We start from the raw sequence: 72,089 nt of genomic DNA on the forward strand, positions 1-72,089 counted from the left end.
CAGCTAATTGGATGACAAACTACGCAGAGAGTTTGAGTTTAGGTCTTCACGAGTGTGATGCACCTCTTGCAGGCATCCAAGACATTCTTTTTTCTTATTTTTGTGGGTTTGGGCTTCACAGAATGACCCGTCTTTAAGGGTCGGTCTGTTTTTGGTGTTTTCTCGGGGTTAGCCCATCCATTGTAACAAAAAAAAGCCTCCAAAACTCTTCAACTTAATTTCTCTTTATGTTAATTGTTACAATGAAACATTAAATGTACTATAAAAATTTCAGTTATATTGGTTTTAATGTTATTTATTAAAGTTAAATGAATGGAATTTGAATGGATCCTTACATATTGTTTGTCGTTATATCATTTTTTTTGTTGGGATATTTTGTAAGTTATTTTATTATATATATTAAATATAAATTAGATTAGACATAATATTTTCAATTTTTCCTTACATTAATTTCAGTGGTCGAGCTTATTGGTGCTAGAACTAAATGGTTTTGACATTTATCAATAAGCGTGTTACAAACTCAAACTTTTGTAGAGTAATCAATCTCATCAATTTGAATTACTTTAGTTGTTAGAAGGAAGACAATCTTATTCTCATTAGGAATAAGCATGTAGCTTTGTAAAGCTGGCATAATTTTGAAGTTCTCAATAATTTGAATTTTGCCTTCATGTAATTTACTTCGAAATTTATCAATTTGGGCTTTACTGACACTTCCATGAATGGTGCTACCCTGTATTGCAATAAAAATTATATCAATATATTTTCATTTTTAATGAATATAAAAAAATGTGAAATAAATACATCTTCATCTAGTAATATCATATCAAAAATCATTATAGAATTGTTCTCTTTTGTGTAAGTGCTTCCCATAACCTAATTACCCTGACTCTTATTTTGCACGTGTCTTTTTTGGGAGATAGGTAATTAATTTGGTTAAAGCAAGACTTCATTTGCAATATTGTCATACTGCATGAAAACAAATTAATTAAAAAACATACAAAAATACAACAAATAAAGTTAATTTCTACATTATTTAAGAGTTGAATTTTGTAAGAAATGTATAACAATATGTTGGCGATATATTCGGAATATCCCAATTTTCAACCTTGATGCGCATTTGCGGGGATTAAAAATGGTAAAAATAATGCGGGCGTACCAGAGAAGCTATTTCTCGAAGGATAAAATGGTAATTGAATACAGTAAATAAATGAAATGCGCCTAAATTACTTGAATTCTAAACGAAAAACGATTGACGACCGTTACAAGGACTGAAAATAAAAACAACGTTCTTGGGCCCCGACGTTACTTGATAGGTCGGTCGGAAAAATAATTTTTATATATAAGTACAAAAAATAAAGTAATAAAACGATACAAAAATATAACTTTTTTAACTTTCTTTTATATTTTTATTGATTTTGTAAATATTTTTCAATGTTTTTTGTGTTATAAATAATAATAAAGCATGAAAATTACAACTTAAAAAGAAATAATAACTTTAAAGCTAGAAATGTAAATAATTCATAAAAACAAATATGTACGGGATGAAATAAAATTAAACCGATTTCTTTGATGTCATTGGGATGCGCGAAATTAAGGACTGGAACTCCGAAAAATCGACTCGGGGACTGTTGCGTTGTCCGGGTAATTCTGGGTGAATTCGGAGCAGTTTTGGGGAGTTCAGGGGCTTAGACAGAAATTTACCACCAAGTTAATAAATCAGCAACACTTTGTGGAACAAAAACAGTGATTTCTTGGAACTTTCTGGTTCAATTTCGGGAGCTGTAGAGGTCGGATTATAGCGAAACGAAGGCTAGTATTTAAAGTTAGTGTGCGAATGAAGTGTTTAGAACTAGAATTTCAAAAAAAGGTCGAGTAAATGAGTCGGAATAAATTATTGCAAATAGGGTGACATAATAATTGTTTGATGGTTGAAAAACCAAAAGCTTGATTCTGTTTCGTGGAGGGTACTTCAGGGGCGATTAAGAAGGCTATAGGGTGTCGTTTTTTACCAAATAAAAATTGAGAATTGAAGAATTGATGTCAATAAAGAGATTAAAATTAATTTGGGCTAAAATGATCAGCTAACGAACTCTGAATAAAATTTGGAAAACGGCTCACCAGAAAAGTTGTTTGATGAGGGTTTCGGTGATCTTGGTTTCACGGAAAATGCTTGACAATGGTGAAATTTGATTTAGACTAAGAAAGCTTGAAACGAGGATTGGGTGATGATTTTACTGACTTAACTAAGAGATTGCAAGAAACGATTTGAAAAGTGGTTGATTAAACTAAGAGAATTTCGGATTTGAAGTTTCTGAAAATTGGAAGCTTTTCTGAGGAACGGAAGATTAAAGAACTAATTCTGGGAATTGAGACATTGTTTAGACTAATTAGATGCTAAAGAACGATTTCTACGAATCTAAAGATTGATAAAAGGCAGAGAATTTGAGAGAAAAGTTGTCTGTGTTTGATTGATTTTGAGTGGGGATTGGAATGAAAGAGTTGAGCTCTATTTATAGGATTTTGAGAAACAAATCTCATGTTAGTGGCCCTTAAATTTCTCACCCATGATCTCATTACCTTCCCATAAGTTGAAGAAAGAAAATGGATGAGTTGGGAGTTGGAAAAATGGAGATAATGCCGTGAAATATGTTCCTCAAATAGGTAGACAATTTCAAACCCGTTTTTCAGCACTGCTTCTCCTTGAAAAATTCTACCGGCTTCGTTTTAGCTCCGTTTTGCTCCATTTTTGACACTCCGAAAAGCTAACATCCTGAACTTTCGGAAAATAATAATAACTGTCCGATATCTTACATGCAAATTTGCCCCTGATTTTTATTATTTCTTTTCTTTTCTTTTTATTTCTGTTTTCTTTTTTTATAATAATCTTTTGATATTATTTTTTATTTTTTATTACATTTTTATTTTGTTGCAAAAAGAATTTAATTAAAATAAAATAACTATAGAGTAAAAATTATAACCTATGCTAAAACACAAAAAATTAAATTAGCCCCCAGCAATTGCCCCCCTATTTTATGTGTAAAAGATTTGAAAATGAATTTTGCACATAAAATAAGTCGTTTATTTTTTTTTTTTACCCGTCAGTACTGATTTTGTTGAAGTTGAAATTGTGTTCTTTGCAGCTTCCTTGTCATTTTCAGACATGATTTCTGCTGGTTGATGACTAAGAAAGAAAATAAAGATCACCGAGGTAAATTTGTATGAAAATTGACGGTGTATGATGGAATTGCTGGATGACTTGTTGAATTTTTCTTTGAATTACAAGACATGTCCATCTGCTGCTGCATTTTTGAATCTCGATTTTTTGCTTGCTTCGGCTTTGACTGATATGCTTCACTGCTGCTGAAATTTTCATCAATCACGCCATGTTTGTTGATGCTGAATAAGCTCATGTCTGCCTCTATTTTCCTTCGTAACTAGGCTCAATTTGCAATCAGTTTTTCCTGCTCATTTAAACAAAATAGCTATTGCCATTTTATTTAAATTGTATAAAAATTGATCTTGAGTTGAGCTTATTCCTGAAAAATGTTAAAGTTGAATCCGATTTATATCCATATAGATCTGTTGCTTGCTGAAATTGCTTTAACTCCGTCTATGAATTCACGACTTCACTTCCGTTGTTAATAAACTTCTTTGAGCTACGGATTGGCGGAAATAAATTGAATTGTCACTTCTTTTTCTCAAGAATCATGATTGGCTAATATCCGTCTTGAACCACTTGAGCTTGGAGTTGAAAATCCATTTGATGATATGGATATATCGTACACAGGGCCGGTCCTCACAATTCATGGGCCCTAGGCAAATTAAGGAATAAAGGCCCTTATAAAAAAAAGTGTACATAACAAAAAATTTCAAAAATCGTTTTTCAAATAAACTTTTTTGTTTTCCATTCGAATCACTATTCTACTATTGCTATCATCGTCAATAAAAATATCTTCTGAAAATCGCCTTTTATGAGTTCCCTTACGAGTTCACTTTCAATACATGATAAATAGAAAAGTATTTTATTAGTAATTATACGATATGTTTTATTACGTTCACTAAATACAATTGTTTATCCAAAATAAAAAAAAAATGTTTCACAGTTTCTTTAAATTATGGATTAAACTCCTATTTGACCCATGTAGTATCCAAAATTTTACCGTTTGGCTAATAAGGTATTATTTGATAACATTTACCCATTGGAGTATTTTCATAAGGAACATTTAACTCATTTTGGATAAAAAAAACTAACCTATTTGTTAAATTTTTTGTCAATAATTTTTATTACATTTTTCTATATAGACTTAATAGGTGGATAAATAAGAAAAAAGTAATTGTTTATTTATCTACATATTAAATCTATATGGTAAAAACTTAAATCAGTTGTCGCGTGTATATACTGCATGTCAAAAATTGTGTCATGTGGCAAATTTTTTTTAACAAATCGATTAATTTTTCATACAAAATGGGTTAAATGTCACTTATAAAGTACTTCAACGGCACAAAGACTAAATATGAGTGTAATTCTTAAATTAACCTTTAATCTATATTAAAAAAAATCAATTGGACCTCCTTTGTGTTTTAAATATTAATTATTTAGACATTTTAAAACCTAAATATATTTGATATAATTGTAAATGAGTTTTTTTTAAATATATTAAAATTAATGATTTTATTTGAGTTTTTAAAAATAAATTCGTATAATTTTTGTTTTTAGAAGGAAAATTGCTTTTCCAGCTTGTGGGGGATAATTAAAAAAAATCGCAACACTGAAACTTTAAGAAGGAGATTGTAAGTCTTACCACTAAGACACTCATGCAAATTGCTATAAACTATTGTTTTACTAAATATATACATTACCTAGACTAATAAATTTTTTGGGCCCCCTTACAGCCTTGGGCCCTAGGCCACGACACTCCTGGCCTAGGCCCAGGGCCGGCCCTGATCGTACATGACGGAACCTGCCTCCCGACGTCTTCAAGCTTGGATGCCATCAGTGCTGCACATGTTGTTGTCTCGTATTTGATGGGGACAAAACTGAGCGAGTGTACGACAGATCGGGTGGAAAAGGCTACACTGAGCTTGTTTGTCTCGATTGATTTATATATACATATATATATATATATATATATCTCGCAGCTCTTTTATTCTTTTTTAATTTTTTGGGACATGTAGACGAACTTTTATTGTTTTTCTTCATTTTTATTTTTCTTTTCATTTATGTCATTTATCATTTCGTTTTTTACACTTTTTTTTAAATTGATGATTTATTACCTCTAAGCGCGCTAAAAATATCAATGATGCTAATTAACAACTTAAAAGAAAAACTAAAATGTAAAATGATGCAAAAACGGAACAAAGCAAAAAATAAAAGGCACCTCGTACCTTATCGCATCTTTATTTTTCTATAGCGGCTGATGCTACCGCTTTGTCACTCGGCTGTGACAAAATCATTAAACCTCTTCGATGAGATGTTCATTGCTAATTGGCCTATGGTAAGACATAATGGTGCTCGTCTTGAAGATACTGTTCACTTGATTGGCGCATGACTTGCTTTTTCCTTTAGCCTTGATCTTGACTGTACCAATATTATCTTCGTATAATCGAGACTCCACCATATCCGAATGTGTCTCAATAGGTTTTTCATTTGCCCGAATCACCTCAACGTCATCCCCTTTCCAAAGTAGTAAAAGTTGGTGCAAAGATGACGGAATGCATGAGTTAGAGTGAATCCAATCTCGACTGAGCAAAGCTTGATAACTTGCTATAGAGCTCACCAAAAAAAATGCCGCCGTAGTGGTTTGGTTACCGATGGTAAGTTTCATAGGTAAAACCCCATAGGTTTTAACAATTTCGCTGGTAAAAGCTGAGACAGAAATTTCTGACGTCATTATGTCGCATACGGATTTTCCGAGAGCTAGTGCCATCTTTAATGGCATAATGTTAACGGCTGAACCATTATCAACTAGAACTCTCGATAAGGGCTTGCCATCAACGTGTGCTTTGACATAGAATGGCTTAATATGGTGTGTCATCTGCGGAGTGTGTTTGTCAAAATAAACCCGCTTCATCCGATCTTCCAACGAAGATTTTATTGTAACACCACCTCGTCGTTCTTCTTGGACTTTGTTTCTTTCCTCCTTTGTATCTTCACTTCTGAAATTTATTGCTAAAATTAGAGAAGTAGCAGTACATCCAACTTGGATCAAAAGGTCTCTCACACAAATTTCCACTTTTTTCTTTTCTTTTATTTTTTCTTTCGAAACGTTGCTAGAATCGACACTAGACAACTCCATTTCATTTTTCCTTCTTTTTTCTGCCTCTCTCTTTCTTATTCTTCTTTTTGCATTTTTTGAGAGAGGTTGTGAAATTTTTATGTTAGTTGATGAACCATTTTTCAAGGGGAACTTGCACCGGTGGAGTAACGAAGCGTGATCAGCCTTGGTTTGCGCCACTTTTATTTTTATTTATTGGCTTTCGTTTTCTCCGTGGCTTTTCTTTCTCCTTGACGGTTGGCAAAGTGCCCCTTGGTACCCAAATTTGTTTTGTCTTTGGATGGTCGAGGCGCCCTTTTCTCTGACTCGAGTTGTTGCTATGGAAATTATGCTTAAGAGGTGGCATCTCGATGGAAGGTGCATTTATCATTGTAGCGGCTGGAAATGGATCATCAACAATCAACATGCTCTCTTTCTTTTCAGGAAATTTAAGCACGCCTTTGTTTATTCTATCCTGCACTGCATTCTTAAAAACAAAGCAAGATTGTATGTCGTGGCTCCAACTATCATGATATTTACAATAAGTTTTTCCACTTGTGTCATCTCTCGATGGAATAATGTGTCCATGTGGTAAGGTGATAAAACCCTCTTTTAGCAAATAATCAAACAATTCTCCAGTTTTAGAAACATCAAATGTGCATTGCACATTTGTATTCCGCTTAACCACTTCAGGGGTTTTTGGACTTTTTGCTAACATTGGACAAACGCGGGATCCTGTTCTAGTAAGTTCGGCTATAGCTACCTCATGTGCCTCATTGGTTTCTATATCCTGATGGTAACTACCTACAGAGTTTTTCTTCCTACGATTATCCTCGCGCATTAATTCTTCATATTCTGACACTTTAGCAACAAGTTCATAATAATCACAAAAATCAATGCCCTAGAATTTCTTCCTATTTTCAATTTCTAAGCCACGTTGAGCAATTTTAACAAACTCTATTTCAGGAATATTAACTCGACATCTATGTCTCATTTTCTTGAAACGATTAATAAAACTTTCAACGAACTCACCTCAGCGTTGAACCATACGAGATAGTTCGGCGACACATACCTTCGGCTCAGTTCGATAGAACTGAGCATGAAATAACTGTTCCATGCGACCCCAACTTCTGATAGATTCAGGTTGTAATGTCGTATACCATGTGAAAGCCGATTGAGTTAGTGATCTAGGGAATAAATGCAAAGAAAGCATATCGAAGTCTTGCTCCGCACTAATCCCGCTGCATTAGAATGAAAATCGAGCAACGTGCTCGATGGTAGATTGTCCACTTTCACCTGAAAATAAAGAAAAATCCGGAATTCTAAAATTGTGAGGAAATGGGTATCGCTGGTCGTATTCCCTAGGGTAAGCTTTTTAAAACTCCGGACGGTATACTTCATGTACCGTAGGTCCATAAATTTCTTGCATGATGTTCCGAATACGTTGCCTATCCTCCGCTTCATTACACATTTCGCTCCTCACACCTGAAACACGAGATACGTTGTTATTATCACGAGAATTCTCACGAATATTTTCACGAGTATATTCGCGGGTATGATCATAGTCTTGGTTTCTCCACGTGCCTCCCGAACCACGGGCGTTGATGTCACCATAGTGCTCCGAGTGGGTATTAGGTCCGGTATTTGACCTGAAATGAGGCGCATTTGGGGGTATTGAAAATTGTTCCGAGGTTCTTCGATCTCCTCACTCATTGAATCTCATGTTTTCCTCCCGACTAGACAGTGGCCTATATCGGTCGCCTTGGGGAGTGCCTTCCATTGTGTTATCTAAAACATTGTGAGAATTCAAAGTTTTAGCATAAATTTTAGCACACCTATCTGGGATTCTATTCATCTCATCGGTGAGATTATTAATCCTGTTTTCCAAATTGGGTTGTCTTTAAGCTTGCATCATCTGAGTTTGAGCTTTACCATTTTGCGACATCTCGGCTACAAGCCTTTCCATGTTGCGCATCTGGGCCTCTTGTCTCGCAAAAAATGCGTTAAAGTCCGGTTGTGGCATTGACGTCCGACGAACGTCTTCCAAGTGGCTCACGGTCTCGGCAACATAACCCTCGGGTGCATTTGCATCAACGTTTTCATCTTGACCCCTATTCTGATTTTCATCAAACTCCGGAATGGGTAGTTCTCGACCTGTATTTTTCCTTGGTGGCATCTTAAACAACAAATGATATTAGAAAAGTTTGGAAATAAATTGCCAAAACAGAATATCAAAGCAAAAATACCACACAAAAAACAAAAAAACACTTAGTAAATAAAATCGGTAGTCACAAAAAGTTATTAAAATTTTGGTAAAACTTAAGAAACCGTAGTTTTGGTACTAATAATAAAAAAACGTTTTTAGGTCCCACTGGGCGTGCCAAAAATTATTGGCGATATTTTCGGAATATCCCAATTTTCAACCTTGATACGCGTTTGCGGGGATTAAAAATGGTAAAAATAATACGGGCGTGCCAGAGAAGCTATTTCTCGAAGGATAAAATGGTAATTGAATACATTAAATAAATGAAATGCACCTAAATTACTTGAATTCTAAACGAAAAACGATTGACGACCGTTATAAGGACTGAAAATAAAAACAACGGTCTTGGGCCCCGACGTTACTTGACAGGTCGGTCGGAAAAACAATTTTTAAATATAAGTACAAAAAATAAAGTAATAAAACGACACAAAAATATAACTTTTTTAACTTTCTTTTATATTTTTATTGATTTTGTAAATATTTTTCAATGTTTGTTGTGTTACAAATAATAATAAAGTATGAAAATTACAACTTAAAAAGAAATAATAACTTTAAAGCTAGAAATGTAAATAAGTCATAAAAACAAATATGCATGGGATGAAATAAAATTAAACCGATTTCTTTGATGTCATTGGAATGCGCGAAATTAAGGACTAGTACTCCAGAAAATCGGCTTAGGGGCTGTTGCGTTGTCCGGGTAATTCTGGGTGAATTCGGAGCAGTTCGGAGAGTTCAAGGGCTTAGACAGAAATTTACCACCAAGCTAATAAATCAGCAACACTTTGTGGAACAAAAACAATGATTTCTTGGAACTTTCTGGTTCAATTTCAGGAGCTGTAGAGGTCGGATTATAGCGAAACGAAGGCTAGTATTTAAAGTTAGTGTGCGAATGAAGGGTTTAGAACTAGAATTTCAGAAAAAGGTCGAGTAAATGAGTCGGAATAAATTATTGAAAATGGGGTGACAGAATAATTGTTTGATGGTTGAAAAACCAAAAGCTTGATTCTGTTTCGTGGAGGGTACTTCAGGGGCGATTAAGAAGGCTATAGGGTGTCGTTTTTTACGAAATAAAAATTGAGAATTGAAGAATTGATGTCAATAAAGAGATTAAAATTAATTTGGGCTAAAATGATTAGCTAACGAACTCTGAATAAAATTTGGAAAACGGCTCACCAGAAAAGTTGTTTGATGAGGGTTTCGGTGATCTTGGTTTCACGGAAAATACTTGAAGCTTTGAAGAATATAACAATGGTGAAATTTGATTTAGACTAAGAAAGCTTGAAACGAGGATTGGGTGATGATTTTACTGACTTAACTAAGAGATTGCAAGAAACGATTTGAAAATTGGTTGATTAAACTTAGAGAATTTCGGATTTGAAGTTTTTGAAAATTGGAAGCTTTTCTGAGGAACGGAAGATTAAAGAACTAATTCTGGGAATTGAGACCTTGTTTAGACTAATTAGATGCTAAAGAACGATTTCTACGAATCTAAAGATTGATAAAAAGGCCGATTTTGGCAGAGAATTTGAGAGAAAAGTTGTCTGTGTTTGATTGATTTTGAGTGGGGATTGGAATGAAAGAGTTGAGCTCTATTTATAGTATTTTGAGAAACAAATCTCATGTTAGTTGCCCTTAAATTTCTCACCCATGATCCCATTACCTTCCCATAAGTTGAAGAAAGAAAATGGATGAGTTGGGAGTTGGAAAAATGGAGATAATGCCGTGAAATACGTTCCTCAAATAGGTAGATATGTTCAAACCTGTTTTTCAGCACTGATTCTCTTTGAAAAATTCTACCGGCTTCGTTTTAGCTCCGTTTTGCTCCATTTTTGACATTCTGAAAAGCTAACATCCCGAACTTTCTGAAAAAATAATAACTGTCTGATATCTTGCTGTTTGGGGATCCATTTTCATTGTCAAAGTTGCTAGACGGGTTACTGAAAAATGGTGCAAATTTGCCCCTTATTTTTATTAATTCTTTTTCTTTTCTTTTTATTTATGTTTTCTTTTTTTTATAATAATCTTTTGATTTCCAGGATATCAAGTTGTTACTAACAAAGACACAATACCCTGTCTCACTGACTTCCTTGTTATCTTACATCTGCCCCAATCTGAATCACAGGAAGCCTCCATTTGAGTTAAGTTTCCATTACAAATATATAGTATAAACCAGTATGCACTGATTCCTTCAAGTACATGACCACATACGTTGCTGCCTCCATCTGTACAATAGTAGGACTATTCATGTATTGTGATAGCTGCTGGGTTGCATATGCAATATCAGGCCTGGTGAAGCCTAAATAAAGCAACCTGCCAACCATTCTTCTAAACCTCTCACGTTCTGAACATAATGGAGACTCATCCTCAAGCTCGATTCCACTCTGAAAAGGGCTAGTGACGCTGTGTGCTTCATTCAAACCAGCATCATTAATAAGATCTTTGATATACTTGGATTGTGAAATCATCAAACCCTGATCTGATCTAGCAAGCTCAATACCCAAAAAGTATTTAGCCTCTCCCATGTCTTTTATGGTAAATGAATCATCTAATGCTTTCTTAGTTTCCATGATTAGTTTCATAGATGTGCCAGTAATGAGAACATCATCTACATAAACTATCAAGGCTAAGAATTGACCTGCAGTTTTCTTAGTGAAAAGATAGTAATCATGAATAGATTTCACATACCCCAATTGAATAAGCTTTTAAGTGAGAGCCTTATTCCATTGTCTTCCTGCCTGCTTCAATCCATACAAAGATTTTTCCAGTTTGCAGACCATTCCTTTACTATCATATCCCTCAGGAGCTTCCATATACAATTCTTCTTCAATGTTGCCATGTAAATAGGCATTATTGATATCTATCTGTTGAATAGGCCAGTTATTTATTGTTGCTACAGCCAAAAACATTCTCACAGTAGTTACTTTTGTGACTGGTGAGTAACTATCATGATAGTCAATCCCATATCTCTGGTTGTACCCTCTGGCTATAAGTTTGGCCTTATGTCTTGATACAGTTCCATCAGCAGCATATTTCACTTTGAATATCCATCTAGATGTGATTGTTGCCTTCCCCTCTGGTAATGTGACCAATTTTTAGGTATGATTCTTTTCCAATGCTGCTATTTCTTCTGCCATGGCCTTCTCCCATTTGGGATTGCCCTTTGCCTCTTTATAAGTTTTAGGTTCCTGTTCCTTTTGTATTTCAGCTAGATAAGCTGAATGGTTATTACTCAACAATAAGGAACTACCTCTTTCATGAAACACACTATTGACCACAAAGTCTCTCATCCATGTAGGTTGTGTACGTTGTCTAGTGGATCTCCTTCCTTCAATCTCCATGTGTTGATGTTGTTGTGTCTCATGCACAACTGCTTCAGGTTCAACAATGTGTCTATTATGCATAATTGGGGTTGGTGACTGCTGCTGCTGACTAGAATCAGATTCATCCTCAGTAACAGCATCTGATGTGGTAGGAGCCTCAGGAGCTTCATTTATGATATCATCAGTTGCATCTATAAGTATGTGATTGCTAGGCGTTGTCTGCAAAATAGGAACATTATTAATTGCATAAGGGAAACAAGTTTCATCAAACTTGACATCCCTGGATGTGCAAAATTTGTGTGTGACCATATTATACATCTTCCACCCTTTTTGGCCTGCTGAATTCCCCATATAAATACAAGGAGTGGATCTGTCATCAAATTTTCCTCTGTCAGGATGCACATTTAACACACAGCCTTTGCAACCAAATACTTTGATATCTGCATAATTTGGCTTTACGCTATACAAAACCTCAAAAGGTGTTTTCCACTGCAAGACCTTAGTTGGTGATATTTTCAGTATAGTTGTGGCATGCAGTAATGCCTCTCCCCAAAACTTGACTCGTACTGACCCTTCCTTCAATAAAGCCTTGCCACAGTTGTTAAACTCCTATGCCTCCTTTCAACTGTCCCATTTTGCTGTGGTGTGTATACACAAGATTTTTGGTGTAAAATACCATATTTCTGCAGTACTGATTGTGTTGACTTGCCAATAAACTCAGTTCCATTATCTATTCTAATGCACTTCACACATTGTTGAAATTGTGTCTTGATTAAACATAAAAAACCCTCCAATAACACACTCACCTGGTCTTTATGTTTAAACAAAATTGTCTATATAACTCTGCTATAATCATCCACAATGGTTAACATGTACATATCACCAGTAGAAATTTGTTTATAGGGTCCCCAACAATCAATATGTAAAAGATCAAAAACTTTTATTGATTGAGTTGTACTACTACAAAAAGGCCTTCCGGTCTGTTTAGATCTGATGCAAACATCACAAGTACTAAAACACTGAGAATCTACAAACTGAAATACATGAGACAATTTCTCTGCTGAGATATGTCCTAATCTTCTATGCCATAAATGTGTATCAGTGGTATTTTCTTTCACAGAAAGAGCTATGCCATCTTTATTCATACTACTACATTCTAAATGCATTAGCTTGCAGAACTCATTTATTAGATTTGCACTAAAAGAGTCTTCATCCAAGAAGTACAATCCTCCCTTCATTATGCCCAATGCAATGATAGTTTTACATGGCTGGTCCTGCACAACACAATGCTTAGCCCAGAACAGCACAGTGATTGCATTATCTGTCAATAATCTGCCTACTGATAACAAATTCTGCTTGAAAGTAGGCACATACAACACATTTTGTAAAATGCATCCCTGTGGTAAAATAACTTCTCCTTTATAACTCACTGAATACATATCACCAGTTGGCAAAAAAACTCTTCTATAATGTTGTAGCTTAACAATGTTACTCATAATTGAACAAGTAGAGGTCATATGAGTAGTGGCCCCTGAATCTACTATCTATACTACTTGCTTTATATTTTTAGTAAAAGAATTACCTAAACAAGCACCTGCAAAACCAGCAAATGCAGAAAATTCTGTTTGCTCAGTTTGTTTGCCTTGCAGTGCCCTTTGTACCTCTCTCTGCATCATTTCCAGTTTCTGCAACATTTCTTGCATTGTATCAACATTATGTTTATCACATGTTTCACCAAAATCATTGTTATATAATGGATTATCAAGATCTTCTTGAGTCAAGTTGGCCTGGTGTTTGGATGAACCAGTGGATGGACCAGTAATCCTTTTCCCTTTGAACCACTCCGGGTATCCCTTCAATCTGAAACAGTCATTCTTCTCATGACCTTCCTTCCGACAATAAGTACAGAATTTATCTGACTTGTTTTTGGCATTGTATCTTGTTTTACCACCAGTGTTAGTGTTGTTGTAAGATTGCTTTCTTCCAGCAGACATGTAAGCAAAATCCACAACACTGTTTGTACTACCACTCCTTTGCCTTTCAACTCTAGAGAGCATAGAGAATGCCTTGTTAACAGAAGGCAAAGGCTCAGTAATCAAAATTTGATCCCTCACATGATCAAACTCAGAATTCAATCCTGATAGAAATTGCATAAGCTGCTCACCATCAATTTGAGTTTGAGCTATCTTTCTAGATCCTCCACAGGTACAGTTATCAAATGGTTTAAGAATTGCATACTCATCCCACAACATCTTCATCTTATTGAAAAAATCAACTAAGATCATACCTTCTTGATTGAGACTGCAAATTTCCTTGCGAAGCTGGAAAATCAAAGAACCATTGCTCTCTCCATACCTCTCTGCATTTTCCTTTCACAATCTTCGAGCTGTTTTGGCATTAATGAACACCGGTGCAAGTTCCTTGGTTACTGAGTTTATGATCCATGAGAATACAAGATCATCATTCTCTCTCCACTTCAGATGTGCATCTGAATCTGGATCTGTTGGTTCTTCATCAGTTGTGATCACACTAGTCTTTCTCTTTGCACTTATGGCTAATATCATCGCTCGCTTCCACAAATTATAGTTTGTGCAATCAAATATGATATGTGCAATCAACAAATTAGGGCTTTCTGTACCTTGCACTACTACATCATTTTGAGTGATACCTGGAGTAGTCATTGGAGATTGTTGTTGAATTTGCTCTGGTTGTTGAACTTCTTCACGATCTGGATCTGAAGAATTTTCTGATTCGCTTGATTCTTCTTCTCGCTCCTCGCGACTAGAATTCACCACTTCACAATACGATCTGTATTGTTCCTTCTTCCTTCGCATTCTTCGGTGATCTCTGGCGACTGTGATTATCAATTTCTGAGCTCCAATCTAACCTTGTTATGATACCATAATGGACAAGCAAAGAAATTGAGAGAAGAATCTTGTTTTATTGATTTAATGAATTAGTTAAAATATACAGGTGTGCTAATGGTGATTATATATGAAACAGAATTTAGCTTGCTAAAATACCCCATCAACAGTTACTAAAATACCCTCACTGATTATTAGCTAAATACAAGAATGTCCATTCTCCTTATTATCCTAATATTCCAATAAAATATGAAATAAATACATCTTAATCTAGCAATATCATATCAAAAATCATTATAGAATTGTTCTCTTTTGTGTTAAGTGCTTCCCATAACCTAATTACCTTGACTCTTATTTTGCACGTGTCTTTTTCGGGAGAGAGGTAATTAATTTGGTTAAAGCAAGGCTTCATTTGCAATATTGTCATACTGCATGAAAACAACTTAATTAAAAAACATACAAAAATACAACAAATAAAGTTAATTTCTACATTATTTAAGAGTTGAATTTTGTAAGAAATGTATAACAATCTAATTATAACTTAAACCAATAAAACGATTTTTTCAAATATACAACCGGGAGAAATAGTGCTTACATTACACAGTTTTTAAAAGTTTTACGATCTGAATAATAACATGAAAAATTTATCATATAATACATGATGTCCTCTTTATTGTTGCCTTCTTTCAAGTAACGCCAAAATGACAATGTACAACATAAAACCCACAACAATTAAAAAAAAAAAATTTACATAACTCTAAGAAAATCCAACATAGCCATACCTCAAGTTTTTAGTTAGCGGGGATGTAAATTTATGGAAAAAATCACAAACTCCTTACATTATATAATACAATTAATAAATTGTAACAAATGTTGTAAATAATAATGGCTAAAAAAGGGCGGCCCGGTGAACTATGCATCCTCGCTGAGCGAGGGTCCGGAGAGGGGTCCCACCACAAGTGTGTACTAAGGGCAAGCATTCCCTTGCCAATTTATTTGGCAAGAGGCCGCTCCTAAAACTCAAACCCGTGACCTCTTGGTCACACGACAACAACGTTTACCGTTGCGCCAAGGTTCGCTCCTAATGCCTATTAAATATAAATTATTAATCTATTATTATATTTAATTAATACAATATACCTCTTCACCTATTTTTTTTATCTATATACCGATTGTATTGTATTATTATAAATTTTGACGGAATGGGGAATCGAACCTCAAAACTGACAAGCAAAGATTCAACTCCTTACCATTCGGATAACCCTCATTTGCTAAATCTGCTATTATTAAATTATTAAATTAATACAATTTTTTTATTGTGTTATTTTAAATTCTCTAAATCTGAGTTATTATATCATTAATAATTAATTAATATATCCACTCGATTTTTTTAGTTCTATTATTTTATAAAATATAAATTTCTTATTAATAATTAATTAAATATTTTTAACTTTTATTATTTATTATCAATTAATAGTCCATCAATTAAAGTAATAAAATAAAGTAAGAATTACAGGAAGATGAAAAAATACAAAGCGAAAGAAATCTAAAAGTCACAAAAAAACCTATATATAAAGCATTATAGATAGTATTCCATCATTATATTCATTGGTCACCGAAAATCAAAGTCCTCATCGACCTTTAATTTTGATTATGTATTAGTTTTGTTCTCAATATTATAATTTTGTCCTTACTTCAAATAATATAGTCTTATAATTTTGTTCTTACTTCATTAAAAGATTCAGGTTTGTTTAGGAGCAATTTCCATTGATAAGCTGTATTAATAGCATTTTCTTCAAAAATTGTCAGAATTTAGACTTTGATATCTCCAATTGAAGAAATATGATGGAAATAGAAGAGACATGGACAACTGAAATCGGAAAAAGCAAAGGTGTAAAAAGTTACAGGAAATCGTTATGTTTCCCAAGGTAATTATTCAATTTTTTTTTCATATGTAGTAGTTATTTTGTTCTCAATTGTGTTGTTCCACATATTGATAAACTTTATTAATTGCATTTTTCAAGAATTGAGAGAATTTAGACTTTGATATCTCTAATCGAAGAAATCCAATGCAAATAGAAGAGGCATAGACAACTAAAATCGGGAAAAACAAATGTGTCAAAAATTACAAGAAATTGTTATTTTTCTGAAGGTAATTATTCGATTTTTTTTCTTATGTATTAGTTATTTTATTTTCAATTGTATTGTTTCACACCTCTCACTGTCTTATGTATATTTTATATTTTATTTGTCTTTTTTTCTTTCCAAAATGATTAAATAAAGATTTTTTTTATATATTTTCATTCTTTTTAGTATAAGTTAAGATGTAATCGTTTCGATTGTTAACTCTAACTAAAATTTGGATTTTCAGCTTATATAAACTAAAGGGAAAATTACATAGAAATTCATATTTTAAAAACTATTTACAATTATGAAAATCGCTTTTATGTATTTTACCATTATATGATTTTAAATTTTAAAATATCAAAATATCATAATTTTATTTTTATTTTTGTCAAATTTCCAGTTATTCAGTTGCAGGAAATAAAAACAGTTTTAAAAAAACCACCAAATATGACATTTAAATAAATTTGTTTAAGGGTCTGACACAGTTATAAATAATTTGTTAATTATGATCATTGTGTAATTTATCCTAAACTAAATTGTTAGGTTTAATTAGAATTAAACTAATCTTCCAAATTCAGAACATGGGCCTCTGAGGTCGTTTTGGGCCTCAAAACGGCAGTTTTGTGTTTTTGTCGCACTTTCAATTATTTCCGTGTTTTTGTTACTTTTCCTTTTAGGTTTTGAATTAGGTTTTATTTGTCAGCCTATATAAAGGCTCGACGCTCCCCTTATGTAAGTAGTTTTCGATGAATAAAATTTTAGAGTTTATTCTCTTTTCCAATTTTCGTTAGTCGTGCGCGATTCAACGATCGTTGACGGTTTTAAGCATTGTTCGTGCGCGAACAGTCGTTTAGAACGAAAGTCTGTTTATTCCGCTGCCTCAGTAACAAAAAAAAATATTATATCTAATCTAATTTATATTTAATAGATATAATAACATAACTTACCAAATATCCCAACGAAAAAAATTATATAACGACAAAAAATATGTAAGGATCCATTCAAATTACATTCATTTAACTTTAATAAATAACATTAAAATCAATATTACTGTTTTTTTATATTTATATTTAATAGATATAATAAAATAACTTACAAATTATCCGAACAAAAAAAATTATATAACGACAAAAAAATATGTAAGGATCCATTCAAATTTCCTTTATTTAACTTTAATAAATAACATTAAAACAAATATAACTGAAAAAAAATTATATTTACATTTAATAGATATATTAAAATAACTTACAAAATATCCCAACGAAAACAAATTATATAATGATAAAAAAATATGTAAGGATCTATTCAAATTCCATTCAATTTTTTTTTGGTAATAAGAGGAGGGTTAAGAACCCGGCAACACAATGCCTTGAAATTCTATTACTAACTGTTTCTAACATTCTATTGTTTCTTTTGTTTTCTTTCTTCCTTGCAATTACCAAATAAGTTTTACATGTGTATTTACATACTCAAGTTACTTAAGAGAATAATATGAAAGTTGTAATAACCTTAATTTTGGTCAATCTATAAGTAAATAGATATAGTTATTGATTAGTTTAGGGTGTTGTTAAACATACACTATACCATTTTCCCTTTCACATGACACAAGATACATGACAGACATTTATTTTTGTGTCGTTTGTGTCACGTCCGTGTTCAAAAATTCAATTCAAAATATTTAATTTGATATTTTTAGGTGTAAATAAAAAATTTGGGTAATTTTTATAAACAATTATAAACTAAAAGGACCAAAATCATTATTCATTCAATTTAGAAATCATATGTCTACTTTATATGTATAGTTGTATTTTTAACTTTTAATTTCATGTGATGTCAAATTAAAAAAAAATAAAAAAAATAAACAAATAAATGAATAGAAAAAAACGTGGCATCAACTTGATGTATATTAAAGCCACTTGTCAATTTATGTACATATGTCAATATACTTTAATAGGTGGCACTCATTTAAATTTTTGAAAACATTGTATCAGTTGAATTTCTCAAAAATGTATATAAAAAAAAACATCCAATAAAGATGGTTTAAATTAGGAAGGAAGATGGTTATCAGAGGATAAAAGAAAAGGGAAAAAGAAAAAGAATGCCTTTTGGTATATATGAAATTTTGGGTTAAGAAGGTTTTCGGGAAAAATATTTTTGGCTGACAACCGATTATATCGGTGATCGAGACAACGTTTTGGATCAGTTATTAACGGATTACACCGATTAATTTCGGTGATCAATGACGACATTTCGGTAACTATATTTTTAATCTAAATATTACTTTTAAAATATTCTAAGTATGATTTTGAGTAATTCTGATTTTAGTACTCTTCAAATTTTAACAGGTTTATACCTATGATTTATCAAGTCTATAGGTTATTAATAAAAATATAAAATTTAGACAATTATCTATTAAAATAGATGATCAATTAGAGGTTTAGCTCACGGTTACGAAACGAATTTACGGAAAGAATTTAATCGACGCTCAATTAAAGGTTTCGGTCATGGAAAATATATGACACTAGTTAATTATTAATTTGTCAGTCTGAAATTCTATATATTGAATAATAATAATATAAAGAAACTGATAATAAAAATTGGTACGGATAGATTTCTAGTAGTGTCGCGAATCTAACTGAACCTTCTGTCAGAATTAAGGATACCAGTTTAGTGTTACAGTTTACAATTTCAGCGACAAACATAAATAGTTTAATAAAAATGTTGGTTTAAAATTCAATTTATATAATAATTAAGTGACGTTAAATTATCGAATTAAAATAAGTTATAAATTAGAAGGACTAATACCGATATTTGCGCATTAGAGTCGGTGTAAAGTTGAATATCAAATTACTACAAATAGACTTGTGACAATATAACGAGCCTAATGGTATATTTGGTCTAAATTAACTATACCGGTTTAGTGTTATCCATAACTATTCCGGTGACAGATAAAAATAAGTTGCATAAAAGTATGTGGTTTAATATTTAGTTTAAAAATATTTATATAATATTTAAATGGTTTTGAATACGTTAGATTAAATGGTCTAAAACATATTATTTAAATTTTTATATATTTTTGATTTTGGTTATTTGAAGAATAATTATTTATTACCGTGGTATTTTGAAAATTGGTGTCAAACCCGATCCAAAATAGAATCGGATATGACAGTGAGACATTACCACAGACGTGAACGAGTCGGAAGTAACATCTCACAATCAAATGTTAAGAAATACAAATTTTATTTGAACTTAAAAACATTTTCATAACATACTTTTACATTCGTAATAGGTCGAAAATCACTAATAATATCCAATTACGAATCCTTCTCTCTTAGCTTTTTACCAAAACGAGTTTGAAACATAGAAAATGACTCCAATTCTAATATGTTAACTTTTAAATTGCCTAACCACACAAATTAACATCATAATTGGACATTCAAACCAAAATAGTGCATAACACAACTTCTTTATCGTTTCAAAATTGGCAACTCGGGTGCCTAAACATTCATAAGTACAAAACAAACCTATATTTACATGTACAAAATGGTATGCAATACCCTAGAAGACGACTTGGACAATCGTGACCGTATCCAATCCTCGCCCTAGTGTCGAACACTTCTCTCAGTACCTCGTACTTCTTCGCATAAAAACATTAAAACATTTGAAAATATGAGACAAAAATCTCAGTAAGCAACTATCAACTATAGAAACTAGTTTTTACGTAAAATAGCTATATGTATACATTTGTGAAAACATTTAACCAAACCAAACCTTAAATTTATTAACTTGTAAACAACATCCAATTAAAACAAAATTTTAATCAATAATCTCAAATCAAACTTAATCAAAATGTAATGATTCTAATATAAACATTTACTAAAAATCAAAGTTCGAATCAAATTCAACATCGTATATCCATCACCGAGTATCCCCTCGTAAATCAATCCACAACGCGCAAACATAATCGAGACGTCTCTTTAACCATGCCTAATTCCATATTGGTCTTACCCAACACTTCGATGTCAATACCCGACTAGGTCTTTAGACTGTGTACGCATGCCATATTTCTCACTGAACATGGTCTTCAAATATCAAACCACCCGTCCGGACTACTCCTGATGGATACAAACTTTACCCAAACTCCAACCAAACTTCAATTGTATACATTTTCTCATCAAATATATCAAACTTTATTACAATCATCAATAAATCGAAATCCAACATTTACTGAACCAAAATAGCAATTGTACCCCCTGAAGAAATCCAATTTAACACCAATTGAGCCAAATATCATTAAAACCCTTAGAGAAATCCAATTGAACACTAATTGAGCCAAAATAACATTAAAACCCTTAAGGAAATCCAATTGAACACTAATTGACCCAAAATAACATTAAAACCCTTAAAGAAATTCAAATCAACATCAATTGAACCCAAATAGCACTTAAACCCTTAAGAAAACTAATTCAACATCAATTGAACTAAATATCCCTTAAGAAAACTAATTCACATCAATTGAACTATATAATAATCAAAATCTTAAGAAAATCAATTCAACATCAAGATATGAATTAAAATAGTCCAAAATTACCATTGTGAACTCATTTCCTTCAAACTTGAACACAAACTCAAATCAACAACCAATACTCAAATCATTTCTAAGAAAACCCTTAGGAGATAAATTCATGAAAATTTATAGCTCAATATACATATATTTATACATGCAAACCAAAAACTAGTTGATAGTTACTTACCTTAGCCTAAATTTGAGAACAACACCACCAAAACCCTAAATCTATCCCAAATCTGCCTAGCCCATATTCTTAGTATACTGCTCCAAATCAAAATCCCTCTAGTCAGAAGTTGCTTCTATGTGTCTAGAGTCTCCAGTTAATATTTGAGGTGATTTGGACGGTTAGATCTCCGGTAACATGCAAAACGGTGGAGCTGCCCTGTTTTGGTGGCTGGTGGAAGGTGGAGGAGAAAAGAGAGAGAATGGAGGAGGAAGAACAATGTAGAAGGATGAGTTTGATCAAAATGATTTCCTAATTGTGAAATAATGCTATTAATAGGTCTTGAAGTAAGTGGATAATCATTCACTTTGGTCCTCCAAAAATCTAGTTTCTTTAAAACTTACCCTAAACTTATAATTGTTATAAAAATGTGCAATTACCCTCAAAACTATACCCGTACCACTCAACTAATCGACCAATCCTAAAATGAATATAATATAACTTAGGGTTCAGGGTATAATAAATAAAAAATTAAGGACACAGACGTGACAATTCTCCCCACCTTAGAGAATTTTGTCCTTGAAAGTTTACTTACCCGAAGAAGTGAACAAATGAGGGTATTGGTGTTTCATATCCGATTCTCTTTCCCAGGTTGCTTCCTCCCGAGAATGTCTATGCCACAATACTTTCACCAGTGGTACTGTTTTATTCCGTAACATTTTTTCCTCTCTAGCCAAGATTGATATTGGTTCTTCTTTATAAGGCAAATCCTCTGAAAGTTCGATTGGTTGCTCCTGGATAATGTGATTTGGATCACTTCTATACCTCCGCAACATTGACACGTGAAAAACATCATGAATGTTTGAAAGATTTTGAGGAAACTTCAAACGATATGCAACAGGTCCAATTCTTTCAACAATTTCATACGGACCAATGAATCTAGGGCTCAACTTTCCTTTCTTGCCAAATCGGAGTAAACCTTTCCACGACGATACTTTCAGAAATACTTTATCTCCCACAACATACTCAATCGGTCTATGTTTCAAATCTGCATAACTCTTTTGTCTGTTTTGAGCTTCTTTCAGTTTTTGCTGGATAATTTGTACCTTTTCAGTCGTCAATTGCACTATCTCAGGCCCCAATAACTGTCTTTCACCCACTTCGGACCAACATAACGGAGTCCTACACTTTCTTCCATAGAATACCTCATAAGGTGCCATATCAATGCTAGACTGATAACTTTTATTATATGCAAACTCCATTAAAGGCAAATGCACATCCCAACTACTTTGGAGATTCAGAATACTAGCTCTTAATATATCCTCCAAATTTTGAATTGTACGTTCACTTTGACCATCTGACTGTGGATGGAAGGCAGTACTGAAGTTCAATTTAGTTCCCAATGCATCTTGGAAACTAGGCCAAAATCTTGATGTAAAACGAGGGTCCCTGTCAGACACAATAGAAACTGGCATACCATGAAGTCTCACAATTTCTTTGACATACATTTGTGCCAACTTTTCTAAAGAGAAAGTTACCTTCACTGGCAGAAAATGGGCTGATTTCGTCAATCTATCTACAATTACCCATATAACATCATTACCATGTTGCGTACGAGGCAATCCACTGACAAAATCCATTGTAATATGCTCCCACTTCCATTCAGGAATATGAAGTGGTTGCAAGGTACCAGCAGGTCATTGATGGTTGGCTTTGACTTGTTGGCAACTCAAACATCTGCTCACATATTCAACTATTTCTCTTTTCATCCCTTTCCACCAAAAAATGATCACGAAGGTTTCTGTACATCTTGTACTCCCAGGGTGCATTGCATATGAGGAATCATGAGCTTCTTCTAATATCTCCTTCTTAATATCGCTAATATTTGGAACACATTCTATCTCCAAACATTAGCATTCCATTTATTGTAATCTTGTAATCAGTACACTTTTCTTGCACAACTTCATCTTTAATCCTCTCCAAGAACTCATATTGACTTTGAGCTTCTCTGATTCTATCTCTAAGAATTGGTCTCACTTTCAACATTGCACATAACACTCCTTCATTTTCACGATTCAACTCTACATTCAAAGCCCTTATTTGAAGTAACAAAGGCATTTTTACAGATTTAATATAACTCAAACTTCCAACATTCTTGCGACTCAAAGCATCAGCTACAACATTAGCTTTACCAGGATGATATTCAATTGTTACATCATAATCTTTCAATAGCTCAATCCATCTTCTTTGCCTCAAATTTAATTCCTTCTGACTCATTATGCACTTCAAACTCTTGCGATCAGTGAAAATGCGACATTTCTCACCATAAAGATAGTGTCTCCAAATCTTCAAAGCAAACACAATAGCGGCTAATTCAAGATCATGTGTCGGGTAATTCAATTCATGTGGTCTTAACTATCGTGATGCATAAGCAATTACTTTATCATTCTACATCAACACAATTCCAAGACCTTGCCTTGAAGCATCACTATATATTGTATACCCTTCACCCACTACAGGTAGTGTCGACACTGGAGCACTAATAAGTCTTGACTTCAAAGTATCAAAACTGTTCTGACACTCGGGTGTCCACTTGAATTTTACTCCCTTTCTCAACAATTGCGTCATTGGAGAAGCTATAAGTGAGAATCCATTCACAAACCTTCTGTAATACCCTACTAACCCCAGAAAACTGCGCACTTCATGTACATTCGATGGTGCTTTCCAGTTAGCTACAACTTCAACTTTCTTAGGGTCCGCTAGAATTCCCTTAACTGATACCACATGCCCCAAGAACATAATTTCATCAAGCCAAAACTCACATTTACTAAATTTGGCATACAACTGCTTCTCTCTCAGAATCTGCAAAACTGTCCTCAAATGCTTACTGTGGTCTTCCTTACTCTTAGAATACACAAGAATATCATCAATAAACACAATTACAAATGTATCTAAGTAAGGTTTAAATATTCGGTTCATCAGATCCATAAATGCAGCAGGTGCATTAGTTAACCCGAATGGCATTACCAAAAATTTATAATGCCCATACCGAGTTCTAAAAGCCGTTTTTTGAACATCTCCTTCTCTGATCTTCAATTGATGATATCCGGTTCTCAGATCAATTTTTGAAAATATTGTCGCCCCTTGCAGCTGATCAAACAAATCATCGATTCTAGGCAACGGATACTTGTTACGGATTGTAACCTTATTCAACTGACGGTAATCTACACACAACCGCATTGTTCCATCCTTTTTCTTCACAAACAACACTGGAACTCCCCAGGGTGATACACTAGGTCGTATATATCCCTTATCTAACAACTCTTACAACTGTAATTTTAATTCTTTCATTTGTGCCGGTGCCATTCTATATGGTGCCACTACAAGAAAAACAGTTTTTTTTTTGTGGGGAATGTTTTTGTCACAAAAGTTTCAAAACGCGCCACTAATGCTTTTTGTAGCGAATATAATTTTTGCCACTAGGAACGCGACACAAAAGCTTTTAGTGACTAATAAAATTGATTGCCATAATATGATATTATATAGTGAGGAAATGAACAACGCCACAAATGATAGTCTATAGTGGCATAATTTTGGCGCCACTAAACAACTTCTTTTATTGCGAACCTTATCGCCACAAATGTAGAAGTATTGTGGCAGAATATTAGGTCCCAAAAGCAAGTATTTTGTGGCATAATTGTATGACACAAAAGCATATAATTTGTGGCGTAATAGAACGCCACAAAAGCATATATTGTGTGGCGATAAAAACGCCATAAAAGCATGCATTTTGTGGCGATAAAAACGCCATAAAAATGAATATTTAATAGATAAAATTACTATAAAAGCATTTCATTTATAGAAATCTTCATTTTCCATTATATGTATGTATGTAATAAAAAAAATACACAAGTTAATGAAAAACTAAAATTATAAGTAATTATTGCTATAAAAATTAAACTATAAGATTCAATATAACTTTGGAAAAATACATAACCATAGTGATATGTTATAGGTTATATCCATTACAAACAAGCAACATAGTGAAAAATTGCTTCGTCCAAAATGTTAAGATATTAACTTCTAGTGTTAAACCATCTAGAACCCGTTTAATCAGCCTCAGATACACAGGTGTAACAAGCTTCCACAAATTCAGAGGATAGCGTGGGTGAGTTTTGTAGTTACAGTTTCGCCATCAAAAAATGTAGACGATTCATGTCTTCTCGTAAATGATCTTTCCACCAGTTTTTTCCTAACATGAAATATATCAAGTACAAATCAAATTATGATCCTGCAGTGATAATTCTAACTCAGTTTTTTTATATATGACAAGGAAAAGTTCTAGTGATTACCTTCAATATTAATGGAAGCATTCCCATCAATTTCTAATAGATCTAGGGCACTGTCTCCACTATTAATTGCACGGAAAGGCCTTGGAAATGTGAAAGATAGTGAAATTCTAGTAGCTGTCAAGAATGCAACATACAAAAAAGATTCTAAGCCCACAAAAATGGTGTTTAGACTTCACTAAGTAGTTTGAGATCTCTGCTATATAGCGTATACCATCCCTCCCTCCTTAGCCTCTATGGTTTTCTCACCTATGTTGAACAAGTTAATCAGAGCAGAGTAGCACTGTAATTGGAGTGTATGATCCTAACTAAACCAATCCAGCCCTTTTTCTATAGCCACATGTTAAGATATGAATTTCAATAAGATGAGTAACTAACCTTAAAGCCAATTAAAATATTTAACTATAACACGAAAACCTGTGAGAAAATCATTACAAGTGCTTGAAGTTACTCCTTGTGACCATATATCAATATTTTTGTCCAGCAGGGTAAATTTGGACCTTAAGATCAGCAATGCATATTTTCATCAGTTTCAAAGAAATATCACTTTTTAAGTAATTTGAACTAGATAAGATATAACAGGAAGATTGAAACACAATGGTATTACAACTAAAACTATCCTGCGAAGTAAGACTCCACGCACCACAAAACAAAAGATTGCCGGTACAAATGGTATCACATGCTCTTTACCTCGATCAACTTAAGATCCGAAGTGGAATGCTCGATGAAACCCCAACAACTCAAATTGCTACTGTTTCTAATGGTTCTAATAAGAAAACATCAACATTGAATACAGATGTGTCTCTCATCACAGAAAACGAAGCACTCAGATCTGAGTTAATGAAGAGGAAAGTTAATAATCACATTTTGGAATAATCATTCACATTAAAGGAATTATTTGGTTAGTTTAATATTGGAACTAATAACTCAAGAACAGGTTTTTCAACTATTTTTTACTACTAGAGGAAACCAAGGCACCACTATTATTAGTGACTGTGTTCGCACTTGTCAGAAACTTCATTAAAACTTGGTCTAATGTGTGAAAATCCCAAAACCAACTAAAATTGGAGCAGACTTGTCTAGTTTAATAGAAAAAATTGGTAAATTTAACTTCATCTTCTACATTGCACAACCTTTCCCATTTTATGCAGAACATAACAGCCCCCTGACTAGCAAAATATATGCAGAAAGAGAGTCAAAGGAACCAAATATAACTCATCTGCTATTCCCAATCAATTGTTGAGGATCGGTTCAATAAATCTTCAAATTGCAGAAGTAAAAGAATTTAATCAAGCCGCAGATATATCAAAACTTGAAAAAATTTGAGAAATTCTCACTGCTGTTGTTGGAAAACCCATGAAAAAAATTAAACACCCAGACTTAGAGAAGAATCAAATCCATAAAAGCTAACATACCTAAATTACAAAGGAAGAAGAATACCCAAATATACCTCGAACTGTTTCAGATCAGCGGCTGTTTTGGGAGGCCGGTAGAGAATATTTTGGGGCTTTTTCACCCCCCTATTGGAGCTGAACTTCTTGATGGGTGCATTGAGGTGAGAGACGAAAAGAAGGAACCCAAATGAATAATAAGTTTAGAGGTGTAAAAATTGAAGAACATTGTAGATAAGTTAGGGTTTTTTTTTGTAGGATACCACTGCAGTCCTAAAATTTATTTATTTTATTTCACTAAAATGTTTTAATAATTTCAATATTATTTTTGGCTCGAAATAATTTTTGGTTTGGCGCTCTTTACCTTTTTTTTCATCTGTGCCAATTTAATTGAATTTGTCACTATTTACTTAATAATTTTGTGGCGGATCAAAATTCCCCCACTATATTCTATTAAATGTGGGGATTTTATAAATTCATCACTAATGCATCACTTTATGTGGCAATTACAATATTCGCCACTAAAATCTTAATATTTGTGGTGCAATATTTTCCCGCCACAGATGCATTATGTTTAATGGCGAATTTTAATTCCCCACAAAATTTTCGCCACTGAAAACCCCTTTTCTTGTAGTGCTAGGGATATAGGAGCAGTACCCGGTTGTAAGTCAATTCACACCCCTTCCTTGACATTTTTAAAGCTGTCATAACAGAGACTATATTTCTATGTACACCTCTCTCGCTTTGAAACACATATCCATTAGCTAATAACAGATTAACTTTCTTCCTACAACAGTCTACCAAAGCTTGACACTTAGATAATGAATCCATGCCTAATATCACATCAAATATTTGAACCATTAAAGGTACCAAATCATCATGTATAAAGGACTCTCCTAACTTTACTTCACAATCAGGACATACATGTGTACATACTAAAGATTCTCCATAGGCATGGTAACAATTAAACATTCAGGCATCAATTTCGACTCCCACATTACATCGGACATAAATAAAGGCGACATAAAGGAATGCGTAGCACCAGGATCAATAAGCACATAAGCATCTTTTCCAAATAAAGAAATCGTACCAGTGATAACTTCTGCAGATGCAACAACTTCTTGTGGAGTCATAGCGAAAACTTGAGGTTGAGTTGCAGCTCTATCCGGCTGAGTACCCTGATTCCTAGCTCCCTGAGAAGTATTACCAGCTCCTATAGCCATATTGGTACCTCTACCATTACCACAACCATTTCCTCTTCCAACTGAATTACCTCCACTTGTTCTGTCACCCTGTGATCCTCGACCTCTCCCAACAGTGTTCCTGTACACATATACATATAAACCAACCTATTGCTCTGATGCCAAAATGTCAAACCCGATCCAAAATAGAATCGGATATGATAGTGAGACATTACCACAGACGTGAACGAGTCGGAAGTAACATCTCACAATCAAATGTTAAGAAATACAAATCTTATTTGAACTTAAAAACATTTTCATAACATACTTTTACATTCGTAAAAGGTCGAAAAGGGGCCGACTAAGCAAGTAAAATGAATTATTATGGAAATAATGTAGTAAGAGGGAAAGACTTTATCAAGTGTATCTTGTAGTTCTATCTTTCACAAATCCGGATAGTTGTACATGTATGCATGCTTGTGAAAATAGATAAACTGTTGAGATGATAATGGTAATAATAGATGTGATATGAATTCTAGGATAAAGCATATACCTTTTTTTAATTACATATGTAATTCGAGAGGTTGTATATCTCCAATGAGTATACAATGTTTGAGTTCTCGATTGTATACCAGTCACATGAACTATTTGTGAGTATGAATGAGACAAAGTAATGGAGTATGTTTCTATTACGTATGTGTGGAAGATGTAAAAATAAATGGAGTAAATGGGCCAAGCCCATTTACGTATGCATTTATGGTCCGCCCGTAACCTAATCATTTTAGGGTTAGGGTTATGGTTAGGATTTAGGTGTAGTCTAGATATAATAGATAGTTATGGAGGCTAAACCTAATAGAAAAAAGACTAATTAATCATTCATAGAGAATTAGAATACTGCACAAGGCAAGTCCTCTCTACCTACACTCAAAGTCACCACCCCCTCTATTCCTTGTGCGTTCTTAGATCGTGGAACAACAGTGGTTGATGCTCTGATGTAGCAGTCTCATAGATAAGTGATACGGAGCCAATGTAATTTTTTTTTCGCTGATATTCAATGGATCTACGCTACAAGAGGTAAACCTAAATCTATTGTTTGTTTAGTGATTGTTCCTGCTTCATTGCCCGTTCCTTTAAGGTTAGAGATAATGCATAACGGCTATTAAATCCTTCAACTTTCGATACCAAACTATGAGCATCCCAAATATAATATGTGTAAACAAATAAAAAATTACATATAGACAAACTATTATAGAGATGAAGAATGTCTTACGCAATCGCGAAGCAAGAGACATGAACTTGAGAAATCAGACTTTTAATGCAATTGATAAGCTACAAATAGTCACTTTCCATCTCAATGAAATCAAACCCCTACCTCAAAGCAAATAAGACACCAAGCAGAAGTTGAAAATAGAAAAATTCCATATATTTTTGAGCAATTTGAAGTCTAAGAATATAGGATTAAAGTGCCAAAATACCTTTAACGTTTTGGTTTAGGATCAATTTTACCCATAACGTCTAAAATGGTGCAATTTTATCCATAACATTCATAACTAAGAGCAATTTTACCCCTAACATTGATAATTTGGGTCAATATGAGAAATAATTCATCAAACTGTTTGCTCGGTCATAAATATTATCATGTACACTTCACACGTGCGTCATTTTATCAATAACAAATCACAAACATATGTTGGGATGTGAAAAAAAATAAAAAAATGAAAAAATATATTACCTTTTGTATGAATTAGACAAAAAAATTCAAAAAATTCACCGAATTTATAAATATTAATCTCCAATTCTATTATTAAATTACAAAAAAAAACATTGAAATCATTTTTTAGAATGATTGATATGCAATTGGTGCAAAATAAGGAACACAAATAACTGTGTTTTATAATAGTGTCTGAAAGTAATCCAAATTATCAACGTTAGGGATAAAATTGCTTTGGCTACAAACATTAGAGGTAAAATTGCACCATTTTAGACGTTAGGCGTAAAATTGCTCCTGCTCCCAAAACGTTAGAGATATTTTTACACTTTAACCCAGGAATATGCATGTAATTTCTTAAGCAAATAGTAAGGTTTGGTAAGGTTTCATATATTATTAAATTTGTAAAGAGATTTCGAGCAAAACATTAATTAAAAAAATTAAAACGAAAAGATAGTAATTGCAAAATGTGCCTGATAAACAAAAATAATAATGTCAGAGACCTTTCCTACATTTTTAAGCCACTTTAATTATATCAATATAACATTCTTTTAATTTATAACTAAACTGAAAAACATATGGATACACTATTTCTGTTCTTTTTACTGCATTTCTTGCCTATTTAAATAGAACCTACAATATTTAATATTATTGTAATTATCTATCTACCCAAATTATTTTATTACATTTTAACCTCAGAAATCACCTCCACTAAATCCATCTTCATCTTCCCCAGTAAATCCATGGAAGCAGCATCTTCCTCGAGGGTTTTAGTGATTATCAACAAAACTGACATAATGATGATGATAATCCATATCTTCAAGTAAAAATTCAAGGCTTCCATCTTCAAACATCTTATTGTCAAAATCTAATTCTAAATCATAATTTGAAACCAATCTTTGATTATTATTCTGATTAAACTCCATAGCTTGCGGCTGCAGCATGCTCAAAACCGGTGTTTCAGCAGCACCTGGCCTCTGAGAGTATGAGTTCAAGCTCCTGATATAATCTTGAAGAAGAGTTCCTCTTAGATACTGAGTTCTCCACTTTCTTTTAGAATATTCCTTTCTTTTTGTTGCATTCCAATGATTTTTAATTGAGTTCTCAGTTCTTCCTGGCAATCGTTTTTCAATTTCTGCCCATTTGTTTCCTACCTCTATATGTGCCTGTATTAGCATCTTATCCTCTTCTTCTGTCCATGCATCCTTCTGCCAAAAACAAACCAATAAAATATTCAATAAAATGAATGACATCATTATTTTTTAAAAAAATCAGATGTACATGCCAAGTCAGACATTTCCATATGTCTTCCATGCAGGCATTTTTAGGGTTAACTGATTTTGTCTGTATTTGGAAAGCATTTAAAAAAAAAAGTCTAAGATGCAGATAATATGATTGGGCATTACATCAAATATGGAATAAACTTTGTACATATATACCAAACTATGTTGACGGTGACAGACACACCCAAAGGTACACCGGAAAACATTGTTTACCAAAAGCAAAACCAAAACCAAAACGGACAGGGACAGGGACTTTGGTAGCTAAATTACCTTGATATCAGGCCTTAAGTGATTGTTCCATCTTTCCCTACACTGTTTCCCGTTTCTTCCAGGCACCATTTGAGCAACTTCAGACCATTTTGTCACTCCATACTTCTCCACTAGTAGACTCAGGAGCCTGCAAACACATGATCCAAAATGAATATCACAGAGAAAAAAATGGGTTAATTTCATCAATAATGCACAAAATTTTCCTAATTTCATACCTATCCTCTTCAATTGACCATTTCCCTTTAATTATATCCGTGTTCTTTTTGTGACCTTGCCAGGCCCTATTGAAAGGTTTGTTACAGAAATGGATTTGGCTCTGATTTGGAGCCATATTTTCAACTGGATATGGATTGTGATGAGGAAGAAATGGATTGAACATGACTTGAACATGCCCACCATTTTGCACAAATGGATTGGGCTCATAATTATCTTGGAAATTCACAGTAGACGTTGAACTGGTTTGATGAACCCCGTGAAGAATGTGATTTAAAGATGATGATTCATTTGAATATGAATGAATTTGGGGATCAAAATAGTCATAATCCAATTGATTTGATGATGAAAGTGATGGTTCATAAAGGAACCCATCTTTCATTTTTGGGGGACTATAAGATGAAAACATTGATTTTGGGTGTTTCTAAATTGGATTATTCTCTGTTATACTCAAGCTCTCCAAATTGAAAGAAAGAGTAAAATGAAAGTGTTGGAAGATTTTCTGCTAATTAAATAGTGGTTACAGATTCATAATCACCATTGATTATTATTTATCTAAAGGATGATATTGTTGTACACAAGTGACTGTTAAGCTTCCCTACTTAGAAACTTTGGATTCCAAATTTTATTAATAATTTTTTTTTGTTGTTGAAAAAGATCAATGGTATCCTTTTGCTTTAAGAAATTTTAATACACATTCCACATTTCGGTTTGGTCAGTTTGATAAATAATTTAATAACACATTATATATTTTAGAATTTATAATTTACATTTTAGAATTAAAATTTATATTTTAAGATTATAAATTATTAATTGAACAATAATTAACTAATAAATTACACAAGTTAATATTTTAATGATTAATATGACATGTGTTAATAAATTATTGATTCGGTGGAAGGATGACACGATGCATCAGTTGTAAAGTAAAATCTCTTCCTTTTCATTTTATTTTTTTCTTGAAAGATTCATTTTTAATTTTTATGGTTTAAAAAACAATTTAAATGACTGTTCACTATTTTTTTTTTTGAAAAAATGACCGTTAATATTGAGATGAGAGTATATTTATATTTCACATATTTGCAACAACATTTTGGAAAAACAATTTAAGAGTTTTTTTTTCTTTAGAAAACAGGTTTATGGAGATTCACTTGAACATTTTAAGTGAGGTTTATGGACATTTTGGGAAAACAATTTAAGAGTTTTTTTTCATCAGTGAGGTTTCGCCAAGTTGTTCGCGCTCTTGTTTTCCACTGATCTCCACTCTCTCTTGAACTCTTGTCACACCCAACCCTTAAACGACCTCAATCGGCATCGGACGTGAAATAAAAAGATCACAATCAACACTTAATAGTCTCCAAATATCATAAATATCACTTTTCTAGGTATTCCTCTTAAATGTATATTCTAAACAAATCCATATTTCTATTACATTCAAGTCCTAAAATATTACCCAATACAATCAAATCTCCAAATGAGAAGCAAATGTCCTAACTAAGAACAAAGTCAATGACTTGACACTTCAACCTTGTCTATCAACCAGTAACTTCTCCTATACCTTGCTCTTTCTCACCTAAAACATTAAAATATTTAAAACGTGAGACAAAAATTTCAGTAAACAATTATCAACTACATAAAATACTCATACTGAAAATAACTATATATATATTTTAATTTTCAAAATGCATCATATAAAATTCATATTCTTCAAAAATAAACATTTTATGGATTAAACCATAATAAAATAGTCCGATGATACTGATACGGATTGAAAGCGAGAAATGAAGGTTTTAGTCGTAAACCAACAAAGATGTTCTTCTCAAGCTTAACTTGAAGGAGTGAATCCCGATAACAAGGTATAAACCTTAATTCTCAAAGAGAAATGATATTTGATTGATAAAAGTTGTTACATTCTTACAAAATGAGGGTATAAATACATCCCCTAATGACCGACGCTACCCTTATTAGGGTTACAAAAAGGCATAAGACAAAGGGCAAAATGGATAGTCTGCTCAGACAAGGAGTACGACGGCGCAGGTACGGAATGTCAGACTGTCTGTTGGTCGACTTCCTGAGGAAGTAATCTTGGCGATCCGCCCATGCTCATATGTGGATATGCCTTCTGGCGTATTCCTAGATCCGCCTTGCTCGCATGTCTTGGGGATCCGCCTTACTCACATGTCTTGGGGATCCGCCTGTAGACACCGAGTCGGAGGACCTGTGATGAAAACCTGAAACAAGACGGTCGAAGCGATTGATTCCGGAAGTTTTGAAAAATATATAAAGAATAATAAGCTGAGGAAAATTAACGGCACGGCGCGGGTACACAACGGCATCCCGCACGCGGACGACGATGGTCGAACGCCCGCTTGACGGCTCGAGACGTGCACGCGGCGTCCGTCGGACGCACCGCGAGTGGCACGCTCTCGACGCCCAAGCAATGCCTGGGACCGCTGGCGGTGCGCGCCCTCGTGGGCCGTTGAGCACACGTTTCTGGCAGCGCGAGGCGCGCGTTCGGCGGCCGCGACGTGCGAGCGTCTAGCTGCGCGGAACGCGCGCTCGGCGGCCACGGAGTGCACGCCTCCGACGGCGCGGGGCACGCCCCGAGGGTCGCCGGGCGGGCACCCAACCACGTCGGGCGAACGCCCAACGCGTCGGGCGGACGCCCGACGAGGGTTGGGCGCGGGCGCCCAACAAGGTTGGGCGGCCGCCCAACCACAATGGGCGACGCCCAAATTTTTTTGGGCGTCGCCCATTGTTCCGGGATCCGTTTCCCTATATAAGGGCACGGATCCCAAGGTGAAGAGGGAGGATTTTTTGGGGGAAGACCTTTCTCACACTAGATATTTTTCTAGAGAGAGGAAGTGATTTTTTTGGGAAAAAAAAAACATTTTTTTTTCCTAAAATTGAAAATCTCTAAATTTCCTAAGTTCAATTTTTACTAAATTTTTCATAAAAAAACGGAAGTTCGCGGTTCGTGGAATCAATCGGTTTCGACGGTCAGATACTGAATTAAAGGTATTATCCGAGGACTAGACTCTTTATTTTATTTAATTTATGCTCTCTTTCTATTTATTTTTTTATGCTATAGTTTTTATTCGTTTAGTTATTTATTTATTTTGTCACGTTTTATTTAGCGTATTTATTTAATTTTCGTTTCGTGTTAAATAAAATTCGGTTTTGTTTTAAAATAAAAAACCTCGTTTTGGATATCCCAATACGAACCGTGATCCGATAAAAAGGTAGTTCGGGTATCGAAAATGTTGTAATTATAAGTTTTTTAATTTAAAAGAGGTTTCCAAATGACGTTTTAAAATGAAAACATCGTTTTAGGAACTTCCGTTTTCAACTATGATCCATCTTTGGTAGTTCGGAAGTGCAAAACGATTGAATTAGATTTAATTTAAAGCTTTTGAATAAATCTGAAAAATATTGGAGTGTTGCTGTAATTTGCCAATTCTGTCACTAAATGCTGTTTACCGACGGATTTTCCGTCGGTAAATCTGCTCAAATGTAAAAAATGTCATTTCGGTCCCTTTTTCTTAACTTTTAGACTTTTAATCCTTAGTATACATATATATAGTTAGTTAATATATGATTTTCAAATTGTTTTAGAACTTTAACATATATGATTATTTTAGGAGATTGGTTTTTTCCATTTTTACTCTATTTTTATATATATGTATATATTATATTACCTTCCTTTTTATTGTTATCCATTCAAGTTACATTAAATTCTATTTTAAATGTTATTTACTTGGGCATTTTGGGGAGATAATTAGTAGATATTAGTATATATTTTTTTGATGTTTAAAACTATAATAATTATGTATATATGTAGTTTTGGGATAGTTGGGTTATTTCATTGATTATTATTTTTGGATAAATGTTATTTTCCTAGTTATAAGATTCATTTGCTATTTTCAACACTTTTAAAATGTAAATGTACTATATATAGTATTTTCATATATGTATTATGTAGTCCCTTTTTATTAATTTTTATTCTCATAATCTCCTTTTGATTTAAAGGTATATGTATATGTTAAGTTATTTTCTTTATTCTTTTGGCCCATTCATGGACCCATATTTCAAGTGGGCTTTGTTTAAGTATAAATGGTGGTTTAAATGGATTTGTTAATGTAATTATAATAAGTAGAGAGTCCATTAAATAAGTGGGGAAAATAAATCACAAAAAAGAGTTTTCAAATTGAATTATTTAAATTAATGTTTTTTTTTGTAATGTAAATAAATAGAGGCATTCTTGTTAATATTTCAAACCGTCTTCAAAATAACACGTTTTAAAACCTTAGCCCGTTCCAACGACGGATTAAGCGAACATTGTAATTAAAATCGTTTTCTTGGCAAATAATAGAGTTTTGAACCATTTCCTTAAAGAATTTGTACAAAGTAAAATTGACTTGTATGTTTAACCACGTTTTCTCATTAAAGGTTTTTATCTCAAACGTTTTCAAATATTCGAGTCGTTCCAACGGCGATTCGAGTGAACTTCATCAAAAGGGGTTTTGAAACGCACCCTAATCGTTCCAACGGCGATTAAGGTGCGAACCATGTAAATAAATCCGTTTTGGGGAAATAAGTTAATGTAGAATAAGCACACGACATAATATTTAACACGGTTGTAAATAAACCACTTCTTTCTTCCCCCTCTCTGTGTATGTATAAACATAAATGGGTGATTCTTTACTGGTGTGGCTTTTCAATATCATATGCTCAAAACGGTTTCTAAAAAGAGAAAGAAAAGGGTTTCAAATGAATTTTAAACTTAAAGAAGTATACGATTAGTCCGTTATCGCCTAACATGCTGAGTAGGAGGCCGGTGGTTCATAACCGGGCGATGTCGGGGTGCCTAGTAGCCTTTCTCCGGAAAGGAGCTAGCCTTCTCGGCTCGTACCTAAGTTTCCCGAACCCACACCGGTCTCCCGCAAGGGATCGGTGTTCATTTTCCCATTCGTGGGTGGCGACTCTTCCATATCTCCGAGCTCCGGTCCTGCCGAGCAGCTTGATTCCACGATTGGTTGCTTTCGGCGCCAATCACCGCTTACGTCACCATGAGGTTGTCCACCCCCCGGTCCGCCCGGGAGATTAGGCCGCGGCACCTCGTCTAACAAGTGGCGACTCTGCTGGGGAAGCGAGAAATTTGATTCCGGAAGGCATGCACTAAGCCCTTAACGGGGACGGATCGTTTTACTTCTTTTCGTATGCATTCACGAGCATTATTGCAAACCCTTTAGGTAATTTCCGTGAAACCTCTAGCGAGAGTCCATTCGTCGCTCGAAAGAGGCTAGCGTAAGTTCCCCCTTACAGTAAGGCGCCAGAGGGTCCCCATCCATTCGTTAGGGGCGAATCTGTGCGTTCCTGTGAGGTCCCGCGGTCAGCCGTGTCAGCATATAGTAGCCTTAGAAGTTTCCATAGGATTACCCGTTACTATTTTTGAGGTGATAAATGAATCAGTTCGTGTTTTCAAACCGCCATGATACGTGCCTAATCCTAAATTATGTAAAGAAAATGAGACGATGCGTTAATATATACTCATGAATCGACATACTAATTACCCTAAAACATCGAAACGATTTGAACTAAAGATGACTTAGTCATCTCATATGAATGAACATGTGCGACCCGCCTTGTCCCTTTCGGTGTCCCGACGAAGGCACGTGTTCAGGAAATACGTTATGACGTAAGCACGTATTAGTATTAATCGGTTCGGTGTTAAGGATAGTTACATTTCGATACAAAAGACTATATTAATGGTAGCCGTTATTCACATTCTTTAAATAAATTGGGATAAAACGAGATCACGACGAAACGAAAACGAAGAACATTTCTGTTTCGAACGACCTTGTTGTAACGTGAAAAGTTTCGCACAAGTAGCCCGTCCCTTCCGAATAAAAGACGAGCTTTTACGTTATGCCTTGTGTCATTCTTAAGAGAAATGGACGTGTCCGCAAAAGGTGACTAAGAAAATAAAAAGACAAAAAGGAACTAATCGACCAAAATCATTCTGAATCTACGATATATGTTAATCCCGCGAGTAGTTAAAGAAAATAAACGAATATCGTTGAATACGTGCCTCGGACGAGAGTATACCCCGTTTAAAATCTCGAAGCCAAATTAAGCCAAACCATATAATTGCGCCATATGGACGAGACTGCGGGTTTTGACTAACGACTCGATCATTTCGACCGTTACCAAAACTGCAAGAAATATGGCCCGATATACGTGTTTGCTTAAATTCGCGCCTAAAGGAAGGAAAATGGTGATATCCTCGCTTCGAATAAACATGCGATTCAACGAAACGTTGATTTTCTATAACCACACTGAGATGATATATCCCGTGGATTGGGAGGAACAAAGAGTTGTAATTAGCCGAAAGATTATCGTGCCCTCAAATAAGACTCGCCGTCTTTTCATGTAGCAAAATGAGCAAACGGAATCTCAACGCTAAAAACAAACACGTTACGCAATGAATCCGTTCCCTAAAATAAATCCAAAAGTGATTCCATCACTAAACAAACGCATGGTTGTGTTCTCGATAAAATCCCCATTGTAACCCAAAAATCGAGACATGAACCCACGCGAATAAAAGGGAACGAGTCATTGACAATAACGAACGATTGGACTAGAAGAATAACTCGAACCATGTCTAAAAACCGAGATGCGCTCAAAGGGAGTCAAAACCCGAATTAACGCATCTCGCGAAAGGATAAAAGACGAGTTATTCCGAAAGGACAATCCAACTTGGTCGATTTCTTAGTCACTGAATATGGATACGTCAAAACGAACTGTATTGTCTGATGGTTGATTTACTTTCCCGCAATAATCGACGGCATCACGCGTCCCTTAGACCGCAATGTGAGCCAAAAAAACCAAAATCCTAGGAAAGAGACCTGGACCAACGAGTGTGTGGAGGAATAAGGGTGGAAGAGAGATGTTGTGATACGTGTAATTAGAACTAACGTTTGTTCTTCTTATCTTATAATCGCAAATAAATAAACGCACACACCACGAATCATGCATATGAAATCATACATACATACTAATGGATACCGTTCGCGCAGACGTCATCATTAAGCGGTTGTGGTTTCGCGAGAGTAATCGGCTTGTCAGACAGTTTGATCAGTCGCGAGTAGACAGTCCCGAATCAGTAGTTGTGGCTTCTGAATCATCTTCATCCGAGTATACTCAGTCTTCCGTCAGTATGTCTGCAACCGACGAGAAGGTGGCTGAATTGGAGAATTCTGTGAACAATATCAACGACCAGCTGGCCGCAATCTTGGCCCAGCTATCTGAGTTAGCACTGAAGGACAACAAGAGTGGTAGTAAGCATGCTGAGAATGAGGTGAACGATGGCCCTCGCTTTGGGAATGAGGAGGATTATCAGGATTATGTCCGAAAACAGTTAGAGAAGGAGAAAGCTAAGGAAGAGGAGTGGAGGCAACACATCACACAGGAAGTGCAGGACTTGCGCGGAGGAAGCTCCGGAAGTCAGGATTTCTATAACTTGAAGAATTGCTTGACAGCAACAGCTTTGCCTCTGAAATTCCGGCTCCCTGACATGAAAAAGTTCGATGGAACTGGAGATCCCACCGCTCACATGAATCAGTACGTTGCGGTAATGAAGCACACGATCCTGACCGAGGATCAAGTCTTGGGGCTGTTTAACACTTACCTGGAGGGGGCTGCCCTCACATGGTTCCATGCGCTGCCAATGGTGACAAAGAAGGATTGGAAGGAGTTAGCGAAGTCATTCATCGCTCAGTATAGTTTTAACACCATGTTGGAAGTCACTTTGAAAGAGTTAGAGAGCACTAAGCAGCAGACTGGGGAATCCCTTTCAGACTTCGTGAAGAGATGGAGGGCTAAGGCCGCGGTCATGAAACAGAAGCCGCTTGAGCAAGATCAGATCCGAATGGTGATTGGCAATACGTTGCCGTATATTAAGAATGAGTTGAGATATATGCCGTTCACAGATTTCAATCAGATGTATAGTTGTGCCTTGACTGTCGAAGGCGATGGGGAGCCGAAAAAAGCTTATACCAAGTGGACGAAGTCTGGATATAGTGCCGGAGGGCCTAGCGCGAGTACGGAATCTGCGACAATGAAAGTGGTTGATCTTAATGCTATCGAAAAGAGGCGGTTCGCCAAGTTCGATCAGACCTATGCGAAAGTTTTTGAACGTCTGCAGAAGAAGGGGTTGTTGAAAGCCCTTACCCCGTATAACAAAGCTCAACCTACTCCGCAGATTCAGGCTAGAGGGTATTGTGAATTCCACAGCAGTTATGGACATACGATTGAGAATTGCGAGAGGCTAAAACACGAAATCCAAGATTTGATTGAGGAGAAGAAGATAGTTGATCCTTCGTCAGCAAACCCTTCCGTTAGGCGCAATCCATTGCCTAATCATAGGGTGAGCATGATCGGAGTTGGTTTGATGGAAACTGTAGTGATGGAATCTTTTGAGGAAGATATAGAGGAGTTGTTGGACTCCGTCGAAAGAAGCAATGTGGGAAATGGTTTGTATGTGTCCTTATTGGGTGAGGAACAAGAGGAAGAACCAATGGAGGAGGGATCAGATGGTGGAGCACCATATGACGAGGATAGTGCCGAAGAGACCGGTGAAGGGGCGTCTCGGACTATCGTGCCAAATTTGGGTTTGTTCAGTGGAGGAAGGGATCCCGAAGTGCACTTGCGTGAGTATATGCACGACATGTTTATTGAATCCTTCGGGGTAGATGAAATTGCTCAGTGGTTCCACCATTCGCTGGTAGGTGAGCCTTTGCAATGGTTCCATTCATTGCCCGACTCTTGCAAGCACGATTGGGATCGGTTGTCGGATTTGTTTCTTGAAAAGTATCAGAGAGCTGAGGATAGAACCGCGGAGCACTTTACAATGCAGATTGGACCCATCAAGCGTCCATTGCCAAGGGTGAGCAAGTATAACGGTAATAAGGACCCTATGGAGCACCTTCACTTCTATTTGTCGGCTATGACAGCCTTGAGTTTCAAAGAGGAAGAGATCACTAGCTTGTTTTGTAATTCATTGATTGGTGAACCGCTGATGTGGTACATGTCGCTGCCGATGTATGTTAAGACCGATTGGGCAGCTATGACGAAGAGATTTATCAAGGAATATACGGTATGGATGTTAGCAGAGCAAACCCCTGATTCCCCGTCTTACCAAACACCTGATGCGGTATTAGCGATGCCTAGGTATGGTGGATACCAGGATCCTGTGGAGCATGCAAGGATATTCCGCTATCATATGTATAACGCTGGATTTCCACAGTGTGAGTTGCATGAACATTTTCCGGAAACCTTGATGGGTGAAGCCTTATTGTGGCATCAGGGTCTGTCGGAGGAAGAGATGTGTCATTGGGTACCACTCAGAAATCCTTTGTGGCGAGATACGAAATGTACATTCCGTGGACGGGATCCCTGGATGATTTGGACAGGATTAGGTAATTCCCCGAGGAACATTTTGTGGATTATGCTAGGAAGTGGAGGCACCGTTATGAGCAGTGTAATGAGACAATGAGCGATAAGGTGCAGCTTATGTGCATACAACGAGGCGCTATTCCGTTGGCCGCAAGAAGGATGAGTAGAGTGTCCCTCCGTGACTATGATGAGTTGAGAGGTTGGGCCTTGTATGGATCGGCGGATCCCTTTTTCCTGAATCCGAGTGTTCCTCACGTCATGGATTTAATGGTCGTAGACATCTGGGCGAGTTCCTCTGACGAGGAGGATGCCAATCGAAGGGTCCCTATCAACATTTAGGACGAGTCGGATGACGAGCCGGAAGTTGCGGTGATGACGAGATCAGGTCGTGTGGCCGAGGGAAAGGCACCAATGGTAGAGATTGAGATTGGAGAAGGTTCGGCTCCTAAGCCCGACGACCAAGTTCTTGAACAGTTGAAGAAGACGCAAGCTAAGTCTACGGTCTGGGAAGTTTTATGCCATTCTAGGTACCATCGGGAAAATCTGATGAAAGAGTTGCAGAATTTGGTTATTTCCACCGATACCGAGCCGACAGTGCTAGTAGGGGAAATTATGGCTCGAAAGAGGACTGAGATCACATTTACCGATGAGGATCTCCCAGAAGAGGGGAAGGCTCACAACAAGCCATTGTATATCCGAGCGGAAATTAACGGGAAGAAGACTAGCTGTGTGATGGTCGATGATGGATCGGCCATTAATGTTTGTCCGTTGAAACTCTTGTCAAAGTTGGGAGTGGAGAGAGGAGACTTGACAGCTTCTGAAACAGTGATCAGAGCATACGATGACAGCCGTAGGCATATTGAAGGAGTCTTCAAGGCCAAATTGAAAGTAGGGCCGCATGAGGAAGAGACTGAATTCACAGTGTTGGACATCCCGGTAACTTTTGCTGTGTTGTTGGGACACCCTTGGTTCCACAAGCTGGGAGGTGTGCCCTCCACGCTCCACCAAATGATCAAGTTCCCTTTCGGGGAGGAGATAGTAACAATTAGAGCTGAGAAATTGAGCTCGGTGGCAGCATTGGGAATTGAGCCTCAACTCTTCTCCGGATTCCAAGTCTCTGGGATTTACGAGTCGAGCATGACCACCGATGTGGTGAAGATGATGAAAGGAGGTTTCATCCCGGGAATGGGATTAGGAGCACACCATCAAGGCTTGTCGGAGTTTCCGGATTTTAAAAGTCAGAAAACCCGGAGGGGTTTGGGATATGAGCAGGGGAGTCCATCCAACATGAGTGCAGAAGGAAAAATAGGCTTGAGGAAGCATTTTGTAAGCGAGGGGCATGGAAAGCCATATTCGGGAACCTCCGAGTCGTGGACTAGCACGGAAGGAAAGATTCTGCCAGGGTTTGAAATCTTCAATGATGTCGCCGACTGGGGCAAAGGAAAGGCAAGCTGCTTTATCGAGGAGATCATGATGCTGGATTCAAATGCCGAGGAGCAGGTCATTACCATTGAAGCGGCTACAGGAGCTGAAATTGAGCCTAGTACCTCGAGAGTATATGAGAAGTCCGAAGATATTGAGGATGAAAATTGTATTACTGCTTTGTTTGAGTCCGATGATGTAATCACCCACGCTATCAATGAAATGAATTCTGATTTTGCTTACTTGCTTGATGTTGATCGTGATCATTCCATGCATTCTCATTCATATAACATGCCTACATTTGAAATCAATACAATAGAAATGTCAACTTTCAATCTTGGTACGGATGAAAATCCTAAACTTATACAAATTGCTGAAGAATTAACTATTGAAGAGAGAAAAGAATTTGAGAGAATAATTAAAAAATACGAAATTGTATTCGCGTGGACATACGAAGACATGCCTGGAATCGATCAATCAATCGTAACTCACCGTATTCCAACATATCCCGAGGCGAGGCCCGTAAGGCAGAAGCTCCAACGTATGAGACCCGAATGGGCAGATAAGATCAGAGAGGAGGTGAAGAAGCAACTTCGAAGTGATCGACTATCCCCCTTGGGTCGCAAATGTAGTGCCCATTGCGAAAAAGGATGGCAAAGTGAGGATGTGCGTGGATTACAGAGATCTTAACAAGGCATGCCCCAAGGATGAGTTCGCCTTGCCTCATATCGATGTATTGATCGACAGTGCAGCATCAAGCGTCTTACACACAAATGTGGATGGTTTCATGGGCTACATGCAAGTTCAGATGGCCGAAAAGCACAAAGCGAAAACCTCATTCACAACAGAGTGGGGAACATACTGTTACAGAGTGATGCCATTTGGTTTGAAAAATGCCGGGGCAACCTACCAGCGAATGGCCACAGCCCTGTTCCATGACATGATACACAAGGAGGTAGAAGTCTACGTGGATGACATGATGGTCAAATCAGAGACAAGAGAAGGGCATTTTGCCGCACTCGAGAAGTTTTTGGCCCGAATTGCAGAATTCAAGCTAAGGTTAAACCCGAAGAAGTGCTTTTTCGGCGTTTCGTCGGGGAAAATCTTAGGCTATGTAATCGGAAATAAGGGAATTGAGGTGGATCCCGATAAAGTGAAGGCTATAAAGGAAATGCCAGCGCCGAGAAATGAGAAGGAAGTGAGGGGGTTTCTGGGGCAAGTTCAGTATATCAGTCGGTTCATAGCAAGACTCACCACAATCTGCAAGCCAATCTTTAAGTTGTTAAGGAAAGACCAACCCGTCGTTTGGAATGATAAGTGTCAACAGGCGTTGGAGAGTGTCCGAAGTTACTTCTCTAATCCGCCAGTGTTGAGACCGCCTAAACTGGGAAAGCCACTTCTCCTCTATGTAGCAATTGAGGAGCGATCTATCGGAGCAATGTTAGCTCAAGAGGGAGACACCGGTGTGGAACACGCGGTGTATTATTTGAGTAAGAAGTTCCTAGAGTATGAGCTCAAATACAACATGATCGAAAAGACATGTGTGGCAGTGGTGTGGTTGACGAAGAAACTGCGGCACTATTTCCAATCGTATAAAGTGATCATTATTTCTCGGATGGACCCCGTGAAGTATCTATACCGAACTCCATCCTTGATGGGGAAGTTAGCCAGATGGTTGTTGCTTTTGTCCGAGTTTGACATTGAATATGTGACGAAGAAGGTTATCAAAGGAAGAGCCGTGGCAGAATTTTTGGCTAATCAACCCCTGAATACAGAAGAAGAAGAGATAAGCTATGATTTCCCCGATGAACATTTGAATGCAATCGAAGTTATACCGTGGAAAATGTTCTTCGACGGAGCAGTTAATTCGAATGGAGCCGGAGTAGGAGTACTACTTATCTCCCCGGAAGGAGAAAGAATCCCGATGGCGAAGAAGTTATCCTTCCCCCTTACCAACAATATGGCCGAATACGAAGCATGTATTTATGGTTTGGAGTCATTAGTAGCACTGGGAGCGTCATATGTCGAAATTTGGGGTGACTCCAAGTTGATCATCGAACAGGCACAAGGAAACTGGGAAGTGAGAGAAGAAAGGCTACGTCCGTATCTAGATCAGCTAGAAGGGTTGGCATTAAGATTCCAAGAATGTCGCTTCTATCACATTCCTCGAGCTCAGAATCAGGCCGCGGATGCCTTGGCCACTTTGGTGTCAGTTTGGGACAACCCCCGGAACCTTGCTTCGAAACCATTGGTATTGAGAAGATCTCACAAACCGTGCTACGAAGACGTAATGCTGTTAGGGGCAGATGAAAAACCGTGGTATTTCGATATCGTGAACTTCATGAAAGATGGAACATATTCGGCAGAGTCAGAACCTAGGGATCAAGCTGTGATTAGAAGGCTAGCTCGTCAGTTCGTCATCCATAACGACTTGCTTTACAAAAGGCACATTGACGGATTACAACTAAGATGCTTGGATGCGGGGGAAGCCCGCGAGGCGATGGAATCAGTACATTCGGGAATTTGTGGAGCCCATATGGGAGGAGCAGTACTAGCTAAGAAAATTATTAGGCAAGGCTTTTATTGGCTCACCATGGAAAGAGATTGTAACGAGTATGCGAAGAAATATCACGATTGTCAAATCCACGGCGATTGCAGTCATCTTCCGGCCATGGAACTACATGTGCTAGCACCTATTTGGCCATTCGCTGCCTGGGGCATTGACATCATCGGCGAAGTAAGGCCTAATGCTTCAAATGGACATAAGTTTATTGCAGTCGCCATCGATTATTTCACCAAATGGGTAGAAGCAGAGTCGTTTAGCAAACTGGGATCCAAGCAGATGAGAAAGTTCATTGAAAAACACTTGATCACCAGGTTCGGAGTGCCTCATCACATGATCACGGATAACGGGGTCCAGTTTCAGGGGGAAGTAAGGATTCTTTTCCGAGAATATGGCATTGAACATCACAGGTCTTCTCCGTACCGTCCACAGGCTAATGGGGCAGTAGAAGCAGCTAATAAGAACCTTAAAAGGATCCTCGTAAAGACGGTGGAATCACATCGGAATTGGCATGAGCACCTCCCACTCGCGTTGTGGGCTTATCGCACGACAGTCAGAACCTCGACTGGGGCAACGCCATTCTCCTTGGTATACGGAACAGAAGCAGTCCTGCCGATTGAGATCGAAAAGCGATCATTGAGAATCGCAGTGGAAGCAGAAATTCCCGAAACGGAATGGGTGAAGAGGCGATGTGAGCAGTTGGCTTTAGTTGATGAGAAAAGGATGGAAGCCCTTTACCATGTACAGTTATATCAAAGAAGGATGGCTCAGGCTTTCAATAAAAAAGTCAAGACCAGCCCTATCAAAGAAGGAGATTTGGTGCTGAAACAGATCCGTGTGACGCACACCGACCCGAGGGGGAAGTTCAGGCCTAACTGGGAAGGACCATTCGTCGTAAAGAAGATACTAAGCAAAGGAGCGGTGAAGTTAACCACAATGGACGGCATGGAATTCTCCGAATCTACCAACCTGGATAGGCTTAAGAAATACTTTTCGTAAAAAAAAAAAAAAAAATAAAGAAAATTCCCGATAGGTTGAAAACCCGCAAAGGGCGACCTATGCAACAATAAGGGAAATCCCAATGGGTGAAAACCCGAAAGGGCACTCATTTAAAAATTCCGGGATAGTAAAAGGAGAGGAGAAAAATCGCCGGGATCCGAAAACCGAAAGGCGGGTCCTGGTAACAATAGTTATAACTTGAGCAATTACAAAAACAATGTATAAGAGACTAAGTATTTCTGTTGTTTGTAAATAAATAAAGGCATGAATATATTTGACGAGAATGATTGGAATCATTATAATCTACCGAATGCATGGTAATATGAATCACGGGTTATACATTTCCTATCCTACTTTCCACAAAAAGCCTACCTACTATCCACCCCACTCCCTATACATCAGCTATACATCGGGGAAACTCTAATAAAAGCTACAAAGCAACAATGAAAGCTACAAAGCAATACATAACGAGCCTAATACGGAGGGAAGTCCCAATAGTTCTCAAAATCTCTCAGGTGAGATGCCCGCTCCGCAGATAGTGCCTCCTCGGCAGCACGCGCTCTCTCATCAGAAACTCGCGCTCTCTCATCAGAAACCCGTGCTCTCTCATCAGCAGCTCATGCTCTCTCCTCTGCAGCAAGGCGTCTGATCGACTCATCACGCGCCCTCTCCTCGACGGCAAGGCGACCCTCAGTCTCCCGTCGCATCATCCCCGACCAGTGGTCGTTCCTCTCTTGATACACATGACCAACTCGGGCATCAGCTTCCCGCACTAGCTCGCTCTGTCTCCGCTCGTGGGCATGCAGATCACTCTACAGAAAAAGAAAAAAAAACAGATAAAAGGCAGCATAAGGCAAAAGCATAAATCATACATACATGCATACATTCCACTATACTAAAGTACAGTAATGATACATACCAGGTGATCGGTGCAGCGCAAGCTGAGGCGGTCTTGGAGATAACCAGACAGCCCCACGTAATCCGTACAAGTCTCTCTCGTGGTCAGAGAAGCGTCCGAGGGATCAAACGGGACCCTCGAGGAGAAGATAGGAGGGGCCGCCTCAAATCCCGCATAAGGGGCCCCGGACTCGTCATAGCAGATCGTAGCATAATCTCTCCCATAGTTTGGTATAGGCACGCCTATGGACGACCCCTCCGGTCGAGCTGCACTGGATGACTCGCCGAAAAAATAGGGCTGCTCACACACCGGTGTTTGAGCCCGAGTGCCATCGAAAAAATCTGATAGGTGGCCACTCCGCCAGGATCCCTCCTGCAAAAAAGGCAAAAAAAAAAACACACAATAAAACCTCCGAGCATATCATGAATAAAATGAAAAGAGGGCGGAATCACTTACCGGAACCTCCGCCTGACCAAAGACGGCCTCGACCGCCTCTCTCGAAAACACGTCCGCCACCGGATCTACCTCCATCGCTGCCGCCGGGGCATCCCTCGCGCTCAGTAAAGTAGACAAATAAGGCTCGCGGCCCCCGGCATGAATCCAGACCACTCTACCGACAAAACGACGGGTCAGATCTCGACGAATGGTCGATAAGGGCAGAGTCCGCACAGCAAACATGGAAACGGGAATCCCCCCCGGCGTCCAGTGAACATCACTCACTCCGGTGATGCCTCGATCTCCCAAATACCACGCCCGCACACAAGAGCCGGTGAGCACGCACTGCTGCTCCTGGATCATCGATGTGTATGCATACTCGGGACCGAAGTCAAGGTCGTCCCACCTGAACTTAATCTAAAAAATATGCACAAAGAAAAGGGTCAGAAAGACTCAAGCCAAAGTCTAGCGAGACTAAGCGAAATCTACCTGTGTGAGGACCAATGAGTCAATCCGATCTAGGAGCCATGGCACTGTCCGCCTCCTCTCAGTGCTCAGATCAAAATCTCTCCATCGAACCATAAAAGGCGGCCTCTGTGTTCTCAATCGAGGTCGAGATCGACTGGGAAGGATGCGTCTCTCATACGCCCACACCTGCGGTATAAACAAGGACTAGGAGTGTGAGAAAGAAAAAAGCAAAGTCCGGCGAATCAAGAAGGCGTCACGTACCAGCAGAGCAAAGGTGTAACCACCGAAATCCTTGCGCTTCCGGCAAGTCAGGTCTAGAAACTTGTAGAGAAAAGCTAAGCCTGCCCCCGTCCAATCGTAGGAAGCTGCGGCATCTAAATCACTAAGGGCCTGGATGAGACCCGCATGTACCTTTCTGCCCTTCGTGCGGAAAATCGTCTCACTCAAAGCATATACAAGGAAGCTACGAACCGCCAGATCAGTAGCATCAGTCTCACAGAAGTCCCGTCTACTCAAGAGGCTAGCAGTCGAAATAAACTTCGCCGGGGTAGATTTGGCGCATAGGGGAACTCCTGGTCCTATCAAGGCGGCAAGCCTAGCAGGGTCGACCCGCGGTCGCATCATGCCATAATGGAAAGGGACGGGGGTGTTGCTCCCTCATAATCCGGTCAATAATGAGAAATCTCGGGGCGAGATGGTCATCTCCCCGAAGGAAAGGTGGAAGGTGTGGGTCGAGTCAACCCACCGCTCACACAGGGCCCGTAGGCCAAAGGGATCGCACACCCCGTTGGTGCGGGGCAGCGCTGCAATGAAGGATCCGAAGCCCAACTCCTGCACGCGGGCTCTCGCCGCGGCGCTCAGCCTATCATACCATGAAAGAACCTCGGCAGTGGTCCCGAAAATCTCGATGAGCTAAAGAGGAACAAGATAAAAAAAATTTAATACAACTCCTAAGGCAAGCAAGTGATAAGAACGCGTTAAGACTAGGTATTCTTTCATTTTCTAACCTAGAGACATCCGGTCAGTTAGGACCAATTTTCTGTAAAAATCTCTCATGTAGGGTCCTTCACGTAAGGTTGAGTCAATTCTTTGATCCACTCTCGTCTGCGGTGACGAGAAGCGTAGATTAGGTTTTACTATTCACGTACGTTAACGGGTATTAGGTAAGTTTTTACTATTCACGTCGTTTTCACTATCCACGTGCAATAGCTAAGTTTTTACTATTCACGTTTTTACTATTCACGTTTTTACTATTCACGTTTTACTATTCACGTGCATTAGCTAAGTTTTTACTATTCACGTGTCACTATTCACGTGCATTAGCTAAGTTTTTACTATTCACGTTGTCACTATTCACGTGCATTAGCTAAGTTTTTACTATTGACGTGTCACTATTCATGTGTACTATTCACGTTTTTACTATTCACGTGCATTAGCTAAGTTTTTACTATTCACGTTTTTACTATTCACGTTTTTACTATTCACATCGTTTTTACAGTTAACATGCATAAATTCGTAGTGTACTATTCACATACATATAGCGCGCATTCTTACAAAAACAAACAGGTGTTACGTGTAAATAAAGGAATTCACGTTTTCTAGCTAAAGTCCTCTAAGGCAGTCTAAGAGTTAGCATGCAAATCATGTTCGTATAGGAGTGCTAAAGCCTAGAGTTCAAATCAAATAAAAGTGAGAAACCACTTACCTCGTTGCAGCGTGTCCTGCTCAAGTGTGTCGTAGGGTCGTGGAAGGTATCCACTCTATCCAGGTTTACGTAAACCTCGTCCATGCCTCTGGTGCCATCCCATTCGTCTAAATCCATCCCGAGAATAATCCAAATTGAAGTCTAGTGAGAGAAAGAGGAGAGAGAAGGTGTGGGGTTGAAATGAAACCCCACCACCTTATATAGGAAAAGGGAATGGCATTCCCGTAAATAGGGAAAAAAGTACGATTTGACATAAAGGTAAAAAGTAAATAATTAATTACCAGTTGCACAGACCTCCGATTTGCAGTCCGTTTCAGTCTGCATTTCTCCCAGACAGTGACTAACATTGTCAAAACATCAATTCCAGACAACAGCTAATTTTTACAGAACAGTGACACCAGTCAAAATACAGACGACAGTCAATAGAAAAACAATCAGTAGTCTATTTCATTTCGGACTCAGACGTGTGCCCATCGAATCGTCGAGATGATAGCTCCAGTGAGAAAATACAGACAACAGTGTGGTAAGAAAATCCAGAAACAGAACCCGTTTTTTAGCCATTTGACTCACGGTCGCAGACCGGAGTTGCTTTTGAGCCATTTGACTCTCGGTCGCAGACCGAAGTTGCTTTTTAGCCATTTGACTCACGGTCGCAGACCGGAGTTGCTTTTGAGCCATTTGACTCTCGATCGCAGACCGAAGTTGCTTTTTAGCCATTTGACTCACGGTCGCAGACCGGAGTTGCTTTTTAGCCATTTGACTCTCGGTCGCAGACCGGAGTTGCTTTTTAGCCATTTGACTCTTGGTCGCAGACCGGAGTTGCTTTTTAGCCATCTGGATTGTGGTCGCTGACCGGAGTTGCTTTTTAGCCATCTTCACCACAGTCGCAAATCAGGGTAGCTATTTAGCCATTATCCCCGTGATCTTGAAATAGGGTAGCTATTTAGCCATTATCCCCGTGATCTTGAAATAGGGTAGCTGTTTAGCCATTATCCCCGCGATCTTGAAATAGGGTAGCTGTTTAGCCATTATCCCCGCGATCTTGAAATAGGGTAGCTGTTTAGCCATTATCCCCGCAATCTTGAAATGGGGTAGCTATTTAGCCATTATCCCTGCGATCTTGAAATAGGGTAGCTGTTTAGCCATTATCCCCGCGATCTTGAAATAGGGTAGCTGTTTAGCCATTATCCCCGCAATCTTGAAATAGGGTAGCTGTTTAGCCATTATCCCCGCAATCTTGAAATGGGGTAGCTGTTTAGCCATTATCCCCGCAGTCGTAAACCAGGGTAGCTGTTTAGCCATCATCCCCGCAGTCGTAAACCAGGGTAGCTGTTTAGCCATCATCCCCGCAATCTTAAAATGGGTAGCTATTTAGCCATTATCCCCGCAGTCGTAAATCAGGGTAGCTATTTAGCCATTATCCCCGCAATCTTGAAATAGGGTAGCTGTTTAGCCATTATCCCCGCGGTCATAAACTAGGGTAGCTATTTAGCCATTATCCCCGCGGTCGTGAACTAGGGTGCAGCCCGAAGCAGAGTCTGATGCAGTCAGAGAGCAACGCCGGAGCGCGCAGCGCAAAGGTCAGGTATGTTTCCTCCTACTCGTTACGTGTCTTTTACTTTTATATGTTTTACATTGCATGTGTTACGTTAGCAAAAACGTTTTCGAACCACACACATCACTGTCAAAATAGAAAAGTAAGGGCAACTGTAGACACCGAGTCAGAGGACCTGTGACGAAAACCTGAAACAAGACGGTCGAAGCGATTGATTCCGGAAGTTTTGAAAAATATATAAAGAATAATAAGCTGAGGAAAATTAACGGCACGGTGCGGGCACACAACGGCATCCCGCACGCGGACGACGATGGTCGAACGTCCGCTTGACGGCTCGAGACTTGCGCGCGGCGTCCGTCGACGCACCGCGAGTGGCACGCTCTCGATGCCCGAGCAATGCCTGGGACCGGTGGTGGTGCGCGCCCTCGTGGGCCGTTGAGCACACGTGCCTGGCAGCGCGAGGCGCGCGTTCGACGGCCGCGACATGCGAGCGTCTAGCTGCGCGGAACGCACGCTCGGCGGCCACGGAGTGCACGCATTCGACGGCGCGGGGCACGCCCCGAGGGTCGCCGGGCGGGCACCCAACCACGTCGGGCGAACGCCCAACGCGTCGGGCGGACGCCCGACGCGTCGGGCGGACGCCCGACGAGGGTTGGGCGCGGGCGCCCAACCTCGCGTTGGGCGCTCGCCCAACGCCGTTGGGCGATCGCCCAACATTGTTGGGCGGCCGCCCAACAAGGTTGGGCGGTAGCCCAACACTAGGTTGGGCGGCCGCCCAACCACAATGGGCGACGCCCAAATTTTTTTGGGCGTCGCCCATTGTTCCGGGATCCGTTTCCCTATATAAGGGCACGGATCCCAAGGTGAAGAGGGAGGATTTTTTGGGGGAGAGCTTTCTCACACTAGATATTTTTCTAGAGAGAGGAAGTGAATTTTTTGGGAAAAAAAACATTTTTTTTTCCTAAAATTGAAAATCTCTAAATTTCCTAAGTTCAATTTCTACTAAATTTTTCATAAAAAAACGGAAGTTCGCGGTTCGTGGAATCAATCGGTTTCGACGGTCAGATACTGAATTAAAGGTATTATCCGAGGACTAGACTCTTTATTTAATTTAATTTATGCTCTCTTTCTATTTATTTTTTTATGCTATAGTTTTTATTCCTTTAGTTATTTATTTATTTTGTCACGTTTTATTTAGCGTATTTATTTAATTTTCGTTTCGTGTTAAATAAAATTCGGTTTTGTTTTAAAATAAAAAACCTCGTTTTGGATATCCCAATACGAACCGTGATCCGATAAAAAGGTAGTTCGGGTATCGAAAATGTTGTAATTATAAGTTTTTTAATTTAAAAGAGGTTTCCAAATAACGTTTTAAAATGAAAACATCGTTTTAGGAACTTCCGTTTTCAACTATGATCCATCTTTGGTAGTTCGGAAGTGCAAAACGATTGAATTAGATTTAATTTAAAGCTTTTGAATAAATCTGGAAAATATTGGAGTGTTGCTGTAATTTGCCAATTCTGTCACTAAATGCTGTTTACCGACGGATTTTCCGTCGGTAAATCTGCTCAAATGTAAAAAATGTCATTTCGGTCCCTTTTTCTTAACTTTTAGACTTTTAATCCTTAGTATACATATATATAGTTAGTTAATATATGATTTTCAAATTGTTTTAGAACTTTAACATATATGATTATTTTAGGAGATTGGTTTTTTCCATTTTTACTCTATTTTTATATATATGTATATATTATATTACCTTCCTTTTTATTGTTATCCATTCAAGTTACATTAAATTCTATTTTAAATGTTATTTACTTGGGCATTTTGGGGAGATAATTAGTAGATATTAGTATATATTATTTTTGATGTTTAAAACTATAATAATTATGTATATATGTAGTTTTGGGATAGTTGGGTTATTTCATTGATTATTATTTTTGGATAAATGTTATTTTCCTAGTTATAAGATTCATTTGCTATTTTCAACACTTTTAAAATGTAAATGTACTATATATAGTATTTTCATATATGTATTATGTAGTCCCTTTTTATTAATTTTTATTCTCATAATCTCCTTTTGATTTAAAGGTATATGTATATGTTAAGTTATTTTCTTTATTCTTTTGGCCCATTCATGGGCCCATATTTCAAGTGGGCTTTGTTTAAGTATAAATGGTGGTTTAAATGGATTTGTTAATGTAATTATAATAAGTAGAGAGTCCATTAAATAAGTGGGGAAAATAAATCACAAAAAAGAGTTTTCAAATTGAATTATTTAAATTAATGTTTTTTTTGTAATGTAAATAAATAGAGGCATTCTTGTTAATATTTCAAACCGTCTTCAAAATATCACGTTTTAAAACCTTAGCCCGTTCCAACGACGGATTAAGCGAACATTGTAATTAAAATCGTTTTCTTGGCAAATAATAGAGTTTTGAACCATTTCCTTAAAGAATTTGTATAAAGTAAAATTGACTTGTATGTTTAACCATGTTTTCTCATTAAAGGTTTTTATCTCAAACGTTTTCAAATATTCGAGTCGTTCCAACGGCGATTCGAGTGAACTTCATCAAACGGGGTTTTGAAACGCACCCTAATCGTTCCAACGGCGATTAAGGTGCGAACCATGTAAATAAATCCGTTTTGGGGAAATAAGTTAATGTAGAATAAGCACACGACATAATATTTAACACGGTTGTAAATAAACCACTTCTTTCTTCCCCCTCTCTGTGTATGTATAAACATAAATGGGTGATTCTTTTCTGGTGTGGCTTTTCAATATCATATGCTCAAAACGGTTTCTAAAAAGAGAAAGAAAAGGGTTTCAAATGAATTTTAAACTTAAAGAAGTATACGATTAGTCCGTTATCGCCTAACATGCTGAGTAGGAGGCCGGTGGTTCATAACCGGGCGATGTCGGGGTGCCTAGTAGCCTTTCTCCGGAAAGGAGCTAGCCTTCTCGGCTCGTACCTAAGTTTTCCGAACCCACACCGGTCTCCCGCAAGGGATCGGTGTTCATTTTCCCATTCGTGGGTGGCGACTCTTCCATATCTCCGAGCTCCGGTCCTGCCGAGCAGCTTGATTCCACGATTGGTTGCTTTCGGCGCCAATCACCGCTTACGTCGCCATAAGGTTGTCCACCCCCCGGTCCGCCCGGGAGATTAGGCCGCGGCACCTCGTCTAACACCGCCCTTCCAGGTGCATCCTCTGTGAGCTTGATTCTTGAAGACCCGCTAGAGTCCGCGCGATCAGTGTGGCCAGTTCGGATGTCCGCATCATTCTCTCCTTCTTTAAAAGAGTCCGGCACTGATTCGTTTTTGTTGAGCTCTAAAGGACCATCCGATTTCCATGGGCTAAGGTCACGGATGTTGAACGCTGACTTTGCCAAGCCATTTTGGCAATGCTATATGATAGGCATTGGCGTTGATCTTTTTGGTGATTTTATATGGTCCATACCTCCTAGGCCGAAGTTTGCTGCTTGCGGTGTTGGCGAGCCTCTCCTTACCCAAATATACCATGACCTCATCTCCAACTTCAAACTGTAGGTCCCTGCGGTGCTCATCCGCCTTAGCCTTTAACTTCTGATTTCTATGCTCAAGAGTCTCCCTTACCTCTTGGTGCATCTGCATATAGTCCTGGGCCAGCTGGTTGGCAGTCACATTTCCCTTTGGAAGGTATGCTATATCAAGGGCATGGTTTGGGGTCTTTGTGTATACTACCTCAAATGGTGATCTCCCGGTTCCCGAATGTACAGAGCCATTGCTTATCTTTGCACTTGCTACGCAGTAAGTTTCCCAGAGTTCTATTGACCGCTTCTGTCTGTCCGTCTGTCTGAGGGTGGGCAGTGGTACTAAACTTCAGAGAAGTATCAAAAAGAGCCCACAAGGTCCGCCAGAAGTGACTCAGAAACTTCGTGTCACGATCTGAGACAATACTCTTTGGTACGCCATGTAGTCTGACGACCTCCTTGAAGAACAGTTTAGCAGTTGCCGATGCATCATTGGTTTTTCGGCATGGTATGAAGTGTGCCATTTTTGAGAATCAGTCAACAACCACAAAGATGGAATCCATGCCCCTCTGAGTTCTGGGTAACCCTAGGACAAAATCCATGGACAGATCCTCCCATATAGTTTCTGGTACAGGTAGTGGTAGTTGCAAACCAGCATTAGTGGGGTGTCCCTTGGCGGTCTGGCAGATATAGCATCGTTCTACTAGGTACGCCACATCTCTCCTCATCTTGGGCCAGAAATAATGGGAACTTACTGCTTCATAGGTCTTGTTTCGCCCAAAATGTCCCCCCAGGGATCCGCCATGCAGATCGCGGATAACTTTTTCGCGGATGGAAGTGCAAGGTAAACAAAGTTGGTTACCCCTCATTAGATACTCATCCGTGATGTGATACGCTCCATCTCCATGCTGGGTTTTACATTTCTCCCAAATGCTACCGAAATCGGGATCCGCCAGGTACTCTCCTCTGATATGTTCGAAGCAGTCGGTCTCCAGATTGACGGTTTTTATTAGTGCAACCCTCCGACTCAAGGCGTCCGCCACTACGTTTTGTTTTCCCGCCTTATGGATAAGCTTATAGGGGAACTTATCTATGAAGGCGGACCATCGGGCATGCATGGAGCTTCGAAGTTGCTTCTGACTTCCTAGATACTTGAGGGCCTGATGGTCAGTGTAGAGAATGAATTCTTTCCCCACTAAGTAATGCTCCCATACTTTCAATGCCCTCACTATGGCATAAAATTCTTGATCATACGTTGCCCACTTTTGTCGTGCGTCACATAGCTTCTCACTGAAGTACGCAATGGGCCTTTTCTCTTGCATCAAAACACCACCAATCCCAATTCCACTGGCATCACACTCAACTTCAAACAGTTTATCAAAATCAGGATACACCAGCACTGGCGCTGTACTCAGTTTTTCCTTGATCAAGGCGAAGCTCTCTTCTTGGGCGTCCGCCCACTCGAACCCCTTTCCTTTCTTCAAACATTCTGTCAATGGGGCCACTATGGAACTGAAGTTCTTAATGAATCTTCGATAAAATGTTGCTAGCCCATGAAAACTCCTGATGTCCCCCACATTCCTCGGAGTCGGCCATTCTCGGATGGCTCTCACCTTCTCTCCATCCACTTGGACACCGTCGCCACTAACCACGAATCCAAGGAAAACCAAACTTTCCATGACAAAGTCACACTTCTTGGTGTTGGCGAATAGCTGGTGTTTCCTTAACAGATCAAATACTGTCTGCAAGTGCTTCTAATGATCTGCCAAGGTCTGGCTATGAATCAAAATATCATCAAAATACACAACTACGAACTTCCCAATCACTGGGCGAAGCACCTGATTCATTAGCCTCATAAAAGTACTAGGGGCATTGGTCATCCCAAATGGCATCACTAACCACTCATACAATCCATCCCTAGTCTTGAAAGCAGTCTTCCATTCATCCCCAGCTCGAATACGTATCTGGTGATAACCGCTCCTGAGATCAATCTTGGAGAAGACTTTAGATCCGCCAAGCTGGTCCAGCATATCATCCAACCTTGGAATGGGAAACTTGTACTTGATGGTGATCTTGTTGATGGCCCTACTATCAACACACATCCGCCAAGACCCATCCTTCTTCGGCGTAAGTAAAGCTGGAACGGCGCAAGGACTCATACTCTCCCTAACGTATCCCATCTCGATGAGTTCCTCCACTTTCTGTCTCATGATGTCGTTCTCCTTCGGACTCATTCGATAGTGTGGGAGGCTTGGTAAGCTAGCCCCAGGCACAAGATCGATATGATGTTGGATGTCCCTCAAAGGTGGTAACCCACTGGGTAGCTCTTCCGGGAACAAATCTTGATACTCGCCAAGTAGGCGGATCACTTCATTTGGCATTTCCCTCTTGCTCCTTTGTGCTGATTCGTGATTCGCCTTTATCATGACCACATATACCATCTGGCTCTCTTCGCATTCGTTGACGAATGACTTGTGTGTGGGACAGACTACCAAGGTGGACTTCTCATCAGCCTTTGATTCCCTCATCATGGGTGTGAGTACAAACTTCACCCCATCCTTTATAAATCTGTAAGTATTCCTTCTTCCGGCGTGGATGGCGTCATTATCAAACTGCCAGGGTCTGCCCAATAGTAGGTGGCAGGCATCCATATCGACCACGTCACAACAGACTTTATCCTTATATTCGCCGATTTCAATAGGTACCTTACATCTCTGGCTTACTCTGAGTTCACCCACATCCTTGATCCATCCAACCCTGTAGGGGTCAGGATGTGCCTCCGACAGCAATCCAAACTTCCGAACGGCAATGCTACTCACAATGTTCTCCTGACTACCACTATCAATGATTACGTTGCATCGCCCTTTGTTCACAAGGCAACGAGTCCGGAATAGTTGATGCCTCTGATCGCCCTCTAGTCGGCTGGAGACTAATAAGCGTCTAACCACATGAATGGCGTATCTCCCTTCATCCGCCTCATCATCATCCTATCCCAAGGGTTCACAATATACTTCATCCCCTTCTTCATAGTCTTCTTCACATCTTTCCACCATGTTACCACTCTTCCTCCTAGGACACTCGTTGGATCTATGGCCTGGTTCATTGCACCTGAAACATTTAAAAGGCGCGGCCTCGCATATGGATTGTTGCTCTTAGGTGGTGTAGGTACCTCCTTGTATGGCCTAGTATCTCCAACAGATCCTCTTCCCACACTGTTAACCCTGACTCCACTGGCACTCGCCACTTGCTTGCCTTTGTCATAAGACTTCACGTTATCTCTTCCTCCAGGCGTATACTCAGTAGCGGCGGATCTCCGGGTTCACCCGCTTAGTTGAGATTCAGCCTTCAGGGCCAAATTCCTGGCATCTTGCACTCGAACCACCATCTGTGTGCCAATACGATCATGGATGTTGTATCTCAACCCTTCTAGGTACCTAGAGGTCTTTTGGCTTTCAGTTTCAGACAAGTTGGCCCTAGCCGATAGCCTTAAGAATTCTGAGGTATACTCATGGACACTTCGGGCACTTTGAGAGCATCCTCTGTAGGAGCTGTAGATATACTGCTCATAGTCCGGCGGTAAGAACCGCTCCCTCAACATCGCCTTCATTCGTAGCCAAGATCTAATCGGATCTCTGCCCCCTCTTCTTCTTTCTTCCCTCATCTGATCCCACCAAACTGATGTGCCACCCTTCAGGCGATACGCCACCAGCCTTACTTTACTCTCATCAGGAATCCCAGCATATTCAAAGAAGCGCTCAACTTCCGATAACCAATCTAAGAACCCCTTTATATCCAGTTCACCACCAAAAGACAGTAAGTCTATTTTTAACTTAAAGGCATCATCCCTGTCAAAGTTTCCTAGATCTGGTTCTGCCCTAGCCATAACCACACGTCTGTTATCATTCGGGCCAACACCCCTCATATTTCTAAAGGCACCATTATCCCCAATATCCTCAAAATCATCACTATCGCTATCAGCGTTATGCACAAGGACAAAGTCAGGCCTTCTTACCTCAGGATCCCTAGGACCCATTTGTGGACGTGGTTGTTCAAGGGCTCCTTCCCTTCTCTGAGTTGATCCTCCTGCTGCGGATTGGATTAAGGACTGAACCTCCAGTTTGAAGTTTTCCAGGGAGGTGGTTAACTCCAGGAACTTTTGATCGGTCTGTCTCTGCCGCTCATGGCTGGCTTGAATCTGTTCCGCGAGGTGCTCCCTTAGCTCCTCATACCTCCAGTCACTGGTTTCCATGGAATCTTGCGGTTGTTGGGGTTGAACCATTGCCAAAAGAAGTTTCGGGTCAGGAAACGATTGGCTCTGATACCAACTGATACGGATTGAAAGCGAGAAATGAAGGTTTTAGTCGTAAACCAACAAAGATGTTCTTCTCAAGCTTAACTTGAAGGAGTGAATCCCGATAACAAGGTATAAACCTTAATTCTCAAAGAGAAATGATATTTGATTGATAAAAGTTGTTCCATTCTTACAAAATGAGGGTATAAATACATCCCCTAATGACCGACGCTACCCTTATTAGGGTTACAAAAAGGCATAAGACAAAGGGCAAAATGGATAGTCTGCTCAGACAAGGAGTACGACGGCGCAGGTACGGAATGTCAGACTGTCTGTTGGTCGACTTCCTGAGGAAGTAATCTTGGCGATCTGCCCATGCTCATATGTGGATACGCCTTCTAGCGTACTCCTAGATCCGCCTTGCTCGCATGTCTTAGGGATCCGCCCTTCCAGGTGCATCCTCTGTGAGCTTGATTCTTGAAGACCCGCTAGAGTCCGCGCGATCAGTGTGGCCAGTTCGGATGTCCGCATCAGATACTTTAACCAAATTTGCAACTTAAGACATCAAGCTCGCTATCAACATTATTTCTCAAAATATCACACATAGTCAAAACGTAATCACTGTAGTAAAATACTTAGTATAAAACTCGTGTTTCAAATAGCTATATACATTTATTTGGTTAAAATCACAACTATACAAAATCAATAGGTTTGCAATTAACCATTTCCTAAAATCAACCGTAAATCAATAAACTTCATAAATCGTATTTCGATAAATACTTCATAAACCGTATTTCGATAAATACTTCATAAACTGTATATCAATAAATATTTCGCAAATCATATATCAATAAATTCTTCACAAATCGTATCCATCCGAGAGATAATCCCCATATGTATCAATCCCCACAATATAATAGAACCGAGATATCTCATAATTTCCCTATCCCGCATGGTCTTACTCAACACTTCTTTCTCATACCCGATAGGTCTTTCAACTGTGTACACATGCCGTATTTCTCACTAAATACGGACTTTAATAAAAACCACCTATCCGGATTACTCTTGATGGATACTAAAAATATTATATCATAAAATTATAACATGCTCAAATCTCTTTTCACAATCAAATTTCATAACCATAACCCATAAACCATTTGGCCTCTACAAAAGAACCACAATTATTCAAATATTCTCTAAAACTTGCTCAAAATACAAAATCATTTAAAATCCAATAGTCCTTTGTTTTTTTACTGGAAGAATGATATAGATCAATCAAAGGCAATAACGTTACAAGCAAATGCGGGGGGGGGGGGGGGGGGGTATTATCCCATGCCCCACGATCAGACACAAAAGCCACGGCCCGAGCAAATGCATGAGCTAGGCGATTCGCTAATCAGCGAACAAAATTGATACTGCAATTTCCTATGTTTTGAACCAGGGACCTACAATCCCCAAGAATAACATTGAGATGTGGGCTACTCTGCGAGTCACTTGCCAATGCATAGACAAGGACTTGGCAATCCGACTCGATGATGATGTTCGCCCATCCTTTACCAATGATCCAGACTAAAGCCTCCCTTACTGATAGGGCTTCCACAAGCAATGGATCAAGAGACGACTGTATAATCCCGTTAGCAGCAGCCACAAAACCACCTGCTGCGTTCCTGATAATGAAACCGAACCCCGCGGCACCTAGGGTAGGGAATATCGCACCATCAACATTAACCTTCAATGACCCATCAGGCGGGGGGAGCCATATGGGGCTATACTGTGAGAGCGCATTACGGGGAGCAACAGTTGCTTGAGCCGTTTTCCATTGCGCTAAATGCTGATTGGCCAAGTCCACGATCAGCGAGCAAGTTTTAGAGCATTGGTTCCAAACCATTTCATTACGGTTCAGCCATAAGGACCAGCAGATTACCGCAGCCAAATCTCTCACCTGCTGTTCATAATTTCCCACAACGAACTACCAAAATGCTGCAAAGGTAAGAGTGGAAGCACTAACATCACCAATCGGCGTCAGCGACCACACCTGACGAGCAACATCACAGCCTACAAATATATGGTGAGGCGTTTCTTCTTCCTGAGCGCAGAAAGGGCACTCCGCCGGGACTGATACATGATGCCAACGTAGAGCAGAACGGGTCGGGAAGCACTCAGACAGAACTCGCCACAGCAGATTCTTCGCCTTGGACGGAGCGTGCAACTTCCAAACTGGGTCCCAATTCACCGCCGATGGGAGATTCCGGGGTTCTAAACTGTTGTACTGAACTGTGCGGTAACACCCTTTGACACTAAAATGTCCGCGGGGTCCCCTGACCAGCTCCAACCATCCGGGACAGATCTGAAACTTAACGGGATGGACCGTATCAGCGCACAATCCTGATCAGTAAACATCCCCTGCATCAGTTGTTCGTCCCATCGACCTTCATTAATAAGTTCATGTACTGACCCAATATCCACATCCGCCATCCTCTCACTCTCCACATAGGGATTAACACTGCATGACAGCCACGGATCCTCCCAAATCCTAGTCTCCAATCCATTACCAATTACGCGTCAGACATTTTTCATCAAAGATGGGATAGCTGCAACAATGCTACGCCACACATAGCTAGGATTATGACCGACATCCGCATCCAAAAGGGAGGTGTGAGGGAAGTATCTTGCCTTATAGACCCGTGCAACAAGTGAATCCGGTGTCAAGAGGATGCGCCAACCCTGTTTGGCCAGCAAGGCTAAGTTAAAATTACGAAGACAGCGGAAGCCCAAACCCCCTTCGTTTTTGGGGTGCACAATCTCTCCCAACGGTTCCACTTCAACCCCCTACCCTGCGCACCACTCCCTTCCGAACCCCACCAGAAGGAGTTCATCATCTTCTCCAGGTCCGCACACAGTCTATTAGGTAAAAGAAACATACTCATTGCATAAGAAGGTAAGGCTTGCACTACCGACTTCAGTAGGATCTCTTTACCAGCTCGAGATAAGAACCTAGCTTTCCAACTTCTTAGCCTCATAGCCACCTGCTCCTCTATGTAGTGAAAAACTTCCATTCTATTACGCCCTACTAGAAAAGGCAATCCTAAGTACTTTTCTGTTCATGTTACTGCAGTGATACCAAATAGGGAACTTACTGCAACTTTGACCTGTTGTGTACAGTTATGACTGAAAGCTATCGACGATTTCAAAAAATTAACTTTCTGGCCCGAATCTTTCTCATACTGAACCAGACAATGTTTAACTGCTTCACTCTCCCTACAATTCGCCCTGAAAAACAGATAGCTATCATCAGCAAAAAACAGATGAGAGATGGGAGGCGCTCCTCTAGCAACACTACACCCGTGTATCAGACCAAGGTCCTCCAGGCTAGACAGAGCTGCCGACAGTCCCTCTGCACAGATAAGGAATAAGTAAGGAGAAATCGGGTCACCCTGCTTAAGCCCTCTACCAGGAGTGATCGGGCCCATTGAATGAGGGCCATTAACAACATGACAAGTGGCCTTAGTTACACATTGCATAATCAAGTTAATCCATCTGTCTATAAAGCCCAATTTGGCCATCACAAGCTTCAAGAAATCCCATTCAACCCTGTCGTATGCTTTAGCCATGTCAAGTTTTAATGAAGCAAAGCCTGATCGTCCCTGCGTCTTTCTGTTCAAAAAATGATTAACCTCAAATGCCAACATAACATTTTCAGTAATTAGACGGCCTGGGATAAAAGCACAAAGAGCAGGAGAGATAATGAGGTGGAGCACTTTCTTCAACCTATTCGCAATGACGTTGGAGAGAATCTTATAAATCACATTGCAGAGGGCAATTGGTCGTAGTTCTGAAATTCGTTCTAGTCTAGACACCTTAGGGATAAGCACAAGTGATGTATCAGGAATACCCTTCGGCAAAGAACCTGAGTTAAGCCAATTCAGACAGGACGAAATTACCTCAGGTCCCACCACATCCCAATAGTGCTGGTAGAAGCAAAATCCAATAGTCCTTTAATGTAACTAAAATCAGAAATATATATATATATATATATATATATATATATATATATATATATAACTCATAAATCAACATCATAAAATTTTCTCATTACATTTACTCAATCAATTTCCAAAATATTAAATCATAAATTATGATCGAACTAAAATCATCACCAATAAATAATTTAAAAATATACTTATCAATATTAACTTCAATTTCTTAAAAATAACACATAAATAATCATATATAGACTTTATTTCAATAAATCATAATTTCATCGAAACTACTATTTTAACAATCTTTAATTAAAACTCAAATTTACTTTGAGAAATAAATTTATAGAAAATCACTCATTTACTCTTCAAAATATCAAATCTTACACAATTAGTAATCAAATATATTAAAGTTTATCAAAACAAAATCTCAATCATGTATATATAATTATATATTATAGGTTAAAATTAACATGCAAATACATATATAATTCTTTGAACTTAACCTTAAGCTCATGTTAAAAACTAATTCATAAAAACTCTAATTAATCAAATGCATGTCAAAAATCACCACAAAAATTTGATTTTCTGGAAAATATAGAGTTGTATATACATATATATATACATAAAAACTCAAAAGGGTAGTTGATAATTACTTACATTAGCAATAAGTGAGAAAATTAGCACATTAAACCTCAAATTTGCCCCTCTAATCAGTGTAGGTCGAACCCATGATAGAAATCTCCAAATCAAAATCACATCGACCACAATGTGTATTGGGATGTCTAGAAGCTACTGTAAAAAAAATCGGCTCAATCGGACCACGGAAACTCCGGATATCATAAGATCATTGAAGTTGTGCAATTTGGATGCTTAAAGAATAAGAATGGAAGGAGAAGATTATGGAGAAGATGAAGTTGAAGGTACGGGGGAACTCAATACATTGATCCACGAAATCATATATTGAAATCTGAAATTTAGATTTTCAATAAGGGAAAATCTCCCTTTGGGTCCCTCTAAAATTTAACTTCTTTTAAAACTTATCCTAAACTTTTAATTTTACCCTTAAAATATGAAATTGGCTTCTAAACTATATCCATAATATCCAATTAACTCTCCAATCAGTAAATAACTATAATATAACCTAATATTATGGTATAATAACTAAAATTAGGGACACAGATGTGACAACTCTACTTCAGTTTCCACGTTGTTCATTTTTTCTCTAAAATTGTTTCTTGTTCGACCATCATGTCATTGTTCTCATTTTGTTGTTCTTGCAATCTACAACTTGAACGTCTTCGACCAGAGATCTTTTCTCGCGTTGCGAATGCTAAACCATTCCTTTATAATAGCAAAAGTAATTTCCTGATGTTTTTGGACTTGTGAAAAATACTTTTCTATTATTAAAGATATTCATCCTAGTCTTCTTACTTATTCAGTGTCCTCATCTCAGCCTTCTTCCTTTATCATGGCCTTTCATCTCATTCTTCTTCTACAGTTCATCTCCATCTAACCCACCCTTCAATATATCAACCATAATATACCATAAAGGGGTCCATACAGGTTCAATTCCCCCTTATGTAATATAGCTAACTACTTGTTTTATATAAAACACTTCCATCTATAACTGAATTTTAATATTATTATTATAATAATAATACTTATTATTATATTATATTGAAACTTTGCTAATTATTATTGTTGCCTAAAAAATAAATATATTATTTTCATAACAAAACAAATACAATTATATTATTACAATATAATTAAAAAAAGCGCAGTGGTAGCATGGGGCTGCGCTTGGTAGGGCGGTCTCAGGATCGATCCCCCATAACGGTGATTGGGAGGGGTTTAAATACCGTAATCCTTGGACCCGCCCCAAATCCGGATTAGTCGGCCAATGTGGTTCGGAGTACCGGATGGTTTAATCAAAAAAAAGATGTAAGTTAATTAAGAATGAGAATATAGGAAAGATACATATTATTATTATAATAATAATAATACTTATTATTATATTATATTGAAACTTTGCTAATTATTATTGTTGCCTAAAAAATAAATATATTATTTTCATAAAAAAACAAATACAATTATATTATTACAATATAATTAAAAAAAGATGTAAGTTAATTAAGAATGAGAATATAGGAAAGATACATGTTATTCCGACCAATAGACTATAAGATAAACATATAGACAACAAAACTAATTACTAGGAAGGTATGAAAGAATTTTTGGCATATTATTATTAAATTGTGAATGTAATTAAAATTAATTACAACTCTGTTTTAAATCTCGACTCCGCTTATATAAGAGTCAAATTCAAATTCAAAGATAGTCATAATTATAAGTATTAAAGCCCTATTTGGCTCTTATGGTATCCAAAATTTGTCTCATATGCTATTATTTGGTAACATTTTCCCCTTATACGATTTGTTAATTTTTTTTGCATGTTACAATTTTAACATGGGACATGTAAACGTGCCAATTGTTTTATTTTTTTCCATATAAACTAAATATGTGGATAAATAACGAATTAATTAAAACAATTATTATGTGTAAATGTCATGTGTCAAAAATTGTGTCATGTAAAGAGAATTAACAAATCAGATTGCACTTGTCATCCAAAATAGGTTAAATGCCACATAGGGGAATACCACAAGGGGTAAATTTAACCAAATGATGGCACATGGAGCCAAATAAGCCTTTATGCCTAATTATAAATAAAAGGGTTAATTACAAATAACTACCATGTGGTTTGGCCAATTTGTAGACATTTATCTGTGGTATTGTTTTAGCAAACGCAACCCTGTGTTTTGCAGATGCAATATGTTGTTTGCAAAATTTTGCCATTGAGTTCACTTTACTAGAATTTAGTCGATAACTTCGAAATGAAAATTTTCAAGAGTTAAATGATATGTTAAGCAACTTTAATTCTTCAATTTTCAGGTGTTGCTTTTGATGAGAGAGAAAGATAATGTTTAGAGATAGAAAACTCCAAAAAGATGATTTTTAAAAATTAAGAATATGGTTCCATAGTAAATATGATACTAAACAACTTTAATTCTTGAAAATTTTCATTTTGAGGTCGTTATCAGCTAAATTGTCAAAGTAAAGAACATGTAAAATTTTGCAACCAAAAGGTTGTGTTTGCAAAAAAAAAATACTAATAGTACCAGTCTCCAAATCGGCCAAACCATATGGTAGTTATTTGTAATTAACCCTAAGCAAAATATGGTAAGTAAGCAATACATTAATAACATGTTTTAATCCATTTACACATATTAACAACTCAACATATGTAATACGTTTGTAATAATAAACATTTTATTATCACTTATTCTATTTTAATTTTAGTAATTATTAAAGGGAAAAGTACGAAAAATAAAAATAAATGTGGTTTGTCCAATTTGCAAACAGATGCATGTGGTTTAAAAGTTTACAAATAAATATTTGTGGTATGTTTTATTTACAAAAGAAAGTATTGTAATTAAGTTCTGATTACAACTAAAGACATTTTTATCTTAAAAAAATTATTCTTACATATCAGCAAAACACACCCCCCAAAAAAAATAACTTCCTAAATCGAAACAATAAATAATATGGTGAAATTTTATGTTTTTTACTAATCTGACAGTTTATGAACTAAATTGATATTTAAGTTTATTTTACATCGTTACAATTTGATTTTAGCGTCTGTGTTTTGTCAATATATAAATGTAATTGAGAAAAAAAAATTAAAAAATGCTATTGATTGTCACCAATTACTTAAAAGTTTAATTTTAAATACGTTGTTTTATAAAAAAAGCATACCACATATCTCTATTTGCAAACACAGACCTCTATTTATAAATAAGGCAAACCACGAACATTTTTCCGTACTTTGCCCATTATTAAATTTACTTTTTTATTGGAAAGGTAAGAAAATACTTTTAATTTCAACCTTTTAAAAGAAATGTTAATAGTTTCCAATAGGAACTAATTTACAATTTAGAATTTAAAATTTATATTGTAATAATAATTAATTTAAAAATATTTAATTAGTAAACTACACAAGTTAATATTTTATTGGTAAAATATGACATTTGTGATTGAATTATTGATTCGACGTACGGATGACACAATACATCTTCTATAAAGTAAAACCTATTATTTTTTTATTTTATTTTTTCTTGAAAGATTCTTTTTTTTAATTTTTATGATTTAAATAAAAAAATGGAAATGATTGTTAACCTTGATATACGAGTATATATATATTTTGCATATTTGCAATAACATTTTGGAAAAATAATTTAAGAGTTTTTTTTCTTTAGAAAATAGGTTTGTGGTTTTTATTATATAAAATACTTCCATCTATCTGGATTTTAATAATAATATTATTATTATATTGGAACTTGCTAACTATTATTGTTGCGTTGAAAACAAGTAAAAGATATAAGTTAATTAAGAAGGGGAATATAGTAAAGATAGTTGTTATTCATGCTAGTAAACTAGCAGAGGAACATGTAGATAATGTTGAGCGATTTCCGCAAGTGCACGGTTTCGCTTGTAGTAATAAAAAGATATCGATCCCACAGGGAAAGGTTTTTCAACAAAAACTTATTTTAATTCAGTTTGATTCACATTTTAGGTTTATAATATGCAGTGGCGGAGCCAGCACCGAATGTTCGGAGGGGCTTTAGTGTACGTAGGAAAAAAAATTCACCGAAAATGCTGTTTATTGAACGAGTAGGACAAAAAAAATCAAAATTTTTTAAAATATAATGTCTATTATACGAGTTTGATAAAAAAATTCAAAATATTTCGCCGAACTTATAGATATTGATCTCCAATTCAATTATTAAATCATAAGAATATTTTTTAAACAATAACTGATATGCAATTGGTGCAGAATAAGGAATAAAATATCTATGTTTTATAATAATGTTTAAAATTGACCAAACTTGCTAATATTAGAGGTAAAATTGCTATTGACTGCCAACGTTAGGGATAAAATTGCATCATTTTAAACATTGAGGGTAAAATTGCTCATGACAGTTAACATTAAGAGTATTTTTACACTTTATTCCAAAATATATTAAAAAGAATAATTGATTTAATTTGATATAATTTAAATTACAATTAGGTAGATATAATTTTTAAATCTCAATTTTTATATTTTCTTTAATTTGCTTTTAGTATTGAAAACTCATTTTTTAAGTGTTGATTTATTTTCAAACAAGTTAAAGTTAAAAGATAAAAAAGAAAAACAATAAATTTTAACTTATTGGGAATTGTATTTCTCCTGTAAAAAGTAAATATGCTGAAGTTCCAAGGAAAGTACAATAGAGAATTAATTAAAAAAATATCGAATCCTTCTCTTCTTCTTCACTATTATTTTCTTCTCCACCATTTTTCTAACTCTGAAACTTACTCTCCATTGAAGCCATAGTTTTCCTCTTATCGATTTCCTTTACCCAAAAATTGCAGTATATCTTCTACGATTGAAGCAGTCGCCATGGCCGGAGGGGCTCCAGCCATGGCGGCTCCTGGCGGAGCTAGAGAGGAAAACCCCTCTCTGGGGTTTTCCGGTGGGACCGGAGGGTCGGCCGACCCTCCCCGCCCCCTCTGGCTCCGCCCCTGATAATATGGAAAATCGTTTAATTGGATTTGGTTTTGAGATTAAATTAATAAGAATCAGATTAGAATATGTAGAATGTTAGAAATCAATTTTGTTTTGAATATGAATTACAAAACAAAAACGTTAGTGTTTAAAATAATTGATTTATTGTGTTCGTTTGCATTAAGCAAATCAATCAACTTTAAACTTTGTATTATTATAAAAGTGTAATATCGTAAACTCCTTCAATTAAAAGGCTTTGAACCGCAGACAATCTTCCTACGGTCGGGATAGATTGCTACCTTAATCAAATTAACACTTATTTGCATAAGAATTAATTTGCCTAAGTGTTCAACAAAGTTTCCTTGTAAAGATATTGAATTTAACTACGTTTTAATGAAAACACCAGAACTCATTTCCGATCATTTACAGAAGTGCTACATAAAAATTTATTGAATTGCATGAACTTTATTAGATGGAGTATGAATTTGATACAAGTTTACAGAGAATAAAAAGCATGGAAGCATTCAAACGACATGAGAGTTCTGGGTCGTCAATCCTTTCCTCAAACCTCGTTAGAGTTTGTCAGGCTCGTGGGTCGAATCCGCTACTTAATCTTCTCGCTGAATCTTCGGAATAGAGACGGGTACTTCTACTACCAAAATATAAACTAATATGAACAGATCTTAATCTAAATCTAATTGCTACTGTGTTTGTAATTAACTAAGAACAATCTTGTGTATGGCAAGTTTGCTTGTACAAAAATGAACTCTAATCTCTGACTCTTTTCTGAGTCAGGGATTCTACGTAAACTCTGCACTATAATCTTAATAATCTAACTCTCATTTCAACTATGAACTTCTTCATCTATTTATAATATTCCAAGAGGTGTGTTTGAAGGGTCGTATCCGTTGTGAAGAGTCGTGTCCGTTGTGAAGAGTCGTGTCCGTTGTGAAGAGTCGTGTCCGTTGTGAAGGGACATTTCTATCCACCCGAATGGACGCGTTTCTTTGAATTAAAACATGTGAAATGAGTGCTGTAGGAATTTCTGAAGTTACCGAGATTCGGGGATCAATTTTAAGTGTTCAGAACAGAAAGGAGAAGTGACAGGATTTGGCGTGTCGTGACCGAGAATAGGGAATCTCGGTCGCGACCTGGAATCTCTACCGAGATTCAGAATATTTTTCCCGTTTCTGACTTCGTTCCTGTCTCCTTGTATTGTTGCGTTCGTTTTTCTTCGTCTTTTACTCTTTTCGTAGGGTTTTTCCTTCGTTTTTGACCTCTTTTCGTTCCTATTTGAATTTTACCAAATATTTAGGTACATTGCATGAAAAAAACATATTCGGACGTAAAAGTACTCTAAATAGATATAAATAGCACGAATTCATAGCAAAACTGATGTAAATATTAATGATATTTTAGGTATATTTTGGGCTTAACAGACAAGAAAACTAATTACTTGGAATCAAATACGAAAGAGTTTTTGGCATATTATTATTAAGCTAAAAATGTAGTTAAAATTAGGATAAATAATTATAAGGTCCATGAGTTTTTACTTAATACACTAGTCAGTCCCTCTGTTTTTAGAAATAATTACGTAGTCCATCAATTTTTGTTTTCATCAAATCCTTAGTCCTTATGTTTGAATCAATGGTTAAACTATACCAAATAAATTTTAAAATACCAAAATTACCCTTCATTTTATATTTTAATAATAAAACATCTATTTTTTCTATTTTATGTTTTTTCTCCTTTTTTCCTACGTAATATCTACAATATTGAGTAATTAATTTATTAAATTTTATATAATTATAGAACTTTAATTTTGTATCCTAAATTTTATTTGACTAAAAAAATGAATGAAAAATGTTTCAAAAATTATCAAAATAAGAGCAAAACTATATAAATTATAAAAAATAATTTTTATTTATCTCTAATAAATTTAAGGCTAAATTCCAAAAAAAAAACACCTCTGTTGTTTCATGGATTTCAAAAAAAAACCCTTGTGATTTATTTTTACAAAAAAAGGAGCGTGTTATACGCCGTTACCCAAAAAACGGAAAATGGCTTAACACCGTGGCAAGGGGTAAAATTGGAAAAACGATTTTTTTCTTCTTCCTCTCCTTTCTTTTCTTCTTCTTCTTCTTCCTCCTCTCTTTTCTTCTTCTTCCTCTCCTCTCTTCTCTTCTTTTTCTTTTTTTCTTCTATTTTTTTTACGTTTCGATTCCAGGAAGAAATCTGGAAAAAATTTAGAAATCTGGACCAGATTTCTGGATTTTTTCCAGAAATTTCCAGAAATATGGAAATTTCAAGAATTTCTGGAAAATTTTCCAGAAATTTCCCAATTCTGGAAATTTTCAGAATTTCTGGAAATTTCTAGAAATCTGAAAATTTCCAAACAGAATCCTAGAATGGAACTTAAAAAGAAATATAAGAAAAAAAAGAAGAATAGAAGAGAGGAGGAAGAAGAAGAAGAAAAGAAAGGAGGAGGAAGAGGAAGAAGGAGAGAAGAAGAAGAAGAAGAAAAATAAAAAAAATTCGTTTTTCCAATTTTACCCCTTGCCATGTCATCCATTTTAACAATGTTAAACCATTTTCCGTTTTTCAGGTAACGACGTATAACACGCTCCTTTTTTTGTAAAAACAACCCACATAGGTTTTTTTGAAATCCATGAAACCGCATGGGTTTTTTTTTGGAATTTACCCTAAATTTAATAAATGAAGAAAAAAATATATGATTTTTAAAAAATTTATTATATTTAATGTTAGTTTAAAGACTTTATATTAAAAAAATAAAAATTTAAGAGAATAAAAATACATTTTTAATGATTAGTATATATATTTATATAAATTTTGGTGTATATATACTTCATAAATTTTATTAAAATTATCTAGATTAAATTTGAAATTAAAAAATAATTTTTTATGTAAATAACTAGGGATAATTTGGACTTTCATCCACAAAAACAAATGAAGAACTAACGGGTCGATTAAAATAAAATTTAAGAACCTTATAATAATATGATGGACCTATTAGTATGTTAAGCAAAAACATAAGGACTTCATAATTATTTACCTTTAAAATTAATTACAATTCCATTTTAAATCTTGAGTCGGCTTATATAGGAGTTAAATTCAAATTCAAAGATAGTCATAATTATAAGTATTAAAGCCCTATTAAAATTTTGTCATATGTCTTAATTAGGGATCAGACTAAACAGTAACGAGTGGAGTATTTCCGAGGTGTTCCT

At 37.2% G+C, this 72,089-nt stretch overlaps 1 protein-coding gene and 1 long non-coding RNA gene across 2 annotated transcripts; both read right to left on the reverse strand.

The window, feature by feature from the left end:
* Positions 1-25,552: 25,552 nt before the first annotated feature.
* Positions 25,553-27,480, reverse strand: LOC136234695 (uncharacterized). The gene is made up of 3 exons (XR_010691450.1): positions 27,361-27,480; positions 25,914-26,027; positions 25,553-25,813 (listed from the first exon to the last, which is right to left on the reverse strand). It is a non-coding gene; the product is annotated as an uncharacterized lncRNA (long non-coding RNA).
* Positions 27,481-30,872: 3,392 nt separating this feature from the next.
* Positions 30,873-32,402, reverse strand: LOC136234763 (transcription factor MYB98-like). Its single transcript, XM_066024266.1, has 3 exons — positions 31,959-32,402; positions 31,744-31,870; positions 30,873-31,398 (listed from the first exon to the last, which is right to left on the reverse strand). The coding sequence occupies exons 1-3, from the start codon at positions 32,363-32,365 to the stop codon at positions 30,961-30,963; spliced, it is 972 nt and encodes a 323-aa protein (XP_065880338.1). The 5' UTR covers positions 32,366-32,402; the 3' UTR covers positions 30,873-30,960.
* Positions 32,403-72,089: the final 39,687 nt, after the last annotated feature.

The sequence above is a fragment of the Euphorbia lathyris genome, chromosome 1 (assembly GCF_963576675.1).
Source record: "Euphorbia lathyris chromosome 1, ddEupLath1.1, whole genome shotgun sequence".
Classification (NCBI taxonomy): Eukaryota; Viridiplantae; Streptophyta; class Magnoliopsida; order Malpighiales; family Euphorbiaceae; genus Euphorbia; species Euphorbia lathyris.

What these genes read in the sequence shown, in the direction of transcription:
- LOC136234763 (XM_066024266.1), bottom strand. Translation starts at nt 32,365, where the DNA reads ATGTTTTCATCTTATAGTCCCCCAAAAATGAAAGATGGGTTCCTTTAT. An exon ending in TGGTCAATTGAAGAGGATAG is followed by an intron (nt 31,871 to 31,958) that starts GTATGAAATTAG and finishes ATGTGTTTGCAG; the next exon opens with GCTCCTGAGTCTACTAGTGG. An exon ending in ACTTAAGGCCTGATATCAAG is followed by an intron (nt 31,399 to 31,743) that starts GTAATTTAGCTA and finishes TGTTTTTGGCAG; the next exon opens with AAGGATGCATGGACAGAAGA.